We start from the raw sequence: 71,884 nt of genomic DNA on the forward strand, positions 1-71,884 counted from the left end.
TTTGCGAAGATACTGGCGGAGAGACTGAAGGGGTGGCTTTCGGAAGTTATAGAGGAGGAGCAAGCAGGCTTTTTGCCAGACAGACAAATAAGAGACAATTTAAGGACAGTGATTGATGCTATTGAATATTATGATAAGCGTTGTGATAAAGAGGTTGGTTTCTTCTTTGTTGACGCTGAAAAGGCATTTGACAATTTAAACTGGGACTTTATGTTTGCCACTATGGAAAAGCTACAATTAGGAGAAAGATTCATCAGAGCAATTAAGGAAATCTACAGAGACCAGACTGCAGCAATTGTGGTGAACGATGAATTGACTAAGAAACTGATTATAAGTAAAGGAACAAGACAAGGTTGCCCGTTGTCTCCACTGTTGTTCATTTTAGTATTGGAGATCCTGATGATACAAATACGACAAGACGAGGAAATTCGAGGAATAAAAATAAAGGACTACTCATACAAGGTCAGAGCATTCGCGGATGATATAATGTTAATCGTAGAGGACCCATTGGAGAACATGCCAAAAGTGATAGATAAGATCAAGGAGTTTGGAGACTTGGCAGGTTTCTATATCAACAAAAAGAAGTCAAAGATACTATGCAAAAATATGACTAAGCAGAAACAACAACTGTTAATGGAAACAACGGACTGTGAAGTAACAAGTAAGGTGAAATATTTGGGAATTGAACTGACTGCAAAGAATATAGATTTATTCAAGAATAATTATGAAAAACTATGGACCCAGATTGAGAGAGACTTGATTAAATGGAATAGGCTCAATTTGTCATGGTTGGGTAGGATTGCAGCAGTTAAAATGAATGTGTTACCAAGAGTGATGTTTTTGCTACAGACAATACCAATCATCAGAGACTCTAAACAATTTGAAAAATGGCAGAGGAAAATATCAGATTTTGTATGGGCAGGCAAGAAGCCTCGAGTGAAAATGAAAGTTTTACAAGATGCAAAGGAAAGAGGCGGAATGCAACTGCCCAACCTGGGACTTTATCATGATGCAATCTGCCTAGTTTGGCTGAAAGAGTGGATGACATTAAAGAATAAGAAACTATTAGCCCTAGAGGGATACAAAAAAATATTTGGATGGCACGCATACCTATGGCACGACAAAGTAAAGGTCAACTCGATGTTCCTGCACCATTTTGTACGGAGAAGTCTATACACAACCTGGAAGAAATATAGAATTTATCTACAAGAAGGAACTCCTTGGTGGGTGGTTCCATATGAGGTGATAGACCCGAGAGCTGTTGATAATGAACGACAATGTTTAACATACAAAGAAATAACTAAAGTAGAAGCATCTAAACTTAGAATAAAGACGCAAGAGGAACTATCACCGAACTACGACTGGTTCCAGTATAGACAGATCAGAGATTTGTATAACTCGGATTCTGTAAAAGGAGGTATACGAATAGAGAATTCGGAACTAGAGCAGACCCTTCTTAAAGAGGACAAGAAAAGAATATCCAAGGTATACCAAGTACTGTTGAAATGGTATACTGAGGATGAGACAGTTAAAACACAAATGGTGAAATGGGCTATAAATTTTAATAAAGAAATAACAATGGAGGCATGGGAATACTTGTGGAAGACTACAATGAAGACTACGACATGTACAAATATCAAAGAGAACATCTACAAAATGATCTATCGTTGGTACATGACACCAAAGAAGATTGCGCTAGGGAATTTGAACACTTCTAATAAATGCTGGAAATGTAGGAAGCATGAGGGCTCCCTCTATCATATGTGGTGGTCGTGTGAGGTAGCCAGGCAGTACTGGGGGGTAATAATAAGAGAAATGAGTGAAATTTTACAATTTCAAATTAATAAGAACCCAGAACTCCTGCTACTGAACTTGGGAATGGAGGGAATTCCAGCCCATCACAGGACGCTGATATTTTATATGACGGCAGCAGCTAGACTATTGTATGCGCAAAAATGGAAAGTACAGGAAGTGCCAACTATCGAAGATTGGATCTACAAATTGCTGTACATGGCTGAAATGGACAAGATGACAAGAAAACTGAGAAACCTGGACTCAGGGCAGTTTAACACAGACTGGGAGAAGCTGAAACAATATTTGGAGAAGAAATGGGAGGTGGGAGGAAAACTACTGAAGTATAATAAAATGTAGAGGGGGGTGACTTTACCGGGGGGAGAAGAGATAAATGTGAATTTATAAGCAGTTAGATTAACAGATTGACATATATATAGATATATATAGGTTAATAAATAGAATATTGATAGAAAATAATTAGCTATAAGGATTAAATATAAGGATTGAGTAACCAACAATATTTTCTTTCTTTGATAAGATTTGTATAATGCACCAAACTGAATGTCTGAAGGTATAGACGAGTCAAATTGATTGACTATGTGATGAGAGTTATATAGAATTACCATAAAAAGACAGAATGAGTAATATATAGAGAATAAGTCAAATTGTTTGATTTAAATGTGTAAGATTTTTATGGTTTATGATATATAGGTTTATGATATATAGAAATATTTAAAAATGGAAAATGGGATAAATTGTTTATCTAAGATGGAAACAAAGACTTACAGTTTGGGTATATAATAAGAGAAATAGTTAAGGATGTACTGCTTAGTATAATGGAGAATATATATTTGTTTTAGATAGAGGAATTTAATAGAAGTAAGGGAAAAGGGACAAAGGGTTGGAAAACTGTTGGAAGTCAACAAAAGGGGGGGAAAGGGAGGGGGTTAGAAATGAAAAATTTGGGGAAAATTGAATGTAAATGTAAAAATAACGGATTCTAACCCAATAAATTTTTTTTCAAAAAAAAAAAACTTTTCTACTGGTGAAAAAGAAAGAAGAACGTGAGTGGAAAAACTGGATGAATCCAACCCTTGTTCTGCAACCTTTTGCCTACCTGAGAAAGCTTTCTCAGGTTAACCTATTTTCATTTACAGAATATAAATTAAGCATTTTCTTTCCAGCATTGTGATTTTTACCTAGATATCAGTTGGGGGAGGTGTCATCATGTTACCACAGTGATAAGAATGTTCTCTCTCTTCTTTTGTGTGTGTGTGTGTGTGTGTGTGTGTGTGTGTGTGAGTGAGTGAGAAACAGATGGTATGGAATAATCTTTAACAGTCCATATTTAAAGTTTGGGCTAGGTTTTTGCCCTTCTTGTTTTCTTGCCAGAGTTTTATTGGGCACATGTTCCAATTAGTTTCTCTAGCACATCAGATCTTCAGGTTCATAAACAGTTACATTTTCACCCCTCTCTCACCTCAGTTGAGCAAAATCTACAGAAAGAGATGAGCTAAATGCTATTTCTATTGTACTTTTAGGGAGAGAAACAACGAAAAATAGAGCAATAGAAATCAGGGAGCATAATTTTATTCTCAGTAGCAGCAAAGTAGGTTCTATTTACATGCTTTACATGCTGACTGCTCTCTTATGAACACTTCTAAAAGTTTGGGAGGGTGTGTGTTTATTATAATGGTTATATCCCCAGTTTTCCCAAGGATTCAAGACTTAAAGGATTCAAATGAGGTAATCAATATGCCATAAGGCACACGCACAATAAAAGCAACAATCATACATATATAAAACAATATACTTAAAATGTTAAAGCTTTGCAAAATTTCAAATAAATCAGGAAGCTCTTATGTAAAAGTCTTCTGAACAGGAAATCCTTGCAAACCTTCCTCAAAATTAACAGTGGTGGTGCCTTCCTGAACTCCACTGGTGAGTTACTTTGTAATGTTGATCCAGTGCTAAGGAGGAACACACATATCTGAGTCCAATTTCTAATTGCAAACTGGTTAAAATCGTGATTTTTTAAAAATCAGCATCTCTAATTAGTACTATATAAGTGAAATTTTCAATGAGTAACAGTATATGAAAATTCCCCAGTTAGTTGTCAAATCCCCAGTTAGAGAGGTTGATTTCATTATAAACATTTTATGGATGCATGGAAGCACCCTTTGGTTAAATGTTTTAATTCTCTTATTTGCACTGCTGGTTTTGTAATTTTTCTCATATTGTGTATGCATCTTGTAAACTTTTTATATGCAATTTATACAGAATTTATATATCAGTTTTTATATCATTTATATTTTTATTGCATGCACACTAATTTGACACATAAATAACATTGAAATCGTGTACATTTTCCAGGTACAAGTGGATGCAAGGAAGAAAATTGCTTGGAAAATAAAGAATCCTGGGTTACATTTGTTCAAGGGAGAGAGAAATCCAGCTGGGTGGTGGTGGCGGATGGTGTGTGTGCGTGTGCAAAATGAGAGATTAGAAAGTGAAAATAATTTCACATAATAATTCCCCAAGGATCGGGAAATTCCATCACTCAGTTTTCAAAGATCCCACTGAATTAGATTGCCATGATGAAGATTTTTATTATCCTCTCGAAAACCCTTCTGGTACAATCTTGTCCAAACAGCATAAGTATCTGCTAAGTTCACATTCAGCATCTGTCAACTCTTGTACCAAGAAATTGAATTATCTAGTGTGGTCCAGATTCAATGGTCTCATCTTACCACATATCAACGTGCAGTGTCCAGTGTCCATTCAAGAACTCCTCTGATAATAACTTCTTCAACCACTCCCTAAAATGTCTGATCAACAGAGGATGGCTTGATTTCCCATCAAAGACTAAAATGGACAAGCAATATCTTAGAGGAATATCTTACAGTGAAGATATGGCACTTGAAAGACAAATATTAGACTGCTTTCCCCTCTTTCTTCCTTTATATTATCTCTTTCCAATCAGCCACAGTGTCTTCAAGGGAGAAAGGAAAGGGCATGTTTCTCTAAATAATTTTTAAATGTAGGGGTAGGGCCAAGCTACACATGACGAATGACACTTGAACAGCAAGTGGATTGAGTGGAGGGCAAGTGAACAGGGAGAAATACACTTGCTGTTCAAGTGTCATTCGTCATGTGTAGCTTGGCCCGTAGCTGTTGCTTGCATTGTTTTGCTGGGATCCGTCCAGATACACCTTATTGTTTAGAATTTTGTTTCTTTCCTCTTTTCTTAGTTACTGGGCTCAGTGAGTATCTAACTTCTTTTGGACTATTTCAACTCAGATAGCAGAACTGGGCCACTAATGGTGGCCTCAGCATTTTCCTTCCTCAAGCATTCAGCCTCAGAAGGTACTGCTTGGCACAGACGACCTGCACAGGAACTCATAACACCTTTGGTACCTTTGGTTAACTTTGTTGACCCTTCTGTTTGGTGCTGCCCTTCTTTATAGGTTTCTTCACTATGTATCTCGTAACTTGTTTACATCTTGTCTTTTGTTTATCAGCAGTTTCTGCTGCTTTGTAGAACATGACGCTGGAGACTCTCTCTCTTTGTGTGTGTGTGTGTGTGTGTGTGAGAGAGAGAGAGAAGAGCTACTTCTGGGGTGAAAAGCCAGGAAGAGAGGGCTGACTGTTGAATCAATATTTTGGGGAGTGCGGGTGGGGGTTATCTTTCTTTATTGGAGGAAGTAGCTAGTGGAACAAAAAGCATGTAATGACACAGATAGGAAGAGGCTGGAAAATGTGTTCTGTTTAGTCATATTTGGTTTTCGTTGCTGTTCCAATAATTGTTATGAATGTTGTATATAATAACTCTGCAATGGGACCATACTGTATTAATATTTTCTTGAGAGGAATAATATCTGGCTGATTCTGAATTCAGTAAAACTGCAGATCAACCAACATATATAAGAATTTCTTATATATATATATATATAAGTATATATATTATAACAGATAATCCCTGACTCATGGAGTAGGGCAGAGGCTGGTGATGTCACATTGATCTAAGAAAACCAGTTTGGTGTAGTGGTTACGAGTGTGGGACTCTAATTTGGAGAACTGGTTTTGATTCCCCACTCCTTCACTTGAAGCCAGCTGGGTGGCATTGGGTCAGTCACAGCTCTCTCGGAGCTCTCTCAGCCCCACCCACCTCACAGGACGATTGTCGAGAGGATAACAATAGCACTTTGTAAACTGCTCTGAGTGGGGGTTAAGTTGTCTTGAAGGGTGGTATATAAATCAAATGTTGTTATTAAGCTATCTTAATTTCCTTGCTCTCTTGTACATACTATCAGTCTTTATCTGTTGAATAATATTGATTGAAATTAGTTTAGTAATACTCATGCTATTTTTCTTTTGCTTATACACTACATTTATCAACATTTTATAATTTAAGAAAATCTTAAACAGAACACAAAAATTTAAGATGAAAAAGAGGAGGTTTGTGTGTGAGGGGTGTGTGTTATTAATGGATAATGAATTAAATTGAATTGATCATCATTTTTAAATAACAACCTCTCCTTAATCATCCCATCTTTTCATCTCGTCCTTTTCCTCTTCCTCATCTTTGTCATGCATTTTCTTCTTCACCCCCCCTTTTGTTTCAGTACTTCACTTACTGCATGTGGTTTTTCTCCACTTCTTTTCGTGTTAAGTTTATACAAAGCTTTATTCTCCCCTCCCCCCTGTTCCTGTAGCAACTTACTGGATTGCTCTCTCTCTCTTTCTTTGACAATATGCTTTCAAACATTTCTTTAGTTAGGTTTAGAAACATTCACAGGGTTTGTTAAAGCTTCATATTTCTTTATACCACAAACCTTTATGTCATTATGTTTTGGAGTGCTGGTGCCTTAACATGAATTGAACAACTTCTTTCCTACATGAGTGCTTTGGTTTATGTTACAACTTTTTTCTTTTTGTTACAGAACACTATTTAATGCTTTTATAACTCTTTGCAGATTTCTTCAATCTTAAAAAAATACAATTCTATCTTTGACTATGTTTATTTTATAAATTTTTGTAATAGTTAACTACTTAGTTGAACATAGATGTTGCTTTCAATAGCTTCTTTTCTCATAGGGGTTGAATCCACATTACCTCTTTTTTCCCGGTTGTTCTCCACATGAAATCCGCATTTCAGAGTGCCGGTCACATTACCCAATCCTCGACACGCATCTCTCTCGGATTTCCATCGAATTACTAGTAGCGGTTTTCTTGCGGGAGTTTCACGATGGACGTGAACGCTTGCGAGCGCAATTTTCGCGCTCCTTTTTTAAACAGCCGTCAATCAAGTCTCCCCTTCCTTTCCTTGCGTTCCCATTGGCCGATTCCACCAGAGATGGCTCGTGAGCGATTTCTCCAATATTTCCCCTTTATTTGCTTTCGTTGCTTGGTTCAGCAACATTCGATTTCTCAAAAGCCAAACTTTTTTCTCATTAACATCTTTTTAGTGGCCCGACCACCCGAATATCCTGTTCCCCCCACTCCTCTTTTAATTTTTTTTTTAAAATCGATCTGTCATAGCGAAATTTCGTAGTGTTTTCCAGCGCAACAAAGATCACATTTAACTACCGTCCTAACGCCTCCTGCCTCGGCCCATGTATACGGTGCTCTAGAATGATACCACAAACAAGGTTTTAAAATCAGCTGTGTTTCTTGTTCCTTGAGAAATGTCTCTTTTAATGTTTTTGCCTTTTTTAAAACTTAAGTCATCGTGGCGCAGTGACGATTTATCAAAATTAAAAGCTTTGGAAGTCCATCCCGGAATTATTTTGTTGGAATGTTATTAAATCGTTTGGTCAGGGTGCGTCTCGTGGCTGGCGCATGTCACGACCGAAGGTTGAGCACCACGGGGACACTTGGCTGGGGTGCCTTTTCTGGGCACAATACTTGTTTTATTCCCACATAACAAAATATCGCTATTCCAAAGATTCCTTAAAAAAAAAATTAAAAAAAAAAAAAGAACAGAGAATCGAGGGAAGATTTACGTGCCGCAGAGACAGAATAGGAATCAATTGTGTTCCTGGCAAAAATATCAGTGGATAAAGAAAGTTTGTCAATCTTGGATTAACGTGGGAAATGCTGTCCAAAAACATGCAGAAAACATTTTGAAAATCGAACACCTTTATGTTGCTCTTAAAGAAACGCTTCTTATTTCTGCTGACCCACTTTTTTAGTTCCACATTGACATCCATGAACTTAAAATACATTCCCTTGAAATCTTATCTGTATTTCCATTCCTGTTTTGCTGTAAAATTTGGTGTTATGCCTGGGGACACAATGGAGAAAGCATTCTGAAGATACAGTGAATACAGACAGAATGCTAAATTTAAAGTTGTGATGTGGCGTTCTGTGGGTTCTTTCTTGTTCTTCGTGTTTGGAACCCATCTCAAACCTGTGTGCCAACCAGGCTGGAGACTACGACGCTTGGTCCCCCGATTGGAGTGATGAATGGGAAACCCAGGATATCAGCAGAATCATTCTGGACATAATATTCTAAGTGTCGTTCGGCATCCTCCACTTTTAAACAGCTCCTTTTGTTCCACGCCAGTAAAAGAAAAAAAACATCTGGAGATCCAGCACAGATGGGGGCCCGCCTGTAAATTCTGTTACTTGGCGTCACGTGTGGTTCATTTCCATCACACCCAATCTAAAACACTGGGGACTGATTGATTCAGCACTCCATTCAGAAAATCATGCATTCAATGCCAGTTTCACCCATTGATTTCATCTCCCACATTAATGGACTGTGCTTTTGAGAGGGAAGAACGGGTAACACCAGGAGCGGCACATTCCAGACGAATCAGAATTGGTATTTTTGTATTACGCTGTGCCAACAAATTTCATCGTGATGTCTCCACGTGATGTGGTGGAACAACCAGTTTCTTGGGCCATTTAAAGCACAGGTCATATCACATTATTTCTCAACATCAGCAATTTAGAACCCAATTATGCCATTGGGGTGATGCTCCTTAAATTGTCAGTGCTTCCCTCGTCTGGAAAACTGAGTCTGGTGACATGGTGACAGGGGGGATGCTTGTGAGGTGCTTGTGGAACAGTGTGATCCACCATTTGCCACTTATATACCATGTCCCAAAAAACCTACAATTGTGTCAAGTCAACTGTGGCAATCAGAATGTGACACATGAGACTAAACTTTGGGAGGTAAGGCTAATGAAGTTCGAGGTCACAATAAATACAAACACTTCACGTGTTTGCCGGGGATGCGGGAAATTAGAAAAGGGGGGGAGCAGAGAACACCTATGATGATGTGGGACATTGCTCCAACAGGGGGTGGGCATTGATTGTTATTTGGGAAATCTAGAGGACAGTCCAGAAAGCCATTAGACCAATCTTTTTGATGCATAGACATGGACCACGTACAGAGAAAATATCAATGTGACGTCATGGAAAATATTTTTTAATTTAAGGAAAAAATTAAGCAAAAGAGAACCACCAAAAAAAAAATTTTTTTTTAAATGAACAGCACAACAATAAACTGTGGGGGAAGGGGAAGAAAACTTGGTCAACTATATACAGTGGTGAAAACAATCAGGGTGCATCCCCAGAGGCAGAGGGACGATGTCTCCTTCTCTCACGGCGCTCCATCACATTGACTCGCCGCCCCAGGCGTGCTAGTCGGTCCTCCACGCTGCTCAACCTCTCTTGCACATTTGAGACTGAATTTGTGAAAGAAAAGTGTCTTTGAGAGACGGCACCAGAAAAAAGGGTGACAGCACCATTCAGAGCAAAAACTTACTGGATGATCCTAGCCTCTCCTCCATCCTCTCCATGGCCGTGAACAGATCTCCTATCCCTCTGCGTTGGGCTCTTCCTGGGGGAGCAGACCTTCTGCTGGTTGAGGGACCCTCCTCCGACCGTTCGGGTTGGCTTTCCTGTGCACTAGCTTCAGAAATGAAAGGAAGAAATCAAAATCTTGTAAAACGATTTGGCCACAGCAGTCATAACATCCTGGCTGATCCACTGTGGCATCAACCTCCAGATTCTCTGATTTCATTTCAATGATTACAGAAAAATGGGAACTCTGTTATAGCACCAGCAAATAAAACATCGGAAAGCAATAATTTTTTTTTCTTGCTGTTACAAAGGAGATAAAAAAAGGCCGGCAATTATTTTTTTTCACAGCACACTTTTGAAATCGAGGAAAAGCCTGGTGGGTGGTGATGCTCCGTGCTTGGGGCACCACTGTCATATACAACTTCCCCTCCAACCATGGAAGTGTGGAAGCGAATGTGGTTCCACTCATCCATGGACACATTCTATGAAGGTTGATGGTCAAGTGCACGGTGTGGGAAAGCATCAGTTGCTGGTCTGCCTGATTTTAGGAGGGGAAGAATATATTAGGCAAATACATGCTTACCAGGGGGTGCCTGTTGTGATCCCTGAGCAGGGTCCTCAGAGGAAGCTTGCTCCCCAGCCACCTCAAGCGCCTCCTGCTCCTCGTCTGCTCTTGCCTCCCCCACGGCAGCGGTGGGAGCTCTACCACGGAGAAGGGCTGCAAAGTGAAGAAGAAATGTTGGCACACTCCATCAAACCATTGCAATCGGAACATTCATGACAAAAAGGTGCAACAAAGATAACACCAGCAACTGTGCACCGTGATGAACACAGCGGCTCTACACATGCCGCTGTCCCAAACTTGGGGTCCCTCACGCCGAGCATAAAAAAAAAAAAGGTTTCTTTGTAGGAGAAAAAAAAACCGTTATTGCAATAAAACGGCGTTGTGCTACGATTACGGGGGGTGGGAATGGAATCTCAGCTCTCCCCCAAAACATCTAACTTTTTGGCTAGTCTCTCCACATTGACGTGCACTTAACAGCGTTGTAAATTTAAAATTAAATGCTTTTAAGAGGTTCTTACCAGCATGATGACGGGATTGCCAGCTTGGCCTTCCGGCGAGATCCCAGAGGTTCATCATGGACGCAAAGTACGGGGGCTTTCCACTCTGGCGAGGGATCCCCTGCCAGGCTTCCAGCGCCCCGTAGAAGTCCCCCTTCACCCTCTTGAACTTCGATCTGCACTGTTCGGGGGTCCTGCTGTGACCACGGGCACACATCTGCCTCGACAGCTTGTGAAATATAAGCTTCGTGGGCAGATGTGTGCTCCTCATTACACGCGCCGCTTTTCCGGAGCGTGCAACGAGGTCCAGCAGGGTCTCCACCTCTTCATCCCGCCAGAAGACTCCTTTTGCCGCTGCTGCCATACTTGTTCCTAAACGAAATACCGAAAATGTGCTGTTACATAAATTAGCATGCCCTCATAACGGCTCCCTAAAGGCGCGGAAAAAAAGGCTGCTGATTGGACGCGCTTGAACAGGATGACCAATCGGTGTTGAGGATTTGATTTCGGCGCCAAATGCTGTTGAATGAACACTATGTTCTCCCACACTCATGGGAAGGCCCTTTCAGGCCAATAATTTTTATTTCTGCTACTTGAGTTCCAGTGAAGCATGAGAAAGCATTGTTAACAAGAACAGGGATTGATTTCCTATCAACAGATTGGTTCACTTTTCACATCGCTTTGCAGTCTTTTTAACGAAACATCTTCCTGGCGTGACAATGCATCTACGAAAATTCGTCATAGCGTTATTTTGTCACATTAAAATTAATTAGGCAAAGGAACGGGTGGTGGCTGCAGCGCATGCGCAATTAACGGCTTGGATTTCCGGCGGGAGAACAGTGCTTGGTCGACGGATCACGGTGCAGTGGACTGCCCTCCATTTGCTTTCTTGCAGACGTGGGGAGAGAAGAGCGACCGACACTCTGATCTGCGGACACCATCAAAAACAATTGTTTTTTGAAAATGTCGGCCACTGCCCCTGTGGCTCCACGATCAGCGACATGGAGGGAAAAAGAGGTATTGGACCTCCTTTCTTTCTGGGGGGAGGACAAGATACAGGAAGCCCTTAGAAGCTCCCACAGGAACTTAGACAACTTTGAAAAAATTTCCAAAATGATGTCCTCGCGTGGTCATCGGCGCACTGCACTGGAATGCAGGAACAAAACAAAAAGTATGCGGTTGGAGTACAAGCGCGTCATGGCACACAATTCCACTTCTGGAAACGGCCCCATTACATGTCCTTTTTTTCGTGAGCTGGACAGTATTCTAAGAGGGGACGCAAGTGTTAAACCTAAACGGATAGCGCGAAGCATTTCTTTTGCCCAAGGACCCCCGCAGATAAGCGCCCCCAGGGAAGTGATGGAGGGATCGGAGGAACTCTTCTCGCACGACATGCAGACGATAGATGCTGCACCACTGTGGTGCTCTTCTCCAAATCCCATGGCAGCACGTGAGTGATGGAGCATTGATTATTCTAGTTCAGAGCTATGATTTTTCTTCCTTTTCAAATTTCCCTGTCTATGAAATCGTAACACCTTTATTGATTTCCCGTTTATAGCGCAGAACTCGTCATCATCCACCGATGCCAGTGAAGAGGATCTTGACCGCACCATAGATGGACTTGCTGACAAGGGTGAGTTTTTTTTTGACAGATTGCTCCAATGCTGGCCCACCCAAAAACAGTCCCCGGAAAGGCTGAAGACATCTCGAGAGTGGGAACGCCAAGATGAGAGTGCCTGGTCTAGGGGAAAAGAGGGGCACGACCTCAGGTTTGCAAGATGTGGGAAAGTCTGTCAGTGATGGGATGTTTTGGAGGTCTGTCAGTTATGGGGATGATGTTACATCATTGGCCACACCGTGGAGGTTGTCTTAGACTTATGGTTTCAAATGTTCAACTGTTCACTCCTGCCCAGCCCATCCATGCAAGCAACACCACGGTTTATCCGTTCTATATTCACCAAATTGCATGGATGGAGTTGGCTCTGGATTCAAATATATTTTTGATCAGTCTCCTTTTCATTAAAGGATGCCTGACTTGAACTCCAATCTCTACACTCGAAGCATATAAACCCAGTGCCCAGCTTCAGGGACAGATGAACACAGGAATATGAGACCGTGGATGGGTGCATGGACTGGTGCAATTTTCTGTGTGAGACATTCCGGCCCACTAAAAGGCTGAATAAGGGGTAGATGACAGAGGGCACATTCAAAATCTGTTTCAGGTTTTCAAGGCCACCTCTTAGTCATTATAGTGGTGCATAAAAAAACCAGACGTCCCATTACAGCTCCTATCATCTCTTATATATTGATAGTGGCACAGATACAAATAAGAAAAGAGGACAACGCAGAAGACAGTGCCTGCGAAGTGAATGTTTGAATTGTATTTATCTATATCACTTCCCTGTGTTTTTCAAACCAATCACATTTTAATCCTATAAAATTTTCAGAAAACGACACTACAGGTGCAAACGCAATGGAGGACGACGACAGTGATTCAGACCTTCCCCTGGGGCATCGTTCACGCTATAACACGGGTAAGCTTAGTTGATCTGCAGAATCTAAAAGAGTCCAGTTGCACCTATGAGAAGAGACAATTGCGTAGTGGCATAAGCTCTCCTGAATCACGTTATCTTTGTCTGACATATGAAACAGAGCATGGTCAAATATAGAGGAGGGGAGAGAAGTGGAGGAGAGAGCAGAGTCATCTTGGGAGGCCGGAGGGTGCCTCACAATCGTTCCTTTTATGTCACATGTCCAAAATCTCCATTCTTTGTGTGCGACTGTTGGCCTCCAAGGCAGTTGCCCTGTAAGTTTCTGTAAGCCCAACAGCAAGACCTTAATATCCCCTTGGCGTGTGACCCTCCTATGGACACAGACCCACCTGCAAGATGAATAAAAAAAACAAATATTTTGTTCCCTGAAGCCCACGCCAGGTGTCACCAAGCTCACCCAGACCCCACCTGGTGCAATAAAATCTGTCACCTGTTTCACTGTGAACAGCATGCATAGTCTCCATTCTGAACCAAATGGAACGTATGACATTTTCATGTGTGTTGCAATTCATCGGCCACGCAGGGTGCATAGGTTAGAAAAAAAAAAATTTGGGACAATCTACGGCTACCTTACAGTCTGCATTGGAATTTCCCAGAACAGTGTAGTGTTCTCCCACTGTTAGCTGAAATTTCCCATTTATCATGTGAGATTTTTGTCAATGAAATTTTTATTGCATTTGTTGGCTTGTTTCAAAGATCTGCAGCGCACATTGAACCGCACCTTGCACCCCTCAATTGGTAATGACAACACTGTTTATGTGATCTGCACTGACATGAATCACGGTTCCAAAAATCAATTCTGAGGGACACCCAGACACCGTCTTGGCCCACCTATCCTCTTTAATGGTTGCTCCCACCACATATGTTCTGATGTTGTCAGGATTTCATGGAAATTCTTGATTTAGCATAACATTGAAAATGGTCAGAATGTGCTCACTGTGGAACATTGCAAGAGCAACGTTGGTCAGCATTGGTGTAAAAGGCAGATCCGGACAAAGCACATCTCCTCGCTATCTAAAGCAGATAAATTGGTCTCTCTCACTAACGCCGTTTTAAACATAATAGCTGCTGCCAGTATGTCCTCCATGTTATTTCTGCACAACCCATATGGCAAGTGGCATTGTAAAAGACTTCCCGTTATGGAAAAACCTTGATGCTTGTGCATGCATGGTTATCAAAAAATGTGCAACCCATTGGCCTCGGCGGGGGCGACGGGATGAACTAGGCCAAAATCTGTTATGTGGGTTTTGGAAGTCTTGGGGAAGAGCCCAAACTATGAAGCCTGCTGCTGGCCAACCAAAAAACATGTTGCATCCTTTTCTTCAGGATAAGATTTATGAATAATGCATGAGATGTTAACAATTTATTGATCTGTTGCTCTGACTTACATCCACAGCAGACGGGGCAGATAACAGATGCCTAGCAGAAGTTTCACCGGGAACAAGACTATTCCAACTAAGAAACAGGAGACGCAGAAACGCAGCACTCTATGGAGTAGCCGATGATATGATGCGCCGTTCTCGAGAGGAGCACAATGCCCAGGTTTCCCAATGGCGAACGGACAGAGAGATGCTGTGCAGTTGGAAGGCTGATGAGAACAAGATTCAGAGGGAATTCTTGGATCACACTAAAATGGAGAGTGAGAAGTTTGCCGAGGCCTGGAAACAGAACATTTCGGTGATGTCTGATGCTGTGAACACTTTGAAGTCATTGGGACAGATGCTCGCCCAACAGCGTCAAAACATCCCCCCAACACACGATTATGGGCAAACCGCCCTACCTGCCTCACAGGCAACCCCGAAGAAGGCAGCAGCGAGGCGTTCCTGTGTTGGCAAAGCCAGAGAGAGGCTGACGCTTTGAGGAGCTATGTTCTGCGTTGCCCTCCTTATTTGCCACATATCATGGTTTTTGGCAGCAAAGTTCATTTGACAGATTCCATTGCACTGGTGACCCCTTAATGGTCTTTATCTATTGTATTTGAAATAAATGTGTGTTCAGGAGTTGTCGCCCCAGTCATGTATGTCTGTTTTAAAATTCTTAACTTTCTGGGAGCAAATGGAATCATCAGGGTATAAGATGATGGCCAATCGTTTCCAATGTTGACTCCCTTTTTTTTTTCAACGCAATCCCCAAAGTTTAGGAATGTTTAACATCAGACAATACAATGGAATCACAGTAAGAATCACATTTGTGTTTCTTTGTGTAAGTGGCATCACTCATGTAGTGACAATTCTAAACAGCCTTCCTGCAAAAAGTGAAACGCAGCAGTTACCAATAAAGTGGCGCTTCCCCCCCCCCCCCTGATTGCAACATGCGGCTAAGTTGTATCTTTGGGAGGAGCACTTGCAGTCCAAATTGGAAATTTGGGGGGGGGGGCGGATTCCAGACTTGGCCAAAAATACCCTGACTAACTGTGAACGATGTATGCGGGGGACCACTCAGCTGTGTGGGAATGTATTGTCTGCATGTGCCAGGACTTGATTTCACATCCACCGCTTGTCTGACAGCACCCCAATAATCAATAGTCTTTTGAGTTCAGTTAACCAAATTTTTTTTTTATTTACACAGATTAGAGTTGCTGGTTGAGACCATTTATGTTCCCCTTGGTTTAGCAGCTTTTCGAAGCAGGTTAGCCGATGTCCATCACTTGCCGCACCGAGGGAGGCAACATCAACTTGTGGAATCTAGGCCCATATACTTGGCCAGGGCATCCCTAACCACCTTTCCTTCGGCAAGATGCCTGTGATGGGTGGTCAACTCTTGTCCCTCTCCATGTGAAACAAGCATTGTCTCTGGGGCTGCTCCGCGGCCAGTGATGGGATGTCCCCGGCTTTCACAGAGGTTGTGCAAAACAACACATGCTGTCACCACAGCTATGACGTTGTGCTCCCTAACTTGGAGGCGGTGTGACAGACACCTCCACCTGGCCTTCAGTCTTCCAAAACAACATTCCACCACGTTCCTGGCTCGCGATAGGCGGGTGTCAAACATTTTCTGAGCTTGTGTGGTTGCCGTTCTCCCGTAGGGCTTCATAAGCCACCTACGCATAGGGTAGGCTCCATCGGCGATGACCACCGGGGGTATTCTTACACCGTCCACCACCATGAAAGGGTTTCCCGGAATTAGTGAGCCACTATCCATGGCAACACAGAAGGCGGAGTGGGCGAACACGAAGGCATCGTGGTTCTTCCCACTCCACCCCACCTCGGCGTCCACAAATCTTCCGCGGTGATCAACTGTGCCTTGGAGAAGAATCGAGGAATAGTTCTTGCGGTTGCCGTACTGATCTGGGCGGCCTCCAGGAGCGCAGATCGGGATATGCGTTCCATCAATAGCTCCCACACAGTGCGGGAAACCCAATCTACGGAAACCATCCATTATCTGGGAGAAAGAAAAAAGAAAGGAAAAAAAAGTCATAGTGCTATCAGGCAAACTGTGCATCAAATAATCATCATCACTCAGCGATGTCTAGTTCTTAAACACCCTGAAAGGGTTATTTCTGTAAATTGAATTTAGGATTTTTTTGCATTCTGAAATGTTGGGTGGAGGTTCTCTTATGTTTGGTGTAATTTAAATTGAATGATCCACATATCCACACAAGTCTCTCTCTTCTCACCCTTTGGCAATAAAGGTGAACGTTGGTGGTTTAAAAATCAGCATCTTTTGGAGGCCACTAAGTGGCCCACCAAATTGGGATCGTCTTGTGCCTCGCCAGAGGGAACGAGAACGGGTGTGAGACGGGCCCATGACAATTGGGTCCATACTGGACTCAAAATTCCACCCCGGGCCACAGAGGCCTCTATTTTTTCTAACCCTGGAGACAGGTGTTTGGCGGTGTATGGGGCACTTTTTCTCGGGGAAAACCAAAACATCCCCCCAGGTAACAAATTAACTAGAAATTGTTGGAGAGTGGGATAACAGGTCAGATAAGGTGCCTTGCACGTTGTGTTTACTTTGCTTTCACAATGCCACCCAGAGCCACCATGAAGGGAGATGTTTCTCCCCATAGAGAACCATGGAGATTTTAGGAGGATTCGTGAAGAATTGGATGGGAGGGGGGGTAAACTTGTATCCCCAGATTTCACAGTATTCCTAAACTTGGAGGTTTGAAAAAGTAGGGTTAGGGGAAGGGGTTCAACAACTGTGCAACGATCAGGGTCACACAGTTGGGGGAAATACCAAACTGCATTCCTGCACACCACCCCACCTATGTAAACCAAATGTTTATATCACAGAGGCAAAAAAGGCAATCCCTCTCCAAGACAGTTCTTTTTGTTACCTGCTTCAGATCACACGGCGAGGGGTGTGTGTGTGTGTCAGTTGTCGCCCCTCTTTTTCTTAAAAAAAAAGGATTTGTGTGGCGGAAGAACACACTATGAGGGTTTAATCCCATTGCATGCTCAAGGTGTCTGTGGGCAATGTTCACTCACACTCAAACAAACACATAGCGTTGTAGATTTTGAGAGGGTTTCAAAATTACCTTTAAAATGACTGGGAGAGGGGGATGATGTACACACCAGAGTGTTGTGTACTGGTCGTTCCGTCAATGTCAAAGTTTTTTTTAAACGATAAATTGTAATAGCGAAATTTTGATATTTCAAAATAAAAATTACCTGTCCAATCCCACTTCCGAAGGAGACAGTCTTCGATAGAAGTTCCACCTCGACCGCGAGGCAGAACTCGACCACCGCGGAGGCTACCGTAGACTTTCCAATCCCGAACAGATCGCTCGCCACCTGGTAGCTTGTTCCGCTGGCCAGCCACCAAATTGCAACCGCGACTCGTCTCTCCACCGATATTGCAGAGCGAAGGGAGGTGTTTTGACGCTGCAGCCTTGGACGCAGGGCTTCCACCAAGTCGATGAAGGTCCTCTTGGACATCCGGAAGCGGCGCATCCACCGACGGTCATCCCAGTGCACCAAAACGATATTCTCCCACCAGTCGGTGCTTCTCGGGTATACCCAGTGCTGCCGTGGCTCCTCCATCTGCGCAAGCAGGAACCAATGTTGGAAGCGCTGCCGGCGCCGAATTCTGGAGCGCGTCCAGGCGACGGTGGAGACTGAATCCTGGAACAGAATCCTGGCTGCAGCTCTGCGGCGTTGGGCTGAATAGCGCCGGTAAGCGAGAAGCAGCTGCGTCTGGCAAGCCAGCAACGTAAACATCAGCTGTCCGATGAGGGCGACTATAGGATCCATACCCACAACCGAATCGGCAACAGTAACCACAACGACACCAAGCACACCAACCATCCGCTCACACCCACAAATAGATTTTGCCGAGAACCTTCCCTTTTATAGACCATTCGAATCGCCCGCCCAAAAAAGTTAACCAGTGGCTATCGAGATGTTCACGTGATTTGTCGCTTTGTTGATGTTTCCTCATTTCGATAAAACGAAATAACGGAAAAGTGTTTTCAAAAAAAATAAAAAAAAAAGGGAGGGAAAAAAGGTACCGCCCACAAAAGCGGTTGGCGAGCGGACGTGTGACCGGAGGCTCGCGCGAGAAAGCCGGATGGGGAGCCTGAATGTGAACGGAGAAGGAAAAGTTGCGGGTTGGAGGAAAACGAAAGAAAAGCGATTTATAAGCGGGTAATGGGTGAATGTGGATTCAGCCAGGGTTTATCTTATTTAAATCTAAGTCACATTTTCATTTCTGCATATCATTTATTTTCTGTTATTAACAAATTATGTTCTAATGTGAACACTGTGGTACTATTCATGTACCACATCACACTTTATTTTATCATTACAGGAACGAACCTTGGAAATTTGGGGGGCATTTCCCTCCCCGTTAGGGATCCCAGGTTCCCTGGTGGGGATGGGGGATCTCTTGCTCCCACTCCCCACCCTCCACCACAACTCACCTGGCCGGTGAGGGGGAAAGGTGAAGGGATGGGCCTCTTGGGCACACTCCTGGGGTGGCATGATGACATCACTCCCAGGGGTGATGTCATCACACTGCCCCGGGAGCACTCCTACACTTTGCAGAGTGCCTTTTTGGGCCCTAAATGGGTTGAATTGAGCCCTAGTTGAGCCAAATTGGGCCCTTTGGGGCCAAAATTGGCCTGCTGCGCAGTGCAGGAGTGCTTCTGTCCTGTGCAATGACATCACTTCCTGAAAGTGATATCATTGTGTGGCTCCAGGCACATGTGAGCTTGTTTTGCATGTGTGAAGACACATGCAAAGGTGAGTGCCAGGTCCACCTCCTCCTGGTGGGAGGTAAGGGGACTTGGCAACCCTACTCCCCATCCTATGGGCATATTGCTTATTTACATAGCTTGTTTTTTTGCACTGCATGTCATTGACTGGGATGCTGATGTGCAGTGGGGTGGAGGTCTGGAACCATCAAAGGAGGCAACGTATAGGGTACCCCTCAGGGCCATGGAAGGGCCCCAAAAAACTTGGTCATTCCTCATCTGTCCCTCCCAACTTACTCAGACTCAGAAACTACTGCTCTGGAAGCAGCTGCAGCCCCAGAGGCCTTGCCTCAATGGGCATGTTGGGCTTCAAGAACTTCAGAAGCATCCCAACCTCATTGGAGCCCCTACCTCCATACTAAAGTGTGACACCTTTAATTCTTAGCAGTTCCTTCCAGGGCCTGAATATGTACACCACCTACAAAGCTACTTAAGCCTGTTAGCTAACCTTTGGCCTTTTCTAGAACAGCCTAGATGCCATGCTTGTCTATATTCATCCTAAGTATTCTTACCACTGACCTGTCATACTGGGGAGTAGGGTTGCCAGCTTCCCTTACCTTAAAAGCGGGGATCATGGGTCATACATGATGGAATAGGTGACTCAGCATGCCTTGGACTTTGGGGGGTACTGCATGTCTCTCTGTGTGTACGTGTAACTCTTTAGATATTAAGCTGCTTCTCTTTGTCTAAGGTGGGAACATCTCCTGACTCCTCCTCTGTCTCTGTGCCTCTTGGGAGTTTTTCCCCATTCTTGCCTCATGGTCTTCCAAAGGAGAAGGATGTGATTTTCAGAGCTCCTGCTATGAAGGCCTTATCCACAGACTCACATGCATCCTCACTGCCAGACTCAGGCTGTGGTTTATTAATAGGGCAAGTCACTCTTTAGATTAGGACTCTTTCTGTCAGGCTATGAATGACAGGATACAGCAGACAGATCTCTGGCCCATTTGCAGAAAGACACCAGTACTTAGTCAAATAGATTTTATTCAGAAATCAGATCATTTCCATATTCAGGTCCATAGGTCTACTTAGGAGTAAGACAAGAGTCTAAGCAGCTCGAATAGAGATTGACAGGAATGACAACCTGTGAGAGATAGATTTCTTTTCTAGTCCACTTTTCCTCCCCTTCCTGATTATAAACAATCTTTTGCTGCTCTTTTTTTGTGAGAACATTTTACATTTGTGATATCATGATGCATTGCTAGGAAGAAAGACATATCATAGTCTGAGAGGAAGTACAAGGTCATAAACACTGGAGTCCAACAGATAACCACCCGTGAACACCTGGGAAGCAGTTAGAACACTAGCAACAGGAAACTGAGGGCCAAGCTACAAGTGATGAATGACACTTGAACAGCAAGTGTATTTCTCCCTGTTCACTTGCGGTCCACTCAATCCACTTGCCGTTCAAGTGTCATTCGTCACTTGTAGCTTGGCCCTGAGTTACACCAAGATCATGTTTACAATAAAAGGACTAAGCATCAAGCACTAAGCATTAGAATCAAAATTGGCATGGATGGATGGGTACAGACATACATGACACTTTCTCTCTACCTATCCTCCAAGAAGCTGATTTATGGAATGCCTTTCTTCCAGAGGTTCACTTGGATTTTTCATTTCTGTCTTTTAGAAATTAGGCCAAAAAAAAAGTGAGACTTCCTCTGAATGCATTTGATTTGTTCTGTTTCTGATGCAGCAATTAAAAACAAAACAAAGGAAGTTTCCTAATGCATCAGTTCCTCTTTGGAAATCTGGGAGGAAATTCTGTCAAGGAGAATTAATGAAACGTCCGAAGATCTCTTCTGCAAAAACTTTCAGTTCAGTGATGGTAGCATTGTGCATTGAGGCTATAGAACAATATAGTGAGAAACAGCAGTCTCGAGATCCAGAGGAGTTAGCTGTGTTAGTCTGTAGTAGCTTTTGAGAACCACAGTTCTCTGGGGGCCAAGCTACACATGACGAATGACACTTGAACGGCAAGTGGATTGAGTGGAGGGCAAGTGAACAGGGAGAAATACAATACAGGGAGAAATACACTTGCTGTTCAAGTGTCAAGTGTCATTCGTCATGTGTAGCTTGGCCCTCAGTCTCATCTGTCAGGTCCAGTATATATCTAAACTGTACTGACTCCATTTTCTAATGCTTCTAGTGTTTAAGTGCTTTCTTCCCAGGTGCACCAGTTCCCAGGCAGCATTCCCACCGGAAGAGACTGTTTTGTCTAACACCGTTCCACCAAGCATTGGCCTTGAAGGAGAGCAGCTTCCCAGGACTGAAAGATGTTGTTTTGAGAACTGTGGGGGGAGGCTGATCCAGATGGGTATTGTTACTCTGTATCCTATGCTTGCTCTTCATTGGTAACAATGATCATGTACCATCCTGAGTCTCCTATTCAGGACAGTGGACTATAATGGACCTTTTCTGCAATAAAGCTTCCTTTGCCAGACACTGGACTTATTCTTGCTTCTAAAGGGAACCTCGCAGAGAGTGCCTTATCTAGCCACAGTCTGACATTTTGTTACCAATCATGTCTGAGTCGGGCCCAGCGGAATCCAAGGTTGTCCCGGACAGGGATCCTTTGTTTGATCCGTATGCGTCTCCCGACAATCAACCTGTGCAAGCCCAAGACTCCCAGGAGCTGGGAGCAACCGGGAACGGAACCGGAGCTTCCACTTCCACCCCGCCTCTCATCGACCTCAGTACTCGGGACGAGACCGAAGGCGACCTCGGGGCAAGGCCGAAAGCAACCGCTCTCCCCTTGATCTCGGTACCCACCCCGTCGGAGTGGGGAGCCAGACCCCGAGAAACGAGAGAGCCCCGGGCAGGTGGACTCCATCCACGAGTTTCGATGGACGGGCGCCGAAGCCTAGAAACCGTCCCGGAGCTAGATAGCAGCCAACCATGGCGATATTGGAACAGGACGTTTGAGCAGACGGAGGGGGACACGTCTCGCCGCGGCGCCCTGAGTTGGGATTATTCCGAACTTGCTCCGTGGAAAGAGCCAACGGAAGTCCCTGAACAAAGTTGGGAGCAGATACAAGGTCGCACCTATGCGGTAGATACCAGCATCTCGGCCGTGACAGGTATGGCCAAGGGAATTCTAGCCGCGAGGTCGCGAGTCGTCCAAGGGGACCCTCCTCCTTGGGGCCCTTTCTCCCCGGTGAGTACAACGAATGAAGGTTCCATGAGTGAACAACCGGGGCCAAGTCGAATGCAACAGTTAGAAGCTAAGCTGATGGATATGGAAGAAAGTTTGGCTCACGCCATTCATTTAATTTCCTCAATGGGAGCAGGAGAAAGACTGTCTCCTGAAGAGATGGCGATACAGATAGCTACCCTCCAAAGTGTCATCTCCTATCCAGTGGAGGAAGTTCAGCAGCGGTCGTCACCTACAGGCGAGGGGGGCACCTATCCTGGCGAATCGGGAGAACAACCCAAGGAACTTCCCACACAGCAGGAAGTTCCACCGAGAAGGGATAACCCGGTTGAGCCACCCGAAGAGACTCCCACCGAACCTCCTAACGCGGGAGGGGATGTGCCGCCAGACGAGACTCCCGTTGAGAGGCCTACGGAAGGGGAGGAAAAGCCAAGGGATACACCGGTGATACCCCCCCATACGTCTCCTATAACGGTCCGGCCTGACCAAGCGGGAGCACACGCGGCTCCATCCGAGGGGGGAGCCCCTGGTCAACCGCGAGAAACTGTTCCCGTCGGGCAACCTTCGGGAGATGGTCTACCAGCGCCACGAGGCCAGCCGTTGCTTCCCAGAATAACAACGCCTGGAGGGGCAAGCCCGCGCGGCCTTCCGCCCGTTCGACCCTCGCCGCTGCGGCCCCTCTCACCTCGACCGCAGTTCATACCGTTGCAGCAGCCCCAGGACCGGCCCGCCTTACCACCTCCGAATCAACCGGGAAGGCCTGCACCACTACGGCACCTCCAACCCCCTCCTCAGCGGCCGATCTCCACTCAACCACCCCAGCCTCCTCCACCTCGACAGCTGCCGCCAACGCCTCCCGTGTTACCAGCCAGGCCAAGACTGCCACCACCTACTCGCCCGCCACTGCAGCCTCCGGCCCAACCGAGACCACCCCCGGCAGCTCAACCACGGCAACCTCCGCCCGCACCGCCGGCCCAACCTCCGCCGGCACTGCCGGTTCAACCGCCGCCAGTACAGCCGCCGCCGTTGCCCCGACCGAGGCTCCAGTTACCTCCTCCCGCGCCCCAGGCGCAATTAAGACTGCCGATGGACTTCTACCCAGCGCCTGCTCCAAGACAAGAACTCCCGATGGGCTGGGTGAAGCTGGACGCCACCTTCGATGGGGATCCCTCCAAACTGGGATTTTTCTTGGTGCAAGTGGTACAGTTTTTCAACCGGTGGGGGCACCTTTTTGGCAGTGAGGCTAGCCAAATTGAACATCTTGGATCTCGTTTGCAGGGCAAGGCAGCAGATTGGTATGTAGGACTATACAATGTGGGGGCCCCAGAACTTGATACTCTCCAGGGGTTAGTGGATGCTATCCGAGCACAATATGAAGACCCCTTAGAAGAAACCCGGGCCCGAACAGAATTGCAAGCCCTCAAACAAGGCAGCATGTCAGCAAGAGACTATGTCACAAAATTCCGGCAATTAGCAGCCAAGTGCCCCAGGTGTGAGGAGTCCACAAAAATTATTCTGTTCAAACAAGGACTTAACCCGAAACTTTTGGACAGAGCCCTCATGCAAGACAATCCCCCTACACTGTTAGGTTGGATTCAACTTGTGTGCGAAGTGGAGAATCGCATTTTAGAAGTCCGTTTGGTTGAACAACAACAACAAACGGGACAAAGAAGACCATTGACCTTACAGAGGGGAGCACGGGGAACTGGCTACGCCACCCGTGGAGCGAGAGATGCTAGATGGCAACAAGGGCTGTGTTTGCAATGCGGACAGGCTGGTCACTTTGCAGCACAATGCCCCTACCGGCCTGTGCAAAGACCTCCGCTTCAATTACGGCGTCCAACCCTTGCTCCGTTTCCTACGCTCCAACGCCCGACTCCAGCTCCACGAGCGAACAGAGGCCGCGGCGCTTCCCAAAGGTCAGCCTCAGAGAGAGGGCTGGAAGCGGAAGAAGTTATGGAATACGATCCCGCTTCCCCATCTTCAGAAGTCAATCCAGAAAGTCCCCAGTCGGGAAACGAGATGGATCTGTCGTAAAAGGGCCCAAACGACAGATCCGCCCCAAGCCCGTCCCTGCACGGAACCGGCCACCTGGGTCCATCTTATTCATGCCAGTGACTCTAATCAACCCAGAGAGGAAAATGCACATTCGGGTGCAAGCTCTTATTGACTCAGGCTGCTCGAGAGACATTATAGCCCCAGCTCTAGTCAATGGACTGGTCTTACCAACTCGGGATTTACAAAATCCAGTAATCTTTGAACAAATGGATGGTACCAACATGAATCCTGTCACAACTGAAACCATCCCGGTGATCACAGGCATGGGACAACATTGGGAGAAGAGGTCCTTTGTCATTAGCTCTACTGCCAAGTACCCGTTAATTCTAGGCAGCAAATGGCTATGTGATCACAATCCCTACATAGACTGGGCACAAGGATGTATTACCTTCAATCATGCCAACTGTAAAAATCACCGTTGGAATCAAAACTGGGGCGAAGATCCATCTCACAAGGAAAAGGCACTCCTCACCCAAGAAGAAGTCAACCAAATACCCGAACCGTACTGGCCTTTTCTAAATGCTTTCTCTGAGGAGGAAGCTGATACTCTACCCCCGCACCGACGAACGGACTGTGCGGTAGAAATTTTACCCGGAGCCTCACTGCCCAAAGGACGACTCTATCCCATGAGTCTCCATGAACGCGAAGAGCTCCGGAAATTCATCGACACCAACCTCCAACGAGGGTTCATCCGCCCAGCCTCTAGCCCCCACGCCGCTCCAGTCCTCTTCGTGAAAAAGAAGGATGGGGGGCTCAGACTGTGCACGGATTTCCGAGGACTGAATGCAGTATCCACCAACAACGCCTATCCCATACCGCTCATCCGAGACCTTCTCAACGTCGTGGCCCAAGGTAAGATCTTTACGAAATTAGATCTAAAAGATGCTTACTTCCACGTTCGTATCAAGGCAGGGGATGAGTGGAAAACCGCGTTTAATACGCCCCTCGGACAATATGAATACTTAGTTATGCCTTTTGGATTGACGGGAGCCCCGTCTGTATTCATGTCCATGATAAACGAAGTTCTACACGAATTTCTGTACAAAGGGGTGGTGGTGTACCTTGATGATGTTTTAATTTATTCGGACACCGAGGAAGAACATATTTAAATGGTACAAAAAGTCCTAGCCACCTTGATGAAGAATAAACTGCCCATCAAGTTGTCCAAATGTGAATTCCATAAAACCGAACTCACTTACCTTGGATATTGTATCTCCCAAGAGGGTTTAAAAATGGATCCAGCCAAAATACAGGCGATCCAAGATTGGCAGACACCCACCACCCGCAAAGAACTGCAATCCTTCCTGGGTTTTGCCAACTTCTATAGAGACTTCATAGCACATTTCGCCCAAATCACACTCCCCTTAACAGAGTTGCTGAAAACCAAAGATAAAGGGGACCAAGCTAAAAAAACCCTCTTCCAAATTACCATGGACCCCCGATTGCCAAACGGCCTTCGAATGCCTAAAAAAGCAATTTGTAACGGAACCCATCCTCTCCCACCCCAACGAACAATCCCCCTTCATAGTACAGGTCGACGCCAGCGATACGGCAATAGGGGGGGGTTTTGCTACAGAAGGGGGAGGATGGGAAATTGCGGCCTTGTGCATTCTTGTCTAGAAAGTTTTCGGAGGCGGAAAGGAATTGGAATGTGTGGGAGAAGGAGGCCTTTGCAGTAAAAGCAGCCCTTACTAACTGGAGGCATTGGCTGGAGGGAGCGCGATACCCTTTCGAGGTCTGGACAGATCATAAAAATTTGGAGGCCCTCCGAAGCCCACGCAGACTGAATGCCAAGCAATTGCGGTGGGCGGAATTCTTTTCCAAATTCAACTTCACTCTAAATTATCTCCCGGGCAAAACTAACTTTTTTGCGGACGCGCTGTCGCGCATGCCCCAACATAAGAGCAAACGGGCGGAGACTGTCGACACGGTCTTCTCGCCTACGCAACTTGGGGGCGTGGTGACTACTCGCAGCCGTGCCAAGCAGCCCCTCCCGGCCAACCAAGAGTGGAAATCGAAACTTAAAACTGAAGTGGAGAAGGAGGGGGATAAAGCTCCGCGAAACAAACTAACCCAATCTCCACACGGGGATTGGCTAGCTGGGAGCAAGTTTTATGTCCCAGACAGCCTCAAGCTGGAAGTCTTGCAGTGCTGTCATGATGCTCCCACTGCTGGACATTATGGGTACCTGAAAACTTTGCACCTAATTCAAAGACAATTCTGGTGGCCGGGCATGCGCAAAGACATTTCCCAATACATTAGTTCCTGCCCTGTTTGCCTCAGCGCAAAAACCAGAAAAGGGAAACCTCCGGGTCTCCTGCAACCATTGGAAACGCCGAACAGGCCCTGGGAAATAATCTCCATGGACTTTATCACTGATCTACCTAGCTCAAAAGGACATAATTGTATTTTAGTTGTGGTAGATCTGTTCTCCAAACAAGCTCATTTTATCCCCTGTACTGCTATACCCTCCGCTCGGAAACTAGCGGATCTGTTTCTAAAACACATCGTAAAATTACATTCTTTTCCGTCCAAGGTGATTTCGGATCGCGGCGGACAGTTCGTTGCCAACTTCTGGCGGGAGCTTTTGAAAATGTTGAATATTGAGCAAGGCATCAGTTCAAGCCACCACCCACAAACCGACGGGCAATCCGAAAAAACAAACCAGATATTAGAACAGTTCCTTCGTTGCTACATCAATTTTCAACAAGATAACTGGGTGGACCTTCTCCCCCTAGCCGAATTCTCCTATAACAACAGTGTACACGCTTCAACGGGAGAGGCCCCATTCAAAATTGTATACGGGACTCACTTCAATCCCTTCCCATTGGACGCACCCCCTCTCCATTCCTCTAAACTGCCAGATGTATCTTCATGGTGGGGGGAGGCGGCGCAGCAATGGGCTCTTATTAAGAAACACCTTGAAAAAGCCAAACTGGATTATAAAAAATACGCAGATCGCCATCGTGTGGCCGAATGGGAATTACAACCCGGAGATTATGTGTATATTTCCACAAAAAACCTGAAACTAGCTCAGACAAGCCGCAAACTCGCTCTAAAATTCCTGGGACCTTTTCCTGTGCGCAAGATAATAAATAAAGTGACTGTTGCTGTAACTCTGCCCAAGAACCTGCGCCATGTGCATGATACGTTCCATGTCAGCCTTTTAAAGAGAGCTCCCACCGACAACAAATGGCACATCAAAGCTCCACCCATTCCAACTTTAATTGACGACCAAATACACTATGAGGTACAACAAATTTTGGACTCTAAACTCAAGCGAAATCAGCTTTTTTACCTCATTAGATGGAAGGACTTTGATTCTGGTTACGATGAATGGGTGAACTCTGCACATGTTCATGCTCCTAGATTAACCAAAGCTTTTCATACTCGCTACCCATATAAACCAGGGGGGGATCTGTTTTAAGGGGGGCAGAATGTCAGGTCCAGTATATATCTAAACTGTACTGACTCCATTTTCTAATGCTTCTAGTGTTTAAGTGCTTTCTTCCCAGGTGCACCAGTTCCCAGGCAGCATTCCCACCGGAAGAGACTGTTTTGTCTAACACCGTTCCACCAAGCATTGGCCTTGAAGGAGAGCAGCTTCCCAGGACTGAAAGATGTTGTTTTGAGAACTGTGGGGGGAGGCTGATCCAGATGGGTATTGTTACTCTGTATCCTATGCTTGCTCTTCATTGGTAACAATGATCATGTACCATCCTGAGTCTCCTATTCAGGACAGTGGACTATAATGGACCTTTTCTGCAATAAAGCTTCCTTTGCCAGACACTGGACTTATTCTTGCTTCTAAAGGGAACCTCGCAGAGAGTGCCTTATCTAGCCACAGTCTGACATCATCTGACAAAGAAAACTGTGGTTCTCAAAAGCTTATGCTACAGTAAAGTTGGTTAGTCTTAAAGGTGCTACTGGACTCTTTACTATTAGCAGTCTTGAGAGTCCCTCACTATAGACTGGGTACAAGATATGATGCCTTATTCTAAGTCAAAACATTTGTCTATCTCGCACAGTATTATCTGCTCAAACTGGTAGCAGCTCTTCAGCATCTTACGCAGAGAAATGTTTTTCCCAACACATGCTACCCAAGATTCTTTAAATGAATATGTCGGGCACTAAATCTGGAACATCTGTTGTAGGAGTCAGAGGTCTTCTAGTAGAAGGCTTAAATTCTAGAGGCCTCTTCATGTGACCTTGAAAAGGTGAAACTGAGGGCCAAGCTACACATGACGAATGACACTTGAACGGCAAGTGGATTGAGTGGAGGGCAAGTGAACAGGGAGAAATACACTTGCTGTTCAAGTGTCATTCGTCATGTGTAGCTTGGCCCTGAGCTCTCTCTGAGACATTATGTATTACTGTGTTCATATGTGTGTTGGATGGAAGAGGGTTTAATATTGAGGAAGTAAATAGTTGTATGGTTTTATATCTTCATAAAAGATGAATTCAATGAATTTTTAAGGTCTCAGAAACTTCTTCACAACAGAAATAATGCTGAACTTATTTCCTTATTTTTCATAATACAGCATTAATAGATGCTATAGTTCCCCCTCTCCCCACACCACACGCACACTTATTGTACAATTGTTTAGGAAAGCTGTGATGAAAGTCAAATATGGTAACATTTTTCTTTCACTTTATTCATAAGGCCTCTGGAAACTAATGAGATTTATTCTGAGAATTAGTTTATAATTGTGCTTTAACTGCACTGTGACATTTAATAATGTCAGAAGGATTTTGCTTTAGGCCAAATGATTTCAGTCTCTGTAGAAAATTAATTACTGCTTTTTGAATAAACCGTGGGTTTTTTTTCTTCAGTGAGCTAAGCAATATTTTCAAGGTTAAGCTGCTTTCTGAAATGTTGAGGAAGTCTTTAAATGAAGAATAAATTTAGAGATGGAGATATGGAATATTAGTTTAACCGTGCTGTTAGAAAACAAACGGATTGCATTAGGCAGTCACAAGCCTGAAACATCTATTATCTCTGATAGCATGTGAGTGTTTGTGTAATATGAGGATAAGTAGTTCTTTTCTTCTTCCATTCTTGTTCTCCCAGAATGAAACTTTAAGCCAGCGAAACAATGTATCTGTGATCTTGAATGGCTTATTGCTGTTATTTAATAATCTGATATATTGTTTGTTTTTTCCTATCAGGTGTGTCTTGAGTCAGTTGCTTGAACTCAGTGCAACTAGTTTTCATCCTGAGCAGGCATGGAAGGGTGTAAATGCTGCTTGAGATGGCTGCACAAATTATTTTTTTCTGTTCTCTTTTGGTTGCCCACATTTCACAATAGGGTTGATTCCAAAAATCTAATCAGAATTCTCACCCTCCTTCAGCTCTGAAATACCTGTTCTTGTTTCCAAAGTGGTACCATTACATTCAATATCTTTTCTGCTATTTGTTTCTCTGTAATGTACAACTTTTGCATCAAGCACTGTGCATTCACAGCTTGGTGCCAAGTTCAGTTTGTTTAACTGTCCTCCCACCATGTTCTTAGTGTGCGCATGTACATACCTAAAATGAAACATGTGCGGTTCCTGCTCTCCTTGTGTGGGCCATTTTTGCAGGCTGGCCAATGGGAGGGAAGGACAGGGGTCTTTTTCAAGTTGTTCTTCCCATCCACAGAAGGCTTACTACCACAAAAAGCTGCCTGCCTTTCACAGGAGCACTGTGGAGTTATCTGGTCTCTTCAGATCTAAGCAGGAAGTCTTTGAGTTCTTCTCCAATTAGCTTAAAGGAAGAACTTTCCCCCACTTGCTTCATGTTGCTTTGGTGATGCTGGGTATTAAGTAGGGCTGATCCTTGGAACTGATTATGTCTCAATTAGGCATGGGAATCATTAATACATACTAGGGATGAAGTTTAGGAGTTTGGCAAGTTGGTTAGAACTCTGAGAATTGGGGTGCGGGGAACGACTCAAGCAACTCATTGCTGACCAGATCCAAGGAGCTTGTGAAGAGAATTCATTCAGTACTGGGCAAGCATTAATCAAACAGCTGTACTGACAAGCATAGGGAAATAGTGGTGATGGGCAGTATCTCTCAGCACAGGGACATATGTAGGCTTGCTATTTGCCTGCCCATGGAGGTAGGGGTGTGCAAAGGCACACTGTTTCGTTATTCTTGTTTCGGGTTTACTCGAAACAAAAATCTGTTTCGGATACAGGCAAAAGCCGAAACGGCTAGCCGTTTCGGCTTTCGGCTTTCGGCTTTGTTTCTGCTTGTTTCGGCTTACTTTTGGCTTTTTCAATGGGAAAATGGCATGAAAATGCCCCTCAAATGGCCTTCATAGTGATATTCTAGGAATTGCCCTTTTTCTGTTTGGTGTTTACTACAGAGAGGATATTCCTAGAGCATCACCTAGATATGATGCCACATTCTCAACAAACTCCACTCTCCCCTGGCACTATTCTCAGCATTTGCTGAGGCAATGGTGGTAACCAGTTGAATACAGAAAATCAAAAGCAAGACAGGGCTCTATAATGAAGCTTTATTTGGAGCAAGGATGTAGGTTTGAGAACCTGGAGATCTCCTGGAATTGCAATTGATCCTCCAGTCTACTTTCTATGGAGCAAATGGCTGCTTTGGAGGATGGCTATCTTTGGAGGATGTATGATATCTATGATATCATACACTACTTATGCCCCTCCACTCCCCAAACCCTGCCCTTTCCAGGCTCCATCCCATATACCTCCAGGAATTTCCTGACCCAGGGCCAGCAACAGTACTAGGAAAGAATCCCCCAAATTCTGGAAACCACATTGGAAAGCCTATTAAGAAATCCACACTAAGGGTTGGAGAGTTTGAAATAGTTGCACAGTTCAATTGCTAATTAATAAAGTTTATCTTAGCTGAATTTTTGAGACTCGTGTTTCTGTTTTGGTGAGGAAATAAACAGCAACTACAACTACAAAGATATTGAAGCATTGCATGAAGATACTTTTTGTGCGGTGTTTCATAAATGCACAGTGGCACATATGCATCACAGAATCTTGATGCAACCTAGTTGCACAGTGTTTCATAAACGGCCATGCATACATGGGAGGTGTCAGAATCGAAGGGAAATGCTCAAATAATTGAAACAACTCAAAGCAAACTGCACATGCTTATTCCAGAATTAATTTTAGGTTTCTTTCTACTTAAAGTAGAATTAAGGAAAACTGAAAGAGCAAAATTCTGAAATAATAACAGAAGATTATGAAGAAACTCCCTCTATCTCTAGTTTTCATTTCATAACTACCATGCTCACCTGGGTCGCATTCAAATTTAGTTAATAAGCTCTTGCAGTGAAGATGCTGCTCAAACAGTGAACAAAACATAATTCTTTCCAGTGGCAATTACTTAATAACATGCTACTGTTAATAATTTTGAACAGCCAGCAGCATACACTGTAAAATAATCAGCTTAGCTGTTGTGCAAATAATTCATTCAATCCTGACTGACTCGTGTTTTGTTTCAGTATGTAAATGCTGAATAAACAGCTCTTATGCTAATGCATCTCTTGTTCTGATAACATGGCATCCTACATCCATTTTCAAGGACCACCTGAAGTCATGCAAATAAATTATTTGGTTTTAATGAAGACAACAGCCTGCTCATTAGACAAGGAATAATCTGGGAGCTTAAAAATTGCCCAGCAAGAAAATGAAAAATCAAAAACTAGTTATTTATTGTTTTTCATTGTGTGTATGATTCATTGTTGTTAAACCAACAGAGAGTCTTGTAGCATCCCAGTTATTCATTTCTAAAGCATCACATAAATGTGATTGGTGCTGTGCAAACTCAGAATGAAAACAGTCTTCCTTATCTGAATCAAATGAGTAGAAAAGTGAAAATGATGGAAAAATGAAGAGAGAGGGAAGGCCTAGCTGCCAGGGTAATACAAGGATGATTTATTTATAGGATATAATCTTGCATCTGTTGAAGAAAGTATAACCCCGAGGAATTAATTGATTCACTCCAGTAGGAAATCTATTTTTAGTAAAATAATTTTTATTGATTAGAAAGTTCTACAAATTACATTCCAAAATTCTTACAAAGAAACACAAAATAACAAGGAAACAATTCAAACCATATGAAAATAGCAACGCTAAGAGGTCAAAATGGTAGTATATTGTAGTATATAATTACTATAAATACTATAACACTACAATCTAAAAATATAAATGCAAAGCTTTTATTTTCTTAATTTTAAGATCTGAAATACTTCCACAAGATGGAAAAAAAAGATGCATCTGGCACCAGAAGGTTCGTTTCTTCAACCAGATCCACCTTTTTAACCACTGATGAATTTTTATATTCTTTTTCTCCCACTCTGTAGTTTGCCTGAGTCTATTTACAATTGAATTCACAGTTCTTTCAATATCTGTGGATTTACCTGATTTCAGTTCTTTATTTCTATTAAACATGGTAAAAGGATTCAACAAAAGCTTAATGAGCCTAAAGACAGATGAGGGTACTCTCCTATTATTATCAACACCTCTAATCCTTTTCATTATGGGCATTTGTACCTGAAACGGTCTCCTTTCAATTGGCTCTTGACTTGATAATTTATATTATCTTGTACCTTTTTAATTCCAAAATTGTCACATCCAATTATCATGTAGTTACTCTGTCCAGCTGTATGTTCCCATTTGGTGGGTCCTTCCAGCAGCTTACTTTCTTTGTTTGGCCTTCACATTTCTCCAGTGCTACCGTATCTGTCTGAAAGGTTCTAGCTTCAGAAGGCTACTCTGAAGCCTTCCTCCAGCCTAAGGAGCCTTCCTTCAATGTAAGTGACTCTTTTTCCAGCACAGGAACTCCCTCCAGCCTAAGGTAGAATACATGCCAGTGCCATGTAAATGTTGTCTATTACTCTCATGGATGTGACCCTGAAATGAGTATATATAAATATTCTTTATTATAGGACTAACCTTATCAGCCAATCTTATCAGGGGAATGCGGCCACCCACAGCCGCCACAATGTGGCTTTGGCTGTGGGGCCGGAGTTTGCAGCCTCGGATGGAGGAGGAGACTGCTTTTCCCGGCCATCCGGGTCCTTTTGGGGGCGGGCAGAGAGAGAGCCGTTGGGATCTCCGCCCCCTTCACTCTCAGTTGCTCCAAGCGATCGGTTGGAGCAGGACGTGTTTGCCTGCTCTGCCGACGCTCGGAGGGTCCAGCGTTGATTTTGCAGCGCTGCAGCTGGAGTCTTGCCTGCTGCAGCAGCTTTGCTTCAGCTGGGCAGCATTGTAGGGGTTTTTCCCTTTGGCGCTGCTTTCCTCGGTGTCTCCAGGCCCGATCGGAGCCTTACAGCAGTGGGCCGTTTGTGGAGTCGTCGGGGCGCGGCGGCGCGGCGGCGCGGCTGTGCTTTGCAGGCGGCGGCAGCGTTCTGCTCGGCCCATTTCTCTCGGCACGTGCGAGCGTTCAGTGGCAGTCCAGCCAGGATACGGTTTGGGCGCTTGGCGCCGCTTTTTTCCTGCGGGTTCGAGGGGTTTGTGGGGGGAGAAGCGGGGGTCTACCTCCCCCCCATCTCTTCTAAGTGCCTCTACTTAATCTCGGGGCCGGGGCCTAAGGGATACCTTTGCTGCCTGCCCTGGGAAACCATAGGGCTTCACCCTGAGTGGCTTGGGCTTATAAGCCTAGCGGCAACAGGCCTCCTTAGGGTTTGTGCAACACCATTTTGGGCGCGTTTTGGGCCAGCCGCCATTTTAGGGTCATGCACTTGGCCGGTTGCCTGTGATAGGTAGTGGGCCTAGTGGTTACACGGGGCAGGTCTCTAATCTGATATAACGGGTTGATTCCCTGCACCTCCTGTTGTGCCAGCCGGGCATCAGAGGTTTATTGCAGTCATCTACGTGCCCTTTAAGTCTTGCCATTCTTGTGGGTTCAGTGTCTGGGATGGCTTCCAGGAAGGGTAAGGGCTTGGCCAAGGGCAAGCGGCCTGCTAAAAAACAGCCCTCCAAGCGGCCTGCCCCTGCAGTGTCTTCCTCGGATGACGAGGAAGACGGTGGTTTTAATATGGCAATTTTGAAATGCCTTGAGGCCCTAGAACGTGGTAAGGGGACAGCTGCTCCGGCAGGCGAAGCCAGCGGACGTGGTAGACCGGTTAGAGTTGCATCTAAAGCAGCATTTAGATGGGAGATTTTAACGCGTTTATCTGCCCTTGAGTCTACTTTAGGATCGACAGAAGCTGGACCTGCGGCCAGTAGGGAGCTCCCTGCGGAGGAAGGAGTTATGACTGGCGATGCAGAACCGGAAGGACAGGCAGAGGGTTGCCAGGTGGCAGTGGCGGTGGAGCCTAGTGGGAATGACGGTAAGTCTGACCTGCCTCAGCAGCCATGCACTTGGCCATGGGGACCCTGGGGTCAGGCCGCTGCCTCCGGGTCCTCAGGCCCCACCACACCATCTGCCTCATTTAACACACCTTGGCAACAGCCTGGACACCTTGGTTTAGCTAACATACCCCCAGGTGCGCCCAGTGCCTCTCCTGTTATGGGGACCAATCCTGGTTCATGGGGGGCTCATGATACCCTAGCATCGGCTATACCTTCCTTTGGTTGGCCATTCGGTGGGTACTCGCCGTGGGGTCTTACACCTTATGGGGTTTATGGGCAGGTCCCTTATAGAGCACTTCCATTTGGGGACACAGCCCTTCCCCTGGGGGATCACCTTACCCAGGTTACAAGGGACAAGATAGTTAGGGGCGAGTATGTGGATGTGTTCACCCTCCTTTTCCGAGAATTGGAAAAGAAGGACAAGGAAGACCTGGATGAGCGCGACAAGGAAAAGATTAAACGTTGCAAAGTGGATCGTACATGGCATAATTGGCTTCCGGGTTTTCTAATATACGCGGGTGTCTTGGGTAGGGCTCAGCCTTTAAGGGCAGTGTCCCTATTTCAATACCTTAATATCATCTACAGGGGATACACCGACTTCGTTGGCGCTGCATGGTTGCAGTATGACGAAGAGTTTAGGATGAGGGCGGCTTTGAACCCCCAGATTCCTTGGGACCAGATTCACCAGCAGCTGTGGCTGCAGGTGATGTCCCCTTCGAAGCCTAACACTGGCGACAGGGCCGATAGCGGCCATTTGATCCACCGCCCACAGGCAGCCGTCTCCACCCGCTCCCAGGCGGGGCAGCAGGTTCAATCCCGGCTGCTCTGTTGGGATTTCACCTCTAAGGGTGTTTGCAACAGGCGGAATTGTAAATACAAACATGAATGTCCGTCCTGTGCAGGATCACATTCCTACTCGGCTTGCCCCAGGTCCAAGTCAGGTGGGGGTGGTAGGCGCCCAGGCGGGGGCGGGGGTCAGCATTCGGCTGGAAAAGGGACCCAGCCCAGTAAGACTGAGAGCGTTTGAGCGCTTACTGCCTTCTTATCCCAAGCGGAGTGATGCATTGTTTCTGTTTAATGGGTTTAAGTATGGTTTTAGGATACCATTTCAGGGCCCGCGGGTTTCTTTCATGTCTAAAAATTTGCGTTCTGTTGTTGGCATGGAAGCTGTTGTGCGGGATAAGATTTCGAAGGAGTGTGCAGAGGGCAGGGTGTTGGGTCCGTTTTCTGCGCCTCCTGTTCCTTGTCTGCGTGTTTCTCCCTTGGGGGTGGTTCCTAAGAAGGCCCCTGGTGAATATCGTTTAATTCACCACCTTTCTTTTCCGAAAGGGGCATCGGTTAACGATGCCATCCCTGAGGAACTCTGTTCGGTGCGCTACACTTCTTTTGACCAGGCGGTCAAGGTTGTGCGCAGATGTGGGATCGGGGCCTTGATGGCTAAGTGCGACATTAAGTCAGCCTTCCGTCTGCTCCCGGTACACCCGGATGACATAGATCTCCTGGGCTTCTTTTTTGAGGGTCAATACTACATGGATAGAGCCCTCCCTATGGGGTGCTCGATATCATGTGCTGCTTTTGAGTGTTTTAGCTCCTTTTTAGAGTGGGAGTTGAGGCGTAGGTTCAAATGTCGGGATACCTGTCATTACCTTGATGACTTTATGTTCGTTGGGCCCGCGGGCACGGCACAATGCGCCAGCCTGCTAGACGGCTTTGTGTCATTGGCAGGGGAGCTTGGGGTTCCCCTGGCACATGAGAAGACGGAGGGCCCATCTCAGGTTTTGACCTTTTTGGGCATCGAGCTAGACACGGTGCACCAGTCTTTACGTCTCCCGGCTGATAAGGTGAGCAAGCTCAGGGAGCAGTTGTATGCTTTCAGGGGCAAGCATAGGGTATCTCTCCGCGAATTGCAACAGCTAGTGGGGTCCCTCAACTTTGCGTGCAAAGCGGTCACCCCCGGCAGGCCGTTCTTGCGACGACTGTGTGATGCTATGGCGGCTCTCCGCGCCCCCCATCACAAAATTCGTATTGACAGGGGTATGCAGGCTGACATTGAGGTCTGGGAGGAATTTCTGAGTTCCTTCAATGGGGTTACCTTTTGGCGCGAGGAGCTGCTAGTTGGTGCTCAGTTTCAGGTGGCCTCTGACGCTTCAGGATCCACGGGTTTTGGGGTGTTTTTCCGCGGGCACTGGTGTGCCGAGCTATGGCCCAATGATTGGGCTGCGAGCGATATGGTCAGGGATTTAACTTTTCTGGAATTCTTTCCTATTCTGGTGGCGGTTGTTGTTTGGGGCCACGAACTTGCTAACCATGTTGTGCACTTCTGGTGCGACAATATGGCAGTGGTGCAAGTAAGTTAATTCCCTTACATCTAAGTCTGCTAGGGTCATGTCGCTAGTTCGGGCGTTCACTTTGAAGTGCCTTCAGCTTAATATATTGTTTAAGGCCAGACATGTGCCCGGAGTCGACAATGGGGTGGCGGACGCTTTGTCTCGCCGACAGATGGATCGCTTCCGGCGTCTTGCTCCAGAGGCCGACAGCCTCCCCTCCAGAATGCCCCCGGAACTGTGGTGGCTTGGCAAGCGGAAGTGAACAGGGCGATTCAGATGGCCATAGCTCCCAGCACTCATCGAGCATATGAGCGAGCGGTAGGACGGTTTCAAGGCTTTAGGGATGGTGCGGGCCTAAGTCAAGCATGGCCCATACCCACCGAGCACCTTTTACAGTTCTGCGTGGCTCAGAGGGCTCGTGGACTAGCAGTTAAGACTATCAGGGGCCAGATGGCTGCTTTGGCATTTGCCAGTAAGGCACGTGGCTTGCCGGAAGCTACGGGTGACTTTCGGCTCCGGAAGATGTTCGAGGGTTGGTCCAGGGAGTCTGGGGTCGTTAGGGACCGGAGGCAGCCAATTTCCCCTGCTATCCTTAGAGGCCTTGGAGCTCTCTGGGGTGAGATATGTAGTTCCAGTTTTGAATGCCAACTGTTTCATGCCGCTTCGCTTACAGCGTTTTTTGGTGCCCTGAGAGTAAGTGAACTGGTGGTTCAATCCCAACGGGACAATTCAGGGCGGGCTTTGTCGGCTCAGGATGTTCAGTTTATAGGGAACAAGGTTTCAATTCGGATTAAGAGATCAAAAACTGATCAGAAGCGAGCTGGGTCCGTGTTAACTTTGGGCCCTTGTGAAGATGAGGCATTATGCCCAGTCAGAGCTCTTCGTTCTTATTTGAAGGTTAGGGGTCAGGATGAGGGAGTGCTGTTTAGACATTGTGATCGCTCTCCCTTAACTCGTTACCAGTTTTGGGCAGTAACGGATAGAGCTTTGCGTCAGCTGGGCTTGGTGGGTGTCAAATTTGGCACCCATTCATTCCGAATTGGAGCTGCATCTACTGCGGCTGCCATGGGGTATGCTGACAAGGCCATACAGAAGGTGGGCAGATGGAAGTCGTCTGCTTACCAGTCTTACATTCGTCCTCTCCCATTGTTTTAAGTCTCACTCAGTGTGATTTTTTCCAGGTGCAGTGGGCAACTTTGAGAGGAAGCGGATCCTCATAGCTGGCCACAGTATGGTGTTCTGGGCTGCAGTGCAAGCCAGACGGACGCTGATCGGAGCCCAGCTCGGGTTGAGTGAAGATGCCTCAATTGAATGGTTGGGCCGGCGTGGCCTCCGGTGGTCAGGGTTGCTGCCTCTCTTGTTTGGAGGGAGGACGGGTCCTCCTCCCCATATTTTGGTCTTACACGTGGGTGGTAATGACCTGGGTTTGTTGAAAGGCAGAGCCCTGTCCCTGCAAGTGATTGCCGATCTGAGGGTGATCAAGAGACGGTGGCCTGGTGTTTATATATTCTGGTCGGAGATTCTCCCCCGCCGTAAATGGAGGGAGTCTTTGGACCCTAGGGTTATGGCCTGCGCTCGGCGCAGAGCCAATAGGGCCATTCAGAAAGCTTTGGCTACGGGGCTAGGCATATACCTCCCTCACCCTCGCATCAAGGCCGCTTATGCCACCCTTTACAGGGCTGATGGGGTTCATCTGTCCCCATCTGGCAATGACATCTTCTTAGATGACCTGCGGCTCGGGCTCAGGTTGGCACTAGGCCACCTGTGGGGCGCGAGGGCCTAAGCTGAGTCTTGGCCTATCGCATTGGCAGGAGAAAGTTGGGAAATAGGGAGCGGGCTGGTGAGCACCCCTTTGGCAATTCCCCATCGGTGGGGAATGGGGTCTCTCAGGAGGGATGGTAATGCTTCATGGCTACCACCACCTGGGCAGACTGCCGCCAGGGAACCCCGGGTGCAAGTCCTTCCCTCATGCTGTATGGCTGAGGCTTTAGGAGCTTGAGGGGGAACCCTTTGCCTGGCCGGCCGGGCTGAGGCCATTCCATGAATGGATTACGCCCGGGGCAGCGGGGCTCGCCCATACAGGTCAAGGCGGTGGTCAGGTGTGACCCCGTGGCTTGACCTGTACCGCATAGTTTGCCCTTGCCGCAGTTTAGTGTTGATGTTATGTTTAATAAAGCGGCCATTTATACCAAAACCTGTGTCTGTCTCTTTCTTCCAACTGAGGTGGCAATGCGGCCACCCACAGCCGCCACAATGTGGCTTTGGCTGTGGGGCCGAAGTTTGCAGCCTCGGATGGAGGAGGAGACTGCTTTTCCCGGCCATCCGGGTCCTTTTGGGGGCGGGCGGAGAGAGAGCCGTTGGGATCTCTGCCCCCTTCACTCTCAGTTGCTCCGAGCGATCGGCCCACCCTCCTCTCCCTGTTTCAGTTCAGGATTAGCCGGTTGCTGGTTTAGAGCCAGGTAGGAATTTTTCCCTGCTCCCCCTGATTGGATTATGCAGGGGGCAGGTTTTTTTGCCTACCTTGTACTGAAGCAGAGGTTTGAGGTGTTTCAGGGGTGGTGCTCTGTAGGCTTCCCCTGGCAGGAGAAAGTTGGGAAATAGGGAGCGGGCTGGTGAGCACCCCTTTGGCAATTCCCCATCGGTGGGGAAATGGGGTCTCTCAGGAGGGATGGTAATGCTTCATGGCTACCACCACCTGGGCAGACTGCCGCCAGGGAACCCCGGGTGCAAGTCCTTCCCTCATGCTGTATGGCTGAGGCTTTAGGAGCTTGAGGGGGAACCCTTTGCCTGGCCAGCCAGGCTGAGGCCATTCCATGAATGGATTACGCCCGGGGCAGCGGGGCTCGCCCATACAGGTCAAGGCGGTGGTCAGGTGTGACCCCGTGGCTTGACCTGTACCGCATAGTTTGCCCTTGCTGCAGTTTAGTGTTGATGTTATGTTTAATAAAGCGGCCATTTATACCAAAACCTGTGTCTGTCTCTTTCTTCCAACTGAGGTGGCAATAGTGTGTTTCTGTTTCTTGGTTGTTCTGTAATTTTACTTTATATTGTGTTCTACTGTTTCCAAATTCCATTGTACTGTAAAAAAAAAAAGATACAATTTGCTTTTTGGTATTATGTTTTACTGATGTACTACAAGAGCATTCTTGCACATTCTTAAAACATCACAATCTTGAATGTATGAAGCTGCTTTATACTGAGTCAGCTCAGACCATTGGTCTACCCAAGGTTGGTATTGTCTACTCTGACTTGCAGCAGCTCTCCAGGGTCTCAGGTTGAGATATTTCATGTCACCTATGAGAGCATTGCTTCTGAATGCAACGTGGAGCTGCGGCTATATTCTAAATGCTAAAATATTCCGATGCAGTCATGCCTGTGATTGCATAAAAACATGTTAGCATTATATTTTACAGAAGCATGTAGATGCTCATGTACATTGGTAAAACACCACACAAAAATTCTGATACATTAGAATGTAAAATCGTTTCATGGTTGTTTTCGCAGAGCTTTATCAATGCACAAAGCATGTCACTGATGTGGGGGAAGATGCAAATGCAGAGAAGGAACTGAAAGCTGCAGCAAATTGTACAATCATATCACTTTATATGATATTTAGAGCATTAAAAAATCCCAAAGTAATGGATATATTCTTTTCAGCTCCATTTCCTGAACAATTTCAGGTAATTCTCAGTTTGAAAATCTGAGGAAAAACTCAGAGGAGGATTTCAGAAGTATCCCTATTAGACTCAAACTCTATTTAGACTTTCAACAGAACTTGTTAAAAGCACTTAAAACTTCTTCATCAGCCACACTTCTGGCTTAGTTTCAATTACACCATTCCCCAATATCTAATTCACAACTATCAATGAACAATAAGTGGAATCTTTCACCCATAGGCATAAGCTTTACAAAACAGTCATTTACTATCTGAAGTACTCTATGTTATGATACAGGAAACATTCCAGCCACGAATTGTACGCAACTCACTCCATTTTAATCAAATTTAATGAAGTAGCGTATTGGAACTGAAGATTATTTTGAGACTAATAAATACTTAGACTCATTCTGCTCCAAGACAGGCGCACAACAGTTGGCCACAATGCATTAGCCCATTAATTACTTATACAATCTCATCACTGTAGATTCAGAAATGTTAATGGATGTGTTATTCCTTTCCCAACATTTTTCCTTATAGACTAGATATTTGAAGCACAACCCTAAGCAGAATTACACCCTTCTAAATCTATTACAGTCAAAGACTGTGTAGATAAAAATACTTGAAAGAAGGAGGAGGAGGTTTAAGGTCCATTAAAATAAAATCCATTTACAACAAATGTGCCTAAATATGGCTCTTTATTACAGGTATGAAAAATGAAACGAATGGACCAGAAATACACCTGGAATTCACTGTTTTGATTCTTTGAAACCTCAGCTTTCCCCACAGTTTCCACCTCCAGAACAGCCAACGTAGTTTTCTCTTCAGGCTTATGCACCTTCTCCAATCCAGCATCCAACAATCAAAATACTACTTTTAAAAAGCCAATTCTCCACATAGTCTGCTGCTATGAACCATTGGCCTATTTACCCCTGCCTGCCCACACAGCAAAATGAAAAGTTATAGAAAACAGAGGTCTATTTGGGCAATTGGAAGATTGATGCTTCCTGCTTGCCTGCACTCAGGTGATGGAGACTGGTAGCAATTAAGGTGAGACCCCCCTTTTGCAGTTGGAAGATTTCACCATCTGTTGCCCCTCATTGTGGGACTGAGAACAGAACTGCAAAAATTGACCCCCCCGCTCCTTCTAGGGCAAGGAGAACTTCTTAGAGAGCTCATGGTCACATTTGAAATATTATACTCCTGCAGTGTTCTGATGTGAGGGAAGGCGGCATGGTATAGCCCTGTTTCATCAGGTCTCAGAAATTAAGCAGGGTCAGTACTTGGATGAGGAACAGCCAAAGAAGCCTGCAGAGGAAGGCACTAACAAACCACCTCCATTTTCCACTTACCTTGAAATCCCCTTGTCAGGGTCACCATAAGCCACTTGTGACTTGATCACAGTAAACCAGGTAGATTACTACACGTGAAGGACAACCAGGGAATATATGCTTCAACTAACCAAATAGTCCAAAGAGTTATGTAATCAATATTTCACATACACGATTCTCATTCTAAATTCCACACAAGGGTAATAATCAGAACATACAATCCATTACAAAACATTTTCCACAATTTGCAAATTTCCACATGCATGGTCATATCCAGTCTGCAAAATCCATATAACACTCTTGTATAAGCAGTGCACTCTCTCCCCGCTGATATGCACTTCTGTATTCAGTCGTATGTGCTTCAGAGTCAAAAGGAGAACCTCCACTGGTAAGTCTCCCTGATAAGTATCCAAGTTAATATCCACAACAGTAGACTAAATGAAGATACGTCCTCAATGATAACAGATGTTTTAAATTCCTTTCAGGTGGTGCAGAAGACACTGTCAGACGCCATGACCATGCATGTGGGAATTTGCAAATTGTGGGAAATGTTTTGTAATGGATTGTATGTTCTGATTATTACCCTTGTGTGGAATTTAGAATGAGAATTGTGTATGTAAAATATTGATTACATAAATCTTTGGACTATTTGGTTGGTTGAAGCATATATTCCCTGGTTGTCCTTCATGTGTAGTAATCTACTTGGTTTACTGTGCTTGGGAGTGAAGGTGCCTCTTATATATTGTGTGTATAACTTGTGACTTGATGGCAGATATGTACATACAAAGGTACTAGGAGTATGCATAATGGGAAAAAGGAGCCAACATTACAGAGAACTCAGTGGTTCAGCTCGTTAAAAGCAGCTTCTGCAATGCTGAACCAAATCCAGGAAACGAAGCTACAATGAACCCCCCAGCCCAGGCTGAAAGGTTGCGTGTTTCATTTTGGTACTTACCATGTATAGGCTGTGCAGGCAGGCCAGGCAGTTGGGGGCCATCTCATAGCATGTTGTTTTTCCTTGGTGGCAAATTGGTCTGCACGTGCAACCAATTGGCTCCAAAGGGGAGAGGCTGACCACTTAGGGTTAACTCCATTGGCAGGAAGGGGTTGTGTGTGAAGAGCATGAGTGCATTTTTTTCAATGCTTTTTGGGCAACAGGACTATGGCATTTGCACTGAGTGGCTTGTAGAGATTAAAGGTTTGATTTGCAATGGGGAGGGGAGCAGCAGAAGTCATGGTGTCATCAGTGCCAGCTTTGCCATCGCCATCCCTTTCTGTGCACTTTTATGTAGGTGTGCACGGGGAAAAAATTTGTTTTTTCTGTTTCAGGTTTACCTGAAGCGGGAAAATGATTTGTAATACCCCAAAAGCCTTCAGCCAGTTTGATTGATAATTGTCACAAAATATCAGGGGGAATAGGCCTTGTGGGTTGACATGTCCCTTTAACCACATATATATAGATAGAATATGGACCCAGGGTTTGACTTTCAGACAGCCTGTCTCCAGTCTTATCCTGGCATTTGACACACATCTAGGGAACTGTAAAATGGCTCTTAAGAACTTAGATTGAACTCTTTCCTGTGGTGCAAAGCATGAGCTGGGTGGCCCCATAAACGAACCGTACAGCAATTGGGCTAAGGTCTTATATAATTTGAGAGCAGCAGGAACAAAGGAACCCCCTTGAACTCAATGGAAATTTACTGTGCTGTTAGCTGTTCTTTCTCCTTGGACTGTGGCATATCCCACTGACTGTCATCCTATGGTGCCCTCCCTCAGCAGGGGTCTGAGAGGGTGTGTGGGTCATCAGCTTGGCAAGCGGGTCAGTGGATGCTCAGATCAGTGTTCTATGTGTGCCTTTGGTCCTTGAGCTGTAATCTCAATAAAGTTGTGGCCTCTTTACCTCCAGCACTGTGTCTGTGTGTTTTTGTCACTGTGCCCCCTCTCCATTTGCCTCCCTCACTTAGCACTCACCTGCAATCATAGGTAATTGAAATGCAAAAGTAGGAGACAAAGAAGAATCAAACATTGTGGGAAAATTTGGACTAGGATCATGAAATGAAGCAGGAGAGTGACTCATAGAATTTTGTGAAGCCAACAACCTGTTCATTGCTAACACATGCTAACACATTGCTAACCAAAAAGATGATTGTACACGTGGAAATCACCGGGTAACCAATACAGGAACCAAACAGATTATATAATTGGAAGCAGAAGATGGAGAAGCTCTATTCTGTCTTCTAAAACAAGACCAGGGGTTAAGTGTGGTACAGATCATGAGTGGCTATTATCAAAAATTAGAATAAAGCTGAAGAGAAATACAAAAAGAATCATAGTGCCAAAATACAATCTAAATGATCTCCCTGAAGAATTTAAAGTCCAGGTAAGGAATAGATTTGCAATACTAAGTTTAATTGATCATGAACCAGAACAACTATGGCTGAAACTAGAGATACTATCAAGGAAGAATGTGCAAAGACTATTCCTGTAGCCAAAAGAAAGAAGCCTAAATGGATGACTGAGGAAACTCTTAAAATTGCTAAAGGCAGATGGGAAGCAAAAGCAAAAGGTAACAGAAATAGAGTTCTAAATGCAGCTTTTTAGCGATTTACACACAAAGACAAAGAAATCTATTATAATAACCAGTGCAAAGAAATAGAAGAGAAAAACAAAAAAAGAACAAGAGATCTGTTCCACAAGATCTAAGAAATCAAAAGGAAATTCAAGCCACGACTTGGGATGCTGAAAGATCTACATGGAAATACAGTATCTGATCAGGACACAATAAAGGAAAGTTGGAAACAATACATTGAAAAACTATGCAGAAGAGATGGAAGGATGACAGATATTTTTGAAGAAGAGTCCTTTGATGAAGAACCAGAAATCTTAGAAAGTGAAGTAAAAGCTGCACTCAAAGCAATTGGGAGAAACAAAGCACCTGGTATAGATGGAATACCAATAGAGCTATTTTGTGCTACAGAAATGGAGTCCATCAAAATCTTAACAAGGATCTGTCAACAAATATGGAAAACAAAACAATGGTCCACAGACTAGAAACGCTCAGTCTACATTCCAATTCCAAAAAAAGGGTATGCCAAAGAGTGCAGCAACTATCAGACTATCATGTTAATTTCTCATGCAAGCAAAGTGATACTCAAAATTCTACAGCAAAGACTCTTACCATAGAGTTCAAGCGGTAGTTCTTTTTGTGTAGACGAATAAGGGAATAAAAATATTTAGCTCAAGACTTATAAAAAGCCAGTGCTCCTCCAGTATACTTTGCTAAACGCTAAGGACTCAAGAGCAAAGTATCTCAGTTTCTCTTTTGGCAGCAATCCTGGCTGGGCAGCAACCCACCTGCTTCTTGTTATGAGATGCAGATAAGCACGAAAGAAGCCAGGTTCCTCATATCTCCCTAACTCACATGGAGCTGAGTTATTACTTAAAAACAGTCAAGGGTTGCTAATATCTTCAAATAAAATGAGAACTGCTTAGTGTTATCGGAGCTAAAGGTTTAGCCATCCATGGCCAACACCCACCGGTTCCATATATGGAACAAGAAATGTGGCACTATCACAAATTTACGATGGCTAATGGAAGAAACCAGGGAATTTCAGAAGAAAATCAGCATGTGTTTTATAGAGTACAGCAAAGCTTTTGATTGCGTGGATCATGAAAAGCTATGGATAGTGTTAAAAGAAATGGGGGTGCCACAACATCTGATTGTTTTGATGCCCAACCTGTACTCTGGTCAAGAGGCTACTGTTAGGACAGAATATAAGGAAACAGAATGGTTTCCAATTGGCAGAGGTGTCAGACAAGGTGTCAGACAACGATGCATATTATCTCCCTACCTGTTCAACCTCTATGCAGAGCATATCATAAGAAAAGCTTGATTAGATCTGGAGTAAAAATTGGCAGAAGAAACATTAACAATTTCAGATATGCAGATGACACCACGTTACTGGCAGAAAATAGTGCAGACTTGAAACAACTACCGATGAAGATTAAAGGAGAAAGTGCCAAAGCAGGATTACATCTGAACATCAAGAAGACAAAAGTAACGACTACTGAGGAGTTACACAATTTTAAAATCGACAATGAGGAAATTGAAATTGTCCAAGATTTTCTATTCCTTGGCTCAATCATCAACCAAAAGGGAGACCACAAGGAGGAAATCAGAAGGTGATTGCGACTTAGAAGAGCAGCTGTGAGGGAGCTAGATAAGATCCGTAAAGATAAAGATGTCTCTCTGGAGACCAAGAGCAAGATAATCCAAACAATGGTATTCCCCATTATGATGTATGGATGTGAAAGTTGGATGGTGAAGAAAGCTGACAGGAAAAAAATTGATTCTTTTGAAATGTGGTACTGGAGGAGAGTTTTGTGGATGCCATGGAAAGCCAAAAAGACAAATAAGTGGGTACTAGATCAAGTCAAGCCTGACTTCTCCCTAGAAGCTAAAATGACAAAACCAAGGCTATCATACTTTGGCCATATTATGAGAAGACAAGATTCTTTGGAAAAATCAATAATGCTAGGAAAAGTAGAAGGCAGTAGGAAAAGTGGAAGACCTAAAATGAGATGGCTTGACTCAATGAAAGAAGCCATGTCCTCCAGTTTGCAAGATCTGAGCAAGTCTGTTAATCATAAGATGTTTTGGAGGTCTTTCATTCATAGGGTCGCCATAGGTCAGAAGTGACTTGATGGCACATAACACACACATTCCACATGGAAGGCCCAATATGTTCAGATTTTTTTTATTTTCAGGTACAGCTACATAACATGACTTTCTCATTCAACTCTGGGTTAATGGTTTTAGTTGGAAAAGGAGACTGGCAGCCAGCAACCTGTCTAGTCTCCCACTTTTACTAATAAAAAATAGGGGGAAAGAGGGCCAACTTTCCTATACTTCACTTACTGTGAAGGAAAAAACAGTGTCTATCCCTCCCTTTCTGTGAGCTTTTATGTACAGTGCAAGGACGGGTCGACAACCAGCAGGTTTAAACAGGAAGCCCTAGGCTTTTGCAAAGCAGATTAAGGTAAGGGGGATCTGCCTCTCACCATGGAAATGAAACTACATGATATAACAGCAGGACTCAAAAGATAATAATTTATGGACTTTGCTATCATAGAGAAGCTTCTTGGAAGTGGAAAGTTTTCCTGCTTGTGCAACTTCCTGGCATGGCATACCAGCACCAGTTCACCAGTAAGTTTTCCACCATCGTTTATGCTGCCTTTTGAATCCATTGTTGTGTGAGTTTCCATGTGCTTGAGGAGAAACTCATTGGATTGAAGGATTTCAGATGATGCTGTTTTTGGTTAAGCTCTAATAGATCCTCGTTTCCCCAACTCCCCCCTTTGAAATGAACAGTGTGTGCAGGCCAAAATTAATGGGGGGGGGGGAAATCTGGATCTGTTCCAAGCCAGCAATGGCCAATCAGGAACAAACCATTAATGGAAAAGAATGATGCTGGACACCCCCCCCCCCCGAATTGAAACTGAAACAAAGACTTTCTTGGTGCACACCCCTGATAGGTTCTGTTACTGTCTCTAATGAGTGGAATTCAGTGATGGTGAACCCTGGAGGCTATTAGGAGGAAAGATTATCCAGTGACTCTGGATGTATTCTTCAGGCAGGGGTTTAGCCTGGAGTTCAGGGCTAGAGATGCCCCCCCCCCCCCACCACACACAACTTCTTGATCCCTGGATGTAGTTGCTGGCTTGGCCAGGTTATGTAGCCCTGTATCAGATACTAAACTAGACACCTCCTCATCCAAGTCTTTGTCAGGCTCACTGGGCAGGTTTATAAGAAGAAACCTCACTGCATATGTGCCTCTTCATAAGCCTTCTGTGATCTCATAAAATGCCAATGTTCTCTGACTTTTCACTTTAGAAAAGAAGGGTTGACATGATAGAGGTTTATAAAATATTAGATCTCAGGGGCACTCAATGGAGCTGATGAACAATAGATTCAGGATGGACAGAAGGAAATACTTCTTTACTCAACAAATGCTTAAAATATGGAATTAGCTGCCCAGAGGATGTAGTAGTGGCCACATACATAGATGGCTTTAAAAGGGTATTAAACAGATTCATTGAGGAAAGTATATCAGTGGCTACTAGCCATGGTGACTAAAGGGAACCTCAACTATCAGAGGCAGTAACCCTCTGAATACCAGTGCCAACATGAGGGCCTTGCCTCTATGCCCTGTTATTGACCCTCTAGAGTAACTGGTTGGCCACTGCTTTGTCTGCACCTCATCCATGCCATTATTTTAACTGAGCTGTTATGAGCCATTGCTATTACTGTGAACTAGGGATGTGCGTTTCGGCATTCTGAATGCCGAAAGAATGCCGAAACAAAGTGTTTCGGCATTCTTCAAGAATCCCGAAACGTTTCGGGGAATGCCGAAACGTTTCGGGATTGCCGAAAGAAAAACCCGAAACGTTTCGGGATTCTTTCGGCATTCTTTCGGCATTCGAGAATCGCCATTTTGATTTTGCTAGCCGTTTGCCTTAGCAAGCGGCTAGCAAAATCCTGCTGGAAGCAAAGGCTTCCTGCAGGCTCTTAGAAGAGGGGAGGGGGGGAGAAGGAGTGAATCACTCACTCCTTCTGTCACCCCCCACCCCTCTTGCAAAGGAGGATAGGGAATCCTGCTTTGCCTTGCAAATGCAAGGTGCAAGCATTGCATTTGCACTTTGCATTTGCAAAGCAGCAGAGATTCCCGCCAAAACTAACAGGTAGGGGAGGGGGAGCAGGAGGAGGGTGGCTCTTGGAGTGTGGGTGGGGAAAGGCAGGGGACTGGGGGACTTTAGGAGTCACCAATCCCACTGCTGCATTCTCATGCCAGCCAATAGATTTAAATCTTTGGCTGAGGCTGCAGCAGGGGATTTAAATTTGGAGCAAGACTGTCTGGAACACTTCTGTTGCTGCTGCTGCTGAGCTGTGACCGAGAGAGGAGAAGAAGAGAGACTGCACCTGGAGCCTGGAGGGACATCTGCCTGGAGGATCAACTGTGCTGGACATCCTGAGAGGACACCTGGTAGGCCTTTTTAAAATTTTTGTAAATTTTTTTGATGCTGGGCAATGTGCTGCTGTGGCCTGCCTCTGCAAAAAGGTGTTGCAGTTTATTCTTGGCATGGCCTGGGGGACAGGTTGGGCAGACAATGTTTGATGGTGGGGTGGGGGTTTCAGCATTGGTTGTTGTGCTTGCCTTCTTTAAGCTTGATCCACTGTTTGAAGATTAAAACAAGAGTGTGCCAGCTTTGGGCCTACACAGGCCAGAAGCCTTTCTTCTGGCTGGCTCTCACAGTTGTGCTCCACAATCTGGAATGGTGTGGCTTGCTTTTCTGTGTCTGGTCCCCTGCTTGCAAGGATTCCCAACAGGCTCCGTCCTGATCAACTGTGCCAGCCTGTGGGCCACACACAGGTATGGCCTGGGGGACAGGTTGGGCAGACAATGTTTGATGGTGGGGGGGGGGGGTTTCAGCATTGGTTGTTGTGCTTGCCTTCTTTAAGCTTGATCCACTGTTTGAAGATTAAAACAAGAGTGTGCCAGCTTTGGGCCTACACAGGCCAGAAGCCTTTCTTCTGGCTGGCTCTCACAGTTGTGCTTCACAATCTGGAATGGTGTGGCTTGCCTTTCTGTGTCTGGTCCCCTGCTTGCAAGGATTCCCAACAGGCTCCGTCCTGATCAACTGTGCCAGCCTGTGGGCCACACACAGGTATGGCCTGGGGGACAGGTTGGGCAGACAATGTTTGATGGTGGGGGGGGGGGGTTTCAGCATTGGTTGTTGTGCTTGCCTTCTTTAAGCTTGATCCACTGTTTTAAGATTAAAAACAGAGTGTGCCAGCTTTGGGCCTACACAGGCCAGAAGCCTTTCTTCTGGCTGGCTCTCACAGTTGTGCCTCACAATCTGGAATGGTGTGGCTTGCCTTTCTGTGTCTGGTCCCCTGCTAGCAAGGATTCCCAACAGGCTCCGTCCTGATCAACTGTGCCAGCCTGTGGGCCACACACAGGTATGGCCTGGGGGACAGGTTGGGCAGACAATGTTTGATGGTGGGGGGGGGGGGTTTCAGCATTGGTTGTTGTGCTTGCCTTCTTTAAGCTTGATCCACTGTTTTAAGATTAAAACCAGAGTGTGCCAGCTTCGGGCCTACACAGGCCAGAAGCCTTTCTTCTGGCTGGCTCTCACAGTTGTGCTTCACAATCTGGAATGGTGTGGCTTGCCTTTCTGTGTCTGGTCCCCTGCTAGCAAGGATTCCCAACAGGCTCCGTCCTGATCAACTGTGCCAGCCTGTGGGCCACACACAGGTATGGCCTGGGGGACAGGTTGGGCAGACAATCTTTGATGGTGGGGGGGGGGGGGGGGTTTCAGCATTGGTTGCTGTGCTTGCCTTCTTTAAGCTTGATCCACTGTTTTAAGATTAAAACCAGAGTGTGCCAGCTTCGGGGCCTACACAGGCCAGAAGCCTTTCTTCTGGCTGGCTCTCACAGTTGTGCTTCACAATCTGGAATGGTGTGGCTTGCCTTTCTGTGTCTGGTCCCCTGCTAGCAAGGATTCCCAACAGGCTCCGTCCTGATCAACTGTGCCAGCCTGTGGGCCACACACAGGTATGGCCTGGGGGACAGGTTGGGCAGACAATCTTTGATGGTGGGGGGGGGGGGTTCAGCATTGGTTGTTGTGCTTGCCTTCTTTAAGCTTGATCCACTGTTTGAAGATTAAAACCAGAGTGTGCCAGCTTTGGGCCTACACAGGCCAGAAGCCTTTCTTCTGGCTGGCTCTCACAGTTGTGCTTCACAATCTGGAATGGTGTGGCTTGCCTTTCTGTGTCTGGTCCCCTGCTAGCAAGGATTCCCAACAGGCTCCGTCCTGATCAACTGTGCCAGCCTGTGGGCCACACACAGGTATGGCCTGGGGGACAGGTTGGGCAGACAATGTTTGATGGTGGGGGGGGGGGGTTTCAGCATTGGTTGTTGTGCTTGCCTTCTTTAAGCTTGATCCACTGTTTTAAGATTAAAACCAGAGTGTGCCAGCTTTGGCCTACACAGGCCAGAAGCCTTTCTTCTGGCTGGCTCTCACAGTTGTGCTTCACAATCTGGAATGGTGTGGCTTGCCTTTCTGTGTCTGGTCCCCTGCTAGCAAGGATTCCCAACAGGCTCCGTCCTGATCAACTGTGCCAGCCTGTGGGCCACACACAGGTATGGCCTGGGGGACAGGTTGGGCAGACAATGTTTGATGGTGGGGGGGGGGGGGTTCAGCATTGGTTGTTGTGCTTGCCTTCTTTAAGCTTGATCCACTGTTTGAAGATTAAAACCAGAGTGTGCCAGCTTCGGGCCTACACAGGCCAGAAGCCTTTCTTCTGGCTGGCTCTCACAGTTGTGCTTCACAATCTGGAATGGTGTGGCTTGCCTTTCTGTGTCTGGTCCCCTGCTAGCAAGGATTCCCAACAGGCTCCGTCCTGATCAACTGTGCCAGCCTGTGGGCCACACACAGGTATGGCCTGGGGGACAGGTTGGGCAGACAATGTTTGATGGTGGGGGGGGGGGGGTTTCAGCATTGGTTGTTGTGCTTGCCTTCTTTAAGCTTGATCCACTGTTTGAAGATTAAAACCAGAGTGTGCCAGCTTTGGGCCTACACAGGCCAGAAGCCTTTCTTCTGGCTGGCTCTCACAGTTGTGCTTCACAATCTGGAATGGTGTGGCTTGCCTTTCTGTGTCTGGTCCCCTGCTAGCAAGGATTCCCAACAGGCTCCGTCCTGATCAACTGTGCCAGCCTGTGGGCCACACACAGGTATGGCCTGGGGGACAGGTTGGGCAGACAATGTTTGATGGTGGGGGGGGGGGGGTTTCAGCATTGGTTGTTGTGCTTGCCTTCTTTAAGCTTGATCCACTGTTTGAAGATTAAAACCAGAGTGTGCCAGCTTCGGGCCTACACAGGCCAGAAGCCTTTCTTCTGGCTGGCTCTCACAGTTGTGCTTCACAATCTGGAATGGTGTGGCTTGCCTTTCTGTGTCTGGTCCCCTGCTAGCAAGGATTCCCAACAGGCTCCGTCCTGATCAACTGTGCCAGCCTGTGGGCCACACACAGGTATGGCCTGGGGGGACAGGTTGGGCAGACAATGTTTGATGGTGGGGGGGGGGGTTTCAGCATTGGTTGTTGTGCTTGCCTTCTTTAAGCTTGATCCACTGTTTGAAGATTAAAACCAGAGTGTGCCAGCTTCGGGCCTACACAGGCCAGAAGCCTTTCTTCTGGCTGGCTCTCACAGTTGTGCTTCACAATCTGGAATAGGTGTGGCTTGCCTTTCTGTGTCTGGTCCCCTGCTAGCAAGGATTCCCAACAGGCTCCGTCCTGATCAACTGTGCCAGCCTGTGGGCCACACACAGGTATGGCCTGGGGGACAGGTTGGGCAGACAATGTTTGATGGTGGGGGGGGGGGGGGGTTCAGCATTGGTTGTTGTGCTTGCCTTCTTTAAGCTTGATCCACTGTTTGAAGATTAAAACCAGAGTGTGCCAGCTTCGGGCCTACACAGGCCAGAAGCCTTTCTTCTGGCTGGCTCTCACAGTTGTGCTTCACAATCTGGAATGGTGTGGCTTGCCTTTCTGTGTCTGGTCCCCTGCTAGCAAGGATTCCCAACAGGCTCCGTCCTGATCAACTGTGCCAGCCTGTGGGCCACACACAGGTATGGCCTGGGGGACAGGTTGGGCAGACAATGTTTGATGGTGGGGGGGGGGGTTCAGCATTGGTTGTTGTGCTTGCCTTCTTTAAGCTTGATCCACTGTTTTAAGATTAAAACCAGAGTGTGCCAGCTTCGGGCCTACACAGGCCAGAAGCCTTTCTTCTGGCTGGCTCTCACAGTTGTGCTTCACAATCTGGAATGGTGTGGCTTGCTGTTCTGTGTCTGGTCCCCTGCTAGCAAGGATTCCCAACAGGCTCCGTCCTGATAAACTGTGCCAGCCTGTGGGCCACACACAGGTATGCTGCTTTGGCCAAGGTAACCCTTTTTGGTTGCTGGCCTGGCACTCACAGTTGTGCTCCACAATCTGGAATGGTGTGGCTTGCGTTTCTGTGTCTGGTCCCCTGCTTGCAAGGATTCCCAACAGGCTCCGTCCTGATCAACTGTGCCAGCCTTCGGCCCACACACAGGCCTGCTGCTCCGGCTTTGGTAACCCTTCCCGTTTGCTGGCCTGGCACTCACTGTTTTGCTTCACATTCAGGTTGTTTATCGTTGGTGGACCTCTTCTGGACTGGACTGCACTTGGTGGACATCGGCCTGCAGATCTCTGCGTGGAGGATCAACATTGCTGGACATCTGCACTGGTGGACTGGTAGGGTTGTTGTTAAATTTGGTTTTTGAGCTTATGTCTGCTGCTGTGCCTACCTGCGAGCATATGCTTTGGCTCTGTCTTTATGGCTTGGGCAGGGGGGGGGGGCATTTTCTGGTTGGGCAAGAGGATATTGTTTGGGGGTTAGGGGGGCCAGCATTGATCGCAGTGCCAGCTTTCTTTCATGTTTCATTTTTCAAGTTTGAGTGTGGGGTGGGCATGAACTGCTGTTTCACAGGACTAAAAAATGAGTGTGCCAGCTTCTGGCCTGCACAGGCCAGAAGCTCTGCTGGGTGGATGTGTTTTGTTTTGCTGCTGGTTGGCCCTAGCCTTTAAGGGGGGGGGGGGCTGACTTGGCTTGTGCAACGGGGCCTTGAATTTTGGGGTTGCGTGTGCGGCGTGTGGTGTTGACTCTGCTAACATTTCCAATTTTCTTGACAGCATCGTGGAGGAGAGGAGGACCAGCTGCAAGACCGCCTGAACATCGCTGGACTGCAGGACTGGTGTTAGTGTGAGCGAGTCCGGGTTGACATTTGGGTGGCCTTGGGGGTGGGTTCTTGCTAGCTTGGGAGGGGGGAGGCTCATCTTCAAAACACCACATCCACACCCCACACCGACATACCACAGATACATCGGTCCCGCTAAATAGTGTCTCTTAGGTAGGTAGGCCAGTTGGTAGGTGATCAGTGGATAATTGCCCTCAACATAATTATTAGGGAAACCGAGCCTAGTTTTTTTTAAAAAACTAAATAGGGACTCAGCAGGGAAAGCATTAGTGAGTGAGTGTTAGGTTTGAATTCTATATATATATATATATATATATATAAAAATTTGTAATAGCTGTCAATAGGCTTCCCATTAGTGCCCCCATAACTAGGGTTCCACTGCCCATCTCTGGCACACGTGGTGGTGCCAGGCCGGCCCGGGCATACTAGTGTGTGAGTGTTTAAGGCTTCGTCACCTGTTATTGGGGTTTAGGGCCAGCTCAATTCCAGAGGAATTCAGCTGATTGGCAGGCTCAGGTTCCCTGACATAAATAGGGTTGCTTAAAAAGGCACTTGATTGTTCATCTCCAAGTCACAGAGCCACTAGAAACACAGATTTATAGCAGGTTAGTTAGGTCTTGAAAACAAAGTTGACCTTTGTTTTCTAAATCTTTTCTGATTAGTTAGGGTTGAATTTGGGAGGGGAAAGTATGTCAGAGAGGAAAGCAGAGAGGGGACCCGGGGGAAAGGCTAGGGAGAAATCTAGAGGGGAGGAGGGGAGGGGGAGGGGGACTGCTGCGGCAGCCCCTCCATCTGAGCGGAGGAGGCCCTCCCCTGCGCTGCTGCCGTTCACCAGCCTGGCTTCTGGTGACAGGAAGAGGGTTCGCAAGACTCTCTTTCCTGAGGCAGCTGCTGGAGGGCCACCCCCAACCCGGTGTGCGTGAGGCAGGGGCTGGCACTGGGCAGGGGCCTGCTGCTGAGGCTCCTCCTCCTCCAGTGGTTGCGAGCCAGCTGCTGGAGGAGGGGCAGCATGTGGTGTCTCCTGGGATGGGCGCGGAGCACATGACTTTCCCTGCGCTCCCGCTCACCCCAGGAACCCGGAGGATGTTGGAGGAACTGCCCGTGAGACCCCCCCTGGGGCGGTCCACCCCAGTTTCCTCTGAGGCCAGCAGCAGGCCTCTCGCGGCTGTGCAGGAGGAGAGGACGCGGGAGGAAGAGGCAGAGACTGTGGTGGAAGAGCCCACATCTCTGCCCCTTCAGCCTCGTCCATCCCCACCTGCCCGGCCGAGAGTGGGACACGGTGTGTCCGGCCAGAGCACCTCACAGGAGGTGCCGCAGGGTGGTCCCGAACGCGCTTCTCCTGGGAAGCGTGGGATGCCCTTTTCCTCCGAAATCTGGAAGCACTTCCAGACAACGGAGGATCCCCGAGCAGCCCTGTGCCTGCATTGTAGGCAGCGCGTCAGCCGTGGCAAAGATGTGTGGCATCTCTCCACGTCTGGGATGAGGTACCATATGAAGAGGCACCACCAGGCGGTGCTTCTTCGGGAGGAGGGTTCGAGTGGCGCCGCACGGCCGCCAGCTAGCCAGAAGGAGGCAGGCTCCTCTGGTGCTCTCCCCCCAAGGGTACCTGCAGGAAAGGGACGCCAAGCCTCTCTCCCGGAGATGCTTGGTATGCAGGGCGCTAGTGTGCCCAGAGAGGGGATCCGGAGGGCGAGCAGGCGCATCACGTGCCACATCGTCAACATGATAGCAGTGGATGGGCAACCGTATTCCGTAGTTGAAGACTTCGGCTTCTCAGGGCTGCTCCAAGATTGCTTTCCCTGGTACGCCGTCCCTGCTCGCACGTCGTTGAGCAGATCGGTGGTGCCCTCGTTTTACAGGGCTGCCAGGGATCATGTGAAGGCACAGCTGTCCCGGGTTGCCGGGAGAACTGTGCACTTCACATCGGACATCTGGACCTGCCCCAAGTGTGCAGCAAGCGTACCTCTCGCTTACTGCTCACTGGTGGGAACCCGAGTCGGTTCTGGGTGGGGGCCGGGGGGAGGTGCCTAGCACAGCTAGACAGGGAAGGATGCGAGACCGCCAGGCCGGCTACTGCAAGGCCTTGCTTCACGCCGAGGTGCTCGACGTGTCCCACACGGCGGAGAACATCGCTGCCACCTTAAGGAGACAGTTGGACGAGTGGATAGGCCAGGGACCCGCCACCGTGGGATGCATGGTGACGGACGGTGGCAAGAACATGAGGGCAGCGGCGCATCTAGTGAGCCGAGAGAGCGTCTACTGTGCCGCTCACAAGCTTCACCTAGTGGTGAGAGATGCGCTGGGGTTGGGCTCCTCGAAGGAACCCGTGGATACCCGGACCCGTGAACTCCAGTTACTTGTCCAGAAATGTCGGAGGCTCACGGGTCACTTCTCGCGCAGCGTGAAGGCCACGCACGAACTGCGCCAGACACAGGTCAGGACAGGTGTGCCAGAGCACGCTCTGATCACTGACGTCAGCACTCGCTGGAACTCCACCTGCGCCATGCTTGAGCGCTTGGTGGAGCAGCAGGCCGCACTCCACGCGTGGCTCTCCGAGCACCGCGGTGCGAGTCAGGTGGGTGAGTTCAACCGGGAGGATTGGCTCACCATCACCCAGACAGTGGAGGTCCTGAAGCCCTTCAAGGACTTCACTGTGGCGGTCTCGTCAGACACGGCGACCCTCGGTCTGGTCATTCCCCTGGTGCACACGCTCCAGAGGAATCTGGCCACCCTTGCAGACCGGGGTCGCGCCCCGTGCTGACCTTGTTCCAGCGGTGCGCGCATTAGTGAGAAGGCTGCAGCAGGGCATAGCTGCCAGGCTAACTCCTCTCACTAAGGAAGAGTCATACATGTTGGCGACCATGTGTGACCCGCGCATAAAGGGCACTTTCGCCGAGCGGGACGGGAACCTCACCCAAGCCAGAGACGGGCTCTGCTCTTGGGTGAGGCGCAGGCAGGCCAAGAGGGGACGCCTGTCGACAGGGGGGACGCAAGAGGGGCCCTGCCGTGCGGGTCCCTCTGACGCCCCCTCTGCGCAGGCCCCCCCCGAGGCCACCACCGGAGTGCCGATGGAGATGGAGATGCTCCGGTGGGCCCTCATCCCCTCTGGGGTCGTGAGGACCGTGAGAGAGGATCCGGCGGAGGCGATGGTCAGGGACTACCTCGCGGAGCCCTGCGAGTCGCTCTCCACCGATCCGCTCAGCTACTGGGCCAGGAAGGAGTCGGTCTGGCCGGACCTCTCCCTCGAGGCGCAGCGGCTGCTCTCATGCCCTCCGACGAGCGTGGAGAGCGAGCGCGTCTTTTCACATGCGGGCGACATTGTCGGCCCACATCGCACTCGCCTTCTCCCATGGAGAGTCGAGCAGTTGACCTTCCTGAAGGTCAACTCTCGCCTCTTCGATTTCTCAGGACTGGACTTCCAGAGTGACTGAGGTGAGCCCAACTTGTGGCCTGCATCCTCTATGAGTCCAATCCTTTGGAATCGCGCTCTCCCCTGTATAAAACCCTGTATATACAGTTAAAACCGGCCAGTAGAGGGAGGGTGGTTAGGAACCAGTGGCAAAGGGAAAACACCCAGCAATTTGAAAGCCCCCCCCCAGGGTATTCAAAACATCTCCCATCACTGAGACATACCCTGTGGGACCAAATTTATTATGAAAAATAATGCCCCAGAAACATGGATTGCTACTGGAGGGAGAAACAGGTTAGATAGGGATTGCTTAGGTGTTTTTATCAGATGAAATCATTGTAAAAAAAATTGTAGAAGAATTGTTGTACTGTTTTTTGAAAGTTGATGTTCTGTTCATGTAAAAAAAAGGAAAAAAAAACCAAAAAAAAATGTTGTGATTATGTTTTTTAAAAGTTGATGTTCTGTTCATGTAAAAAAAAGGAAAAAAAAACCCAAAAAAATGTGTGTGTGATTATGTTTTTTAAAAGTTGATGTTCTGTTCATGTAAAAAAAAGGAAAAAAAAACCAAAAAAAAATGTTGTGATTATGTTTTTTAAAAGTTGATGTTCTGTTCATGTAAAAAAAAGGAAAAAAAACCCAAAAAAATGTTGTGATTATGTTTTTTAAAAGTTGATGTTCTGTTCATGTAAAAAAAAGGAAAAAAAACCCAAAAAAAAATGTTGTGCTTATGTTTTTTAAAAGTTGATGTTCTGTTCATGTTTAAAAAAAAAAAATTTGATGTTAATGTTGGGTTTGCATGGTTGGGGGATGCGGGAAGAGTGGTGGATGGGCACCGGCCAATGATGATCTCTCACAGATGTTCCCAGGTAAATTCTGAGGCTGGTGTGGGGGTGGGGGGAGACCTCTGCAGAACTGCTCCAGAAATACCATTGTCCAGTGCCTTGGAAGTGCCCAGTTCAGCTTTGTGTGTCTGAACTGAAAGCACAGCCACAGGAAATGACATAGGTTCTGCTGGACCCTGTTGCAGTGGTTCCCCCCCATTAAGTCGTTTTATGGAGGGAGAGTTGTATTAGGCTGGTAGTTATTATGATCATCTTCTGTTTCCATGCCCTGTTGTGCCCGCTCACTATGTAACCTGTTGTAATGTTCAAAACTTTACTGTTTGTCCATTTCAAAAAAAAAATTGTGTTTAAGATTCTCTGATGTGTAGTTAATTGTGTTGTGTTGTGCTATGAGGGACAATAAGTGTAATATGTTGTGATTTGTTGACCACTTGTAATTTGAAAATGAGAAAATAAAGGTTTTTTTAAACTTAATGATTGTGTGTCTGTGTTCCCTTCTTTGATGGGAGGTTGGTTCCCAGCATAGGGAACAATGGGGCAGGCTGGCCAGCCTGTTCCTGGGGTACTCGGTGTGGGGCAGCTGAGGGTGGTTTTGGTTCTGAGAGGGGGCTGAGTGGAGGATTTGGGTCTGTGTGTGGCAGCTGGGGTGGGGGAACTGGGTTTGTGTGGGGCTGTAAGGAGTGGACTATGGGGGATGAGAGCACTGGTCGTCCCTTTTGCCCAAGTAGGCCCCTGCTACTGTCCTGGTGTGGGCTTCCATGCCTCTATCAGTTGCTGGCCCTCCTTTGCCATCTTTTTCAGAAATTTTCCTAGGGCTGCCAAACTCCTGGTTGGGCTTGAGTTCAGGTTAGAGAGAGTAGTTCCCTACAGATAAACTGGCTGCTTCCAAGGGCAATCTCTTTAGAGGGCAAATGCGGACCATGGATTCTGGGGGAGATCCCTACTCAGATTTTCCTTTGCACAAGTCCCACCCCCAAATTGCCAGTAACTTCCAAGGCCAGAGTTTGCCACCCCAGAGAGATCCCGTTCCCACCCTCTTAGCCTTGGCATGAAAGTTGTAGCCCCCATGGAACGCTTCCAGGTTCCTGATTCCAAGCCCAATGACACCAATGTAAGACAATCCAGACCTCCATCAAAAATGGATTTTAAGTAGCAGTGGGATTGGGCTGCATTTCAGTCATTCACATATCTGGTTGTGTTCCCAAACATTTAGCTTATGGTTTTTTAAATCGGCGTATGGCACTTAAGGACACTTTTAAATGGTTCTAAAAACATATTTTTATTATGAAGTATTTAATGTGGCATTGATCAAGGGCAGGCCTTTTGGCCAAATGAGCAGTATCAGTACAGTAAAATTTAGACAAAGCTCATAGGAGGAAAAAGCATTCACACTGTGAAGTGGGAAGAAAGTTTCAATTTACATGTACCATGGACTCCGAAAAAGACATGTCCAGACCAAATCAGGCCTGCTTTCTCCCTTGAAGATATCAATTGATGATAGTGCTTATGTCACATCATGAGAAGACAAGGTTCACTAGAAAAGACAATAATGCTAAGAAAAATTGAAGGCAGTAGGGAAAAGAAGAATACCCTAGATGTGGTAGATTGACTTCGGTTTGCAATACATGGACAAGGTTTTTGGGATACTGTGGAGCTCAATATAATTCTAAAGTACACCACAAGTGATTTGAATGCATAAAACATACAGACACATACACATAAAATGTATATACCCCCTCCCCACCAAATTAAAGGTTTATCTTATGCCCCGGTTTTCTCCCCCATGGGAACCTAGAGTGGTTTACACATTGCTGTTCTCCCTTGATTTGTTTCACCCTCATCACAACCAGGCTAACAATAGACAGCTGCTCCATGCCTCACATTGGAGTGACTCCACCGATGGCCTTCTTAGTTGTATGAGGGGGTGGAGGGGGGGGGAGGAAGGAAACAACGCACTCCTGCCCACTCTATCTGGGGCCTAGGTTGCCAAATTGCTTGGCCTTGGCAAGGAGCCAGTGGTGGGGCGGCACTGGTTCTGGGGCCCCGTCAAGAACATTTGTCCAGGGCCCCAAAATCACCTAGACTGCCTCTGGAAAACACAACACAATTGTTTACTTAGGCTGAGCCAAGAACATCCATCAAGCCTACAAGGCACAGAATCAGAGTCTGCCAGATTCTAGACCAACTCTCTAGCCATTGCACTACAGTGGATATCTAAAAATTGTTCATACCCCCACCAGCAACTTGAACATTTTTCTCCAAAAGGCACACAACTTGGCTGGGTCTCAAAAAGGACTATGATGCATGGGCCTGTCAATGCATACTGGTACTAAGGCTCTGGCCGGGGGGAGGGGGGCATTGTGCCAATGCCACCCTGGCTTTGGAAGGGGACAGTAAAATAGAAGAAATAATCTAGCTTCAGTGCCTCCCCCCCTTCTCTCTCTCTCTCTCTCTCTCTATAATGTGAGTGAAAACATTACTATACCATCACTGAAGCCTACAGGATACATAGGGTCTGTTCACACACGCATGATCATTTAATGGCAATGCTCTGGCATGATGATGTCTGTTCTAGGAAGTGATGTGATCATCACACAAGGCTGGGGAGCACGCACAATTCACAGCAGGCAGATTTGGGCCACAAGGGATCCTGCTTTGGCCTGCAGGGCCCAAATCAGCCCACTGCAAAGCACAGGCATACTCTCAGGGCAGCCAGATGACATCAGTGACATCACGGCAGCAGCCCCTGGAGCGTACCTTGAAGGCTCATTCACTGACTTTCCCCCTTCGGGGTGATAGGTGAGAGTGGGGGATCCCCCACCAAGGGGAAACGGATCCCTAATTGTGTCTGAGGTTGTGGAAATCAAATGGGTCATATTGCTTCTGTCTTTGAGGGACTTACATGCACATTATATTTAACTCCAGATTTCTTGATTGTCAAGGAATGCATGTGGTGGGGGGTGGGGGGAAGGGTGGGAGAAGGGCCCCTGAGGGTGAGGGTGGCATTTGGCATGCAAAATGCCACCCCTGGCAAGACAAGCCTCTCCCAGCTGTCAGTGGTAGAGATGAGAGCAGAGCACCCACTTGGGGAGGCCATGAAATGGCCCCCCCAAGTGGGAGCAGGCTGAGCCTTGGTGGGGGGATGGGAGGAAGGGTGGGAGAAGGGCCCCAGAGGGTTGGGGGGGGGGATTTTGTTGCAGTGGTTCCCCCCCATTAAGTCGTTTTATGGAGGGAGAGTTGTATTAGGCTGGTAGTTATTATGATCATCTTCTGTTTCCATGCCCTGTTGTGCCCGCTCACTATGTGACCTGTTGTAATGTTCAAAACTTTACTGTTTGTCCATTTCAAAAAAAAAAATGTGTTTAAGATTCTCTGATGTGTAGTTAATTGTGTTGTGTTGTGCTATGAGGGACAATAAGTGTAATATGTTGTGATTTGTTGACCACTTGTAATTTGAAAATGAGAAAATAAAGGTTTTTTAAACTTAATGATTGTGTGTCTGTGTTCCCTTCTTTGATGGGAGGTTGGTTCCCAGCATAGGGAACAATGGGGCAGGCTGGCCAGCCTTCTCTGCGGGTGGTGGGGGGGTCAGGGGGGTGGTTGTCTGTGTGCCAGGGCAGGTGCTCTTTCCCAGGGACGATTTGGCACTGCCACCATTGTGGCACCCCTTGTCTGTGCAGAACTGCCCTGGGAAAGAGAGTTTAGGGGTTCCCAAAAGGGGAGGGCAGGCCAGCCTGTTCCTGGGGTTATGGTGGGTGTGGGGCAGGTGGGGGTTGATTTGGGTCTGTGAGGGGCTACTGGGGGGATTTGGGTCTGTGTGTGGCAGCTGGGGGGGAATTGGGTTTGTGTGGGGCTGTGAAGGGTGGACTTTAGGGGCTGAGAGCACCTACTTGGGGAGGCCATGAAATGGCCCCCCCAAGTGGGAGCAGGCTGAGCCTTGGTGGGGGGTGGGAGGAGGGGTGGGAGAAGGGCCCCAGAGGGTTGGGGGGCATTTTGCATGCAAAATGCCACCCCTGGCAACACAAGCCTCCCCCAGCTGTCAGTGGTAGAGATTAGAGCACCTACTTGGGGAGGCCATGAAATGGCCCCCCCAAGTGGGAGCAGGCTGAGCCTTGGTGGGGGGTGGGAGGAGGGGTGGGAGAAGGGCCCCTGAGGGCTGGGGGGCATTTTGCATGCAAAATGCCACCCCTGGCAAAGGAAGCCTGCTTCTTCATTTTTTCCCCATAGGAAATAATGAAGAAGATGCTCCTTTATGGGAGGATGGGGGGACCTGCTTTGGGGGGCCATAACATGGCCCCCCAAAGTCCAATCTGTCTGAAACTTGGGTGGGTGTTAGAGAAGGGTTAGAGGAAGGTCCCCACCAATTTTGGGCTTATTTGGTGGGAAAATGCCTCCTCCAGGCGTCCTGAAAGACGGAGGCATTTTCCCAGCAAAAAAACCCGAAAGAATCCCGAAAGAATGCCGAAATAATGCCGAATCCCGAATCCCGAAAGAGATTCTTGTTTCGGCATTCGGCTAATGCCGGTAGAGAATCTTGTTTCGGGTAATCCCGAAACAAGAAAGCCGAAAGTTTTTTCCTTGCACACCCCTACTGTGAACCATTATTGATGCTGTACCTTCATGTCATATTGCCAATTCCATAAGTTGCCTTGCTTTCCCAGGCCTACTGAAGCCACAGGTGCCTTATCTAACTGCTTTGAAGCTTCCAGGGCTCTGACCTTGTAAACTGTTTGTTCTCATGAATCACTGTGTTTCAGCTTTAATCTTATGCCTTCCTAGTGTCTAGACTTCATATGTAAACTATGTGAGGAGTACTCAAGACTGGTTCACGCCAAAAGTTATGTTTTCCTGTTGGGAGGGGGGATGAGTAACAGTGCTCTATAAGAAGAATGGTTTTCACACATTTAGGCATTCCTGTCAACTTGCTTGTCTGCTTGCTTTTCTTCTGAGCAATCCTATGGGCATATCTGTGGATTTGATTTGATTCCTGAATAAAGCCTTTCCACCAAGATCATGGATTTCTTGCTGTGAGGGTGCAGGGGTCTATCAGCCATAGCCTGTAATCCATAGACTGACAGCCACTGTGTGAGATTGAATGCTGGACAAGATGGACCATTGGTTTGGTCTTCTTATGTTCTTACGTTCTTTGCTATCAGCTAAAAGTGGTGGGTATAACAATCGAACAGCTTCTCAGTGGATAACAGTGATACAAATATGAATGATAACAATATAAAGCCAGTCCAAGTGCATGAGGCATATTTAATGTAAGAGTATAATGATATGCATTTCTTTCATATGGCTGGATAAGATTAGTGGCTAATTTTGCAGTACAGATGAGATGACTTGTATCATTTCCTTAATTAGGAGGAGGGAACATGATTTTGCGCTTTGTGCAGTTAGTCATATTGCTTTCCAAGATCCTTAAGAATCTCACTGATAAGGTAGAAATCACCTGCACGTCCTGACATGCTATGTGAGAAGGAGAGATAAAAATATTGAGTGTCCCCCCCCCCCCCTTGAATATTCTACCTAGAGTGTGCATGGGTTGGGAGTTGTTGAGCATGATCAATTTAATGTAACCTTTACAATACTAAATATCATTGGAAGCATCTTATCAGTGCTAATTTAAATATTTCAATTACACACTTGGAAAAGTACCTCAGTGTAATAAGAAGGCCAAATTCTGCTTTATACTCAAGCATTTAAATCAGCTATGAAAACATTTTATAATTAAGCTCCAAACACTTGTACATATTTTGGAGTTGATGTTGTTTTTTTAGCCTTCAAATCGGGAAACAGGCTGCAGAATAAAATGTATATAGCCAGGAAAAAAGCAAAGAAAGAGAGAGAGGCTAACAGAATGGATAAAAGAGCAAGAGTCCAATAGCAACCATAAGGCTAGCATTTGTGGTAGGGTATAAGCATTCACAGCTCACTTTTTCAGATATTCAGTATCTGAAGAAGTGAGCTGTAACTTACGAAAGCTCATACCCTACCACAAATGTTAGTCTTATAGGTGTCACTGGACTCTTGCTCTTTTTTACTGCTACAGACAGACTAAAATGGCTACCCATCTTGATCTATCAGAATAGATAAGCATTTTTTTAAAAAGCTGAAAAGTGTTTTTAAAAAGGGGTTTTGTCTAGAGTCATTTGCAACTATTTGCATTATTCACATCTTTCTGTTTAGTTATTTGTTTTTAAAATGTCAAGGAGGTAAACAGAATGGTGACTAGAGAAATATAGTAAAATCAGAGAATCTAGTGCAACAGGATATCCAAAAACTGAATGAACAGTTCTTTTTCAACACACATAGACTCTCTCCCCATGATGGGGAATATTAGAAAAAGCAGAGTGTGTGTCAACTATTTATGAAGGCCAGTGAACTGTCTGGATCTGGAACAACCTGTATTGGTGCATTTTCACACTGCTTCATAAGAATTACAGGTGTTTTTTTTAAAACCCTTCTTTGTAGGACATTTGAATGGTGCATCCTGACTGTGCAAGCCAGGGGTCATTTTGTAGAAAAAGAGCTGGAGGAACTCATTAGCATAACTCATTAGCATATGCCACGTCCCTTGACATCACCAGAAGGGTGTCATTAGTATAACGGATTTGCATATGCCACACCCCCTGACATCACCTATCCTGGCTGTTTTGGACCCAATCCTGGCCATTCAGGGCTGAAATTGGGCCCAAAATGGCAAAAAAGGGCTGAAAATGGCCAAAAAGGGCCCCCAAATGGTCAGGATTGGGCCGCTGCTGAGTGGAAGAGTTATCTACCACCTGTCAGAGGCCCAATCTGGGCCGTTTCGGCCCCAATCCAGGCTGAAACGGGCACAAAATGGCCGAGAGTCAGGTGAGCATGGCCACCTGTCATGTGACCTCTTTGGGGAACTGCTGGAACTGCGTTCCTGAGCGTTCCCCCTCGAAATGAGCCCTGGTGCAATCTAAAAGAGGAGGTGAAGTTTGAATGACAAGAGCTTGAAATATAGATCACTTTGCATGTGATACAGAAAGTTCTACAACTTCACAGGCACAAAAGCTACCACTCAGGCACAGTGTTCACTGAATGTGACATATGATTTCAACTTTGGACAAAAATTTGAGGCACTCCAAAGAGGGGCTAAATTTACGTGTAAATTGATTAAGCCTGCAGCACCCCCGCATATAAATGGTGTATTCTATACATAAATACTATCTAACTTGCATACAAAAATATACCATATTAGACAACAAAAGCAAATCTATAAAGACAACAAAAAGCAGACTGCTGAAATAGCTGACAAAATATAAACAGATATCAAAGGCATGAAACAAAAAACATTCATTCCTTACTACTCTTCTTTATACATTTCTCTTTTTTGTAAAGTTTATGGCAACCAAGAATTAAGTTTGTATGTTTTGGGGGTGATTGTATAAGGTGGTTCAAGAAGAAGATAAAAACAATGTTCCTTGGACGGAAGAAAAATGATCTCCAAGTTCCTTCTATCTCTGCTCGGCATATTGAATTGTGAAAAGCTCTTTGAGAGGGACAAAGGGAGAAAAAAATCCTGCTCTTTCCAAAGAGAAGAAAGAAAAATTGGAAACATCATTGAGTAAGAATTACAGAGGTGTACAATAATTGCCTGGCACTTCTATACACTCCAAAAGCGGTTTTGAGCTTTAAAGTGAGCATATTGTCCAATTTATCATCTTCCTTTGCAGCATTTTTACTTTTAGCAAGGGACATACATCATAACACTCAGCAAATTTTCGAAATGGGTACTCAACATGGACAGATGGTGCTTTAGATGCCTGATGACTGGCTGACTTTGTTCAGAATGTGGCTATGTCGGGAGTGTTTCTTGGGTTATTGTCTTTTTATCCAGGAATGGCCAGCACTGTGAAGTAATAAGTAAGGAAGAAGTAATAAGGTGCTCTACAGATGCACCCAGTAGGACAATTTAAGAAGAATGCTGTGCCTCTTTTTCATTACGTAAAAGCTCAGCAATTGACCCTTCAATGCCTATTGTATTTAGGGTGACTTTCATATACTGTAAGCTACTGTGCTTGGTTTGCACCACAGAGGGATAATTTCAAATTTCTCATCCCTGCCGTTTTTGACCTAAAAATCCCCAGCTAGGTTTTTTTTTCTCCCTTGTGCAAATCAAACCCACAAATCTTTATTTTTATGCCATTTTCCCTTTCTTCGCACAGAATATTCCTTGTAAACTGCACACATTTTTCAATGTCATTTGTATCTTAATAAATCATAATTACACATTATACATATATTCTGTGTATAACTGATGTATACATAAACATATATCACTATACATATAAATTGCAACTAAAAACATACAATGTCCATGCACCACAAGAGTAAATCACCAAAACCTGGGCCGAATCCACACTACCGTTCTTCTTGCGGCAGTTTTTCACTTCTGCAGCGCCATACTTTAATCGGTTCACACACTCATCTCCCATGACGTCATTAAATCGGCATCGCGTCGCAACAGCCCATTGCACTTTCATTCCGGTTTATCTTGTTATGAATAAACGGCCCCATTTGGTTTCCCACCCTCTCTTGATCCGCCCCCAAATTCCCTGCCCTGCCTTTTTTCCAACCCCTTTTTTAAAAAATAAAAGACTACCGTGTCGATATGTCGACATCTCATCATATTGTTCTCATATCAATTTAACGGACAGACCTCCGATATCAGAGGAACAATGAGCTCTGTTTATTAGACATCCTCGTGACACCTCATTCATGGCTTTTGATACGCTTGAAATGGCCTGTGCCACTGGACTTGGCACCGCGGTCAAGTTTCAAAAGAGAAAATCAAGCTCTGCCTTTGGATGATGTGGCCGGTCATCATGACCGATCACCCATCCCATGTTGATTTCATTCACTGGCGTTCATCGTTGACGTGCACTTGGAATGCCTTTAACATTAACACTAATGTCGTCGTTGTTCCATTGAACCGCTGTTTCGGATTGGCGTTAATTCAATCCTTGCTGTCCAAACTTGCGCATGCGGCATGCCATTTCTTGACCGTTACTTCCCGCGGAAACTTTCCCATCCTTTCCCATGATCCAATGCATGTGGTAGCATTTTATTGACAGACATTCTGCAGCGGAGCACGGAGCCTCAGCTATAAATCTGTTCTAGCACTTAGAACGAGATCTCAGGAGTTCAGGTCAGGTATTTTCAAAATTGTCGAGATGAGCGAACATAGGCATGCCGCCTCCCGTGGAATTGCTTGGAGGGAGAGGGAAATATTGGATCTCCTCTCCTTCTGGGGGGAGGAAAAAATACAGGAAGCACTGAAGAGTTCCTATAGAAATATCGATTATTTCGAGCGCATTGCAGCCCAGATGGCCCTTCGGGGACATAAAAGGACAGCTATGGAGTGCAGGTCAAAAACAAAAACGATGAGACTGGATTACAAGAAGGTAGTGGCGCACAATTCAACCTCTGGAAATGCTCCCATTACCTGCCCGTATTTCAGGGAGCTTGACAGCATTCTCCGGGGGGATGCAAGCGTGAAACCAAAACGAGTGTCAAGAAGTCTTGGCGTTGTGTCCCTGGGGCGGCAATTGAGAGACCCGTGTCCAGTGTCTGATGGCTCGGAGGAGCTTTTTTCGCACGACCTCTTCACCATAGATCATGGACAGATTAGAAGCTCCACTCCATGCCAAGTGGGTGAGTGAAAACCGCTTTTACTGTGGAGGTTTGAAAAGTGCTCATTATAGAGACGCATGAAGTAATATCATGACATTCTTTCAATTGACACAGGTGTGAGAGAGAATGTACCTGAGGTTGAGGCAGAGATTGACACTGATGCCACTGTGGATGGCCTTGAAGACAAAGGTGAGTTTGATGAGTTTCATAGGAAAACATCCATATATTGCAGTGATTAACCCTTTAACCTTGATTAGTTATATCTAGTTGCAGGTGTTCTTTGATCTATCGTGGTGAAAAGACAGCTGGAGTCTAGAATCGTGAGGATATGGGACACCACTTCAACACAATTGGATCCATGTTTGGACCACGTGTTCAGGAAAACACGTTATGTTTTCAATGTTTGAGAAACTGTGCTTTGTTTCATTTGTGAAAATTGCAGAGCCTGAGACCCAAGCTACAAGTGATGCCTGACAGGTTGCAAACTTGTTAGCCTTGCTAAACTTTTGATGGGAGAAGTGGGCTTCCTTGATTTAGCGCTTGTCTCTCCAATGCAGCTGCAAGACCAGGATACCTACAGTTCCCATCAGAAATTGAGGGAAGCGGACAAGTGTCCGCCCTGTGTCAGGCGTCGCTTGCAGCTTCACCCTAAGCCACTTCCTTCCTGTGTTTGTGTGAACTTCTGTATCCTGCCAGGAATTGGTTTTATGCCAGGACATCAAATCCACCCACTTAACTCACAATTAAATCTGTGAAAACCTCTCCTTTATTTCTAGAGTCTGATGATCCGTGTCCTGACGGTCAAGAGGAAACAATTAGCAACAACAGCTCCAGCACATCTGGTCTTGGCAGCAGCAAAGGTATGTTTTCTCGGTAACGAAATAAAGGGCTAGCAATCGCATAGCATCTCTATGGTTTACCATCAGTAAGAGTTTGTTCACCAAATTTTCAAATTTGTTTCTGCAGATAAAGCAAAATTAAACTTGGCGACGTGATATGTAACCCCGGCAGCAGTGTCATGTTAACGTCATTGTGTGTTTTGGGGGGGGGGGGGGTCCCCTTGGTACCAATTTTGGCTTGAGTCAAAAGGGAAGTCACCAAAGTTTCTTGGCCGGAACTATGGACCAAATGAACAGCACCCTCACATCAGCTTCACATTGATTGAATCCTTGGGTAACATCAGGCAAAAAACGTCAACTGTCCAGGTTTTTTCTCCCCCCAGGGCATAGATGTAAAAACCATGTCTGTTAAACATGGCAAGGAGTGTTGATTCTCAGCAGGAGACCAAAAAAAAATCCTCAGCATGGGACTGCACACGAGATTCTGTTGATTGATCACTCAAGGGACAATAACTGTGCAGAAAAGTCAATGTCATGCTCTGGATTATGTTTGTTTTTTGATGTTTTTTTGGCTTTTTATCAATTCACAGAATCACCTTTGAAATCAGTGGCGGAGCTATCACCTGGCACACGCCTATCAGCCATTAGATCCAGAAGAAGAAGAAATGCTGGCCTGTTTTCTGTGGCGGACAAGATGATGAGTCAGTCAGGGGAAGAGCACAAGGCACAGATCAATGAATGGCGCATAGACCGCAAGGATAGCAACAAATGGCATGAAGAAGAAAGGAGGTTGCAAGTCGAGTTCCTAGAGGAGACCAGGAAGGAAAGAAATGATTTTAGGGATGTGTGGATGCAGAATCTGCATGTAATGGAATCTGCAGTAACCACTCTCCAAACACTTGGGGAAATGTTGGTGAGTCAGCACCGGGGAAGGTCAGCAAATGCTTGTGAAAAGGGTGACAGCAACTCAGAAAACATCCCACCTAGGTCTGCCACGGCAAAACGTGCATGCGTTGGAAGGGCTCGTGAAAGGCTGACTCTTTAGCATTACTGGACTAAGATGTTTCCGTTTGAATTAACGGTCCCGTTTCCCTATTTTCACTGTTACACTGTTGTTTGTATTACATTGGAGTGTTTTTCAATTTCACTACTTGTTTTACTCCTGACGGCCAAGACATCAATAAACAAGGGGACAAATGGTAACGTTAACAGTTCTTGATTTATTGAAACTAAAGAGAAACTCAAGGGGTGGGAAAGATTGATGCCTCATGCCAGGGCAACAATTACTGATTTTGTTGGCCATGAGCTTCCCTGGCTGACAAGCTGGATTCTTCCATCTCCCGTTGCCTCCTTTCGATGTTGTCCAGCCTCCGGCCAAAGCGCATCATACGACCCTCGTATGTGGCCATACGTCTCTGGATGCTGTTGACTAAACAGAACAAGAATTTTTTAGGCGGTTGCATTGTTTACTGTGGCTGCTCTCCAAAGCACATTTATAGAGATGAACCCACGTGATGCAGAGGTGCGCCCATCCATGCTCTCCACCAAGGCAAATAGGTCATCAAGAGTTCTTCCCTGGCGGCGGGGGGCGGTCTCTGGCGCTGTACTGGTGGATGGAGCCGCTTGAGTTGAATCCGATGTACCCGGACGATCCCCAACCTCCTCTGTCACAATAGAAAAACATATCATTTTTAAGGGTGTTATCTAACCATCATCTTGATGGCCAATCAGAAATGAAACATTGTTTTCCAAATTTAAAAGAAAATTCTGTATTAAGGTTCAAGTGAGTCAAGATATGAGAACACAGTTTGAGACACGCACTCCAGTGTTGCCATGCATGTTTCTAACGCAGAGGGTCTGAAACCAGTTTAAGATTTTGAGATAATCCATGTATGGATAGGTGACCATATAGGTCTGGAGAGGCTCCTTTGTGGTTAGAGAAAAAAATTTAAACAGGAGTGATTAATTTGAAGGTGATCTACATAGAGCAAGATATCATCAGTGTGTGTGTGCCAGGAAGGGGCGTCCAGGGGAAAAAAACCTGTGAATTCAAATGCCAGCGTTTGGATTCCTGTGAAGAGATCCAATGCTGCCGTTCAAATTGCGTTTACAGTTGCATTTGGATGGACAAACAGTCAATTTCCATTATCACAGCAATGACAAAAGTTTCCTGATTCACAAATCGGTGAAATCCACATGATTTTGCGGTGTTTAACCCTGGGAGCAATAAACATTTATCCTGGAAGCGCCCTTGGGTTCAAAGTGATAAAATTGTGGCGTGCACATTCGAGAATCACAATTCTCTTAGTTTGTTGCATGGTGGTAAAAAGAGAAAAAACTCTGATATTGAGCTGGAGAGGTTATGGCAGAGTAGATTAACACCTCTGTAAACTACAATATCATGCCCTTATCTTTTTGGCACACCATGCATCTAACTATGAGAAGTACGATTTGAGAAAACTTGGGCCATCCTTAAAAATTCTCGGTCTTGACGGTGCAGGAAAATGTGGTCACACCAATGTTTACTGTAAGAAACAGTCTTTTGAATCTATGAATGGTGGACGGTAAGCACTTGTTTGGACCACGGTGCTGTGATGCTTTGGATGAGGTTGCTTCACAGGGCCAAGCTACACATGACGAATGACACTTGAATGGCAAGTGGTTTGAGTGGAGGGCAAGTGAACAGGGAGAAATACACTTGCCATTCAAGTGTCATTCGTCATGTGTAGCTTGGCCCTCAGACCACTAAGATGTCACCTTTTCCATAACTCATGTCTGCTCTAAACTTTCCTTTAAATTGGAAAATGGTCACGTTGCAGGTGATGTTGGTCTGTGGAGAATGCAAAACTGAAAGAATCTGCCACCTGACATCATGCCAGGGCAGCCTTTGGCGCAGAATGTTCTTGACACTTGGATGGCATCACCCAAAGTGGGTGGAGGGGAATGGCTATTTAGATGCTGCATAATGCAATGATACTCCTCATGACACCCACCTGCATGTGCCAACTCCTGGTGCACCACGTT

The 71,884-nt window shown here is 46.2% G+C and overlaps 2 protein-coding genes across 2 annotated transcripts; both read left to right on the forward strand.

Moving 5' to 3' along the window:
• Positions 1-11,868: 11,868 nt before the first annotated feature.
• LOC129342353 (uncharacterized) lies at positions 11,869-15,083 on the forward strand. The gene is made up of 4 exons (XM_054998060.1): positions 11,869-12,121; positions 12,230-12,304; positions 13,119-13,205; positions 14,620-15,083. Exons 1-4 carry the CDS (start codon positions 11,869-11,871, stop codon positions 15,081-15,083), a joined length of 879 nt encoding a protein of 292 aa, XP_054854035.1.
• Positions 15,084-67,042: 51,959 nt separating this feature from the next.
• Positions 67,043-70,054, forward strand: LOC129342596 (myb/SANT-like DNA-binding domain-containing protein 7). The gene is made up of 4 exons (XM_054998442.1): positions 67,043-68,042; positions 68,136-68,210; positions 68,798-68,881; positions 69,451-70,054. The coding sequence occupies exons 1-4, from the start codon at positions 67,562-67,564 to the stop codon at positions 69,903-69,905; spliced, it is 1,095 nt and encodes a 364-aa protein (XP_054854417.1). The 5' UTR covers positions 67,043-67,561; the 3' UTR covers positions 69,906-70,054.
• Positions 70,055-71,884: the final 1,830 nt, after the last annotated feature.

Source organism: Eublepharis macularius, chromosome 14 (assembly GCF_028583425.1).
Source record: "Eublepharis macularius isolate TG4126 chromosome 14, MPM_Emac_v1.0, whole genome shotgun sequence".
NCBI classification, from domain to species: domain Eukaryota; kingdom Metazoa; phylum Chordata; class Lepidosauria; order Squamata; family Eublepharidae; genus Eublepharis; species Eublepharis macularius.

Coding starts and splice junctions, on each gene's coding strand:
- LOC129342353 (XM_054998060.1), top strand. CDS start 11,869: ATGGCACACAATTCCACTTCTGGAAACGGCCCCATTACATGTCCTTTT. Junction 12,122..12,229: donor TCCAAATCCCATGGCAGCAC/GTGAGTGATGGA, acceptor TCCCGTTTATAG/CGCAGAACTCGTCATCATCC. Junction 13,206..14,619: donor TCGTTCACGCTATAACACGG/GTAAGCTTAGTT, acceptor TTACATCCACAG/CAGACGGGGCAGATAACAGA.
- LOC129342596 (XM_054998442.1), top strand. CDS start 67,562: ATGAGCGAACATAGGCATGCCGCCTCCCGTGGAATTGCTTGGAGGGAG. Junction 68,211..68,797: donor GGATGGCCTTGAAGACAAAG/GTGAGTTTGATG, acceptor CTTTATTTCTAG/AGTCTGATGATCCGTGTCCT. Junction 68,882..69,450: donor TGGTCTTGGCAGCAGCAAAG/GTATGTTTTCTC, acceptor ATCAATTCACAG/AATCACCTTTGAAATCAGTG.